Below are 72,089 nucleotides of genomic sequence, written 5' to 3'. Positions count from 1 at the left end.
GCAATAGTGTAGAGGAAAACAACTAGTTATGAGCTTTCATAAAACATATTATTGACTTCTTTTATAAATGTTTTCAAATTGGTAATGACATGTAAAGAAAAGGAGAACACAAATCTTCGATTTCTGTTTCCTACTAACAGTCTGTCGCCTCATTCACCAGGAAAATTGCTATTAATTTTATTTTTAATTACTCCAATAAGTGAGAGTCAGAATTTAAAAAAAGAAAAAAATTTTGCTCAAGTCATATATACACATAAAATTTCCCTATGAAAATTAAATATGAATATAGTGTATAAGATGTTTTGTTAGAAATAATGTTGTGATGGCAGTAAAATAATTTATAACATGTTTTTTCAAAACAATGTTTTTGATTGTGTCAGAAAATAACTTATTCGAATTAAAGTGGGTTTATAGGATGCTCTGAGCCTCAGAATTATTTCTCATATTTGTACTATCTCATTAATCCATGTTTCAAATGAAGATTGACTTTAATGCATGTCTTTTGTTTTGTTTTGATTGTTTTTGTGAGTATGAATATCTGCTTTTTACTGTGTGTCAATTAATTTTGTAAATTATCAACGTTCAATTATTATTCTCTTTCTTCATTGTTGATTCAATGAACCCTTGGACCTCAAAAATCTGCTGGTCTTAGATCATTTATGTAGCACAAAGACATTTTCACCACCTATAGGCCCAAAACGAAGAACATCTTTAAGAACTCACATACCTATTTGGTATACATCAACAATGCTCATAACTCTTGAAATACAAAATTAACATACATATAATTATACTTGAAAACACTCGCTTTAATTTGATCATCAAACTCGTGCATAAACCTAATAGCTGATCAATTAATTAACCCACACAAAACCCAAACCCACTTCAAAAAATCGAAGATATGCATGGTTTCAATTCACCAAAACTCCTTCCTTTGCCAAATAAGACTCTATGAACAGATACATTTAAGTGGCTTTTTATGCTAATTAGCTAATAAATACCATTGAAGAAGAAGATGGAAAAGTAGAAATTAAGTAAAAATTATGCTTAGATAACATTTGTAGGGAGTTGAAACTGGATGGATAAACATCAGTTGCATGCTGCTGGCACATATATAAACATAATTTTACATCAGAATCACTGGGAAGCCCAACATATAAAACATCTCTATTTTATTTTTCTATAACAATTTTTCTTACTCTCTTTAATTTCCTCGTATATTTATTTAACAAAAGTGCATGATCATATATATATATATAGATACGGGTTATCACTACAATTCTAAACCTAAATCAGTGACAAGAAAACACACACAGACAGATAACAATGTAACTGTAACTGTAAGTAGAATTAAGATGTTGCGCGCAGGAGTAGATAGGCATGCAGCTTAGCTATAGGTGTTGCTGAGAGACTGCTGTGTAGAGAACTGCGTAAAGCACAAAGAGAAGAAAAGTTCCAAAGCCAAACCATCCAGGATCAGACGCTCGGCCGCCGGCGCCGGTGGTTTGATCATGAAGTGCAGGATCAGTAGTTAAAGAGACTGGAATAGTTGGGAAGCAAGAACCGATCAAGTTGAGAAGAAATAAAGAAAGAATGAGAAGCACGACAAAGAGTGAGATGGTTGGACCAAATATCGCCATTCCAAGGAATGTCACCATTAGAGAAGGTACCAGTGGTGATGGCCCTTTGTTTTCCATAGCTCTCAATCTCTCTCTCTCTCTCGCGTTAGCTTTATGATATTTTTGCCTATTGCTTTACTTCATACTTTGTAACTATGGAACTCTAGACTTAATTATAAAGAGGATCCTCATAGAGAGATGAACATCAGGATAATATGATTCTCTCCATTGGTTATATATAATTAGTTGACCTCACTCTTGTCTTTACATTCCTCTAAAAATATTTTATGAGAAGATCTCTCTCTCTATATATTTTTTAAGTTATAGAGTACAATTGGTTAAGGGGATGAATAATATTAGGTTTACAAATTTAACAAATACAAAAGGTTTATAACAATAATCATCGTAATAATTAATCTCCTTTAATACAAAATTAATAAAAGAATGACTACTAATAAAGTAATATTATGCTTACAATTGAATCATACAACTGAGTAATACAATCAGACAAAAAATAGAAAACAAAATAATCATTTTACATCAATTTTATGTAATTTTTGTATAGTTCTATAACTTAGTAGTAAGCAAATCATTGTTGTTATTAATAAAAGAGTGATGCTATATCTATAAAGTATGGAAAAAATTGTACATTTCCTATTATTCTTAATAAAGTCAATTTGTACATAATTTTCAAAATGTCAAAGTTTTTTTTTAAAATACAGAAATAATCATAAAATCTCTCTAAGAATCTTTTACCTAAAATAAAGTTATAATGTACAATTAATTAAGGAAATCGATAAAAGAATGAATATTAAAGTCAATTTGATAAATGTATAACAAATGGAAATGAATTATATGAGATTGCAAAGGTAAAGTGAAATGAGTTTGAAGACATATATAAGTTTTATATTTATATATATCTCAAGGAGAAAATTAAAATTTACATTATTATTATAAATAAGAAAGGTTTAAGGTTATATTATAAGAGACTTTTTAATTACAAATCAAGGAATTTCTGAAATTATTTTGAAAGCAGAAGAAATTTGGTTTAATTAATTAGTATAGAGTTATGTTGTAGAATAAAATGTAAGGCATCGATGATTCCAGAGGATGGATTATTCAATGTTGATATTTATATTATATTAATTAATATTTTTGAGGCAGAAATAGATATATAGATGGTCCATATGGAATCAGCATTTGGAATCTAATCCATGTTGTTATCCGGACAAAAAGAGTTGGGTGTTAGGAATTCGGTTAATTATATTGTCTCTAAAATTTAAAAACACAGAAAACATGTTTGGACAACACAAACACATATTCTTTATTTTTAACGAAGAAAACATCGAAAACACTGAAAACATCTTTTAAATGTTTTCATCAATTTCTACATACTTCCATATTCCTTCAAAATCCCATTTGTTACAATTAAGAGTGCTCTACTATTTAATTAGTATTTTTGATGACTAAGGGTGTTCGAGTCAACTTACACACACCTCAACTAATCTTACAGAATCTTGAAACTATCAGTTGAGTAAGAGTTCTAGTGGTCACTATTATTAGGGACTATGTAGACTCGAACTCGAGAGACCATGTTAAATATAGGGGTGGCCATGAGGACTCAAACTCGGAAGACCACGATAATTCCTCTTCTTGTTCTTTTACCATCAAGTGAACTCTAACTTGGAAGACCAATTAAATCATCATTTGCTCTTTTACCATTAGGCCACCGGTGATAGTTAAGTTTAGTATATATTCATTAACCCGTATCAATGAAAATTTTAACAACTAACTAATGGTTTATTAACAAAAGAAGAATTTTGTTATACCAGAAATCCTAAAGACATTTTTGCTATTACACTAATTTAAAGAATTCATTTGCTATATTATTTTGATAATATTTAGTTGCATCATTAGATTGTTTGCAATGAATAATATTTGGTGAAAAGTTTTCCATTGGTTATTATTTATTGACTTTCACATGTCATTGCATTATTGCTAACTGGACATCTAAAATAAAGCCCGCGGTACCCGAAATTTCTAGAAGTGTACATCGAATTATTATCTTATTTTTTTTGTGAAGTTAATGAATAGGTTGTGTATTTTATTTTTGATTTTATAAAATTTTAACAGCCATTATTATTGAAGTCTTCTAAATTAATTATTTACGGTGTATAAATAATTAGTTTTTTATGCATGAATTTCGTGGTGCACTCTTGTAGTTGAAATGTTTTGTACTCTCATTTGCACAAAGCATAACCATTCAGAAGTCATTTCCCTTCTCTCTCAAAACTGATGCAATAGTGTTAAGTAAATAAAACATGATATTCAAAATAACATAGTGCAACCATTGCACCCAAGATGTAACCATTCGTTTGCTTTTGGTGCAACGCATTAGATTGCACTAAATTTTTTTATTGAATTAGAGTCAATATATATATATATATATATATATTGTATTTTTCTTATAACCAAGGTGTTTAAACCAATTTATCTGTAGTTCGATTAATCTTCAGGAGAGACTTAGATTGCATTATATTTAATCCTAGTATCATGTGTTTGGTTGAACACCATATTAAATATATAATTAATATTTAAAAAATTTAAAATAATAATAAATCATTTATAATTAGCCAAATCTTTCTTGACTTTTCCTATCGAAACACTGTTGTTGGCAACCTCTCAATCACCTTACCTAGAAGATTGCATTATTTATATTCTACCCCCTCTGAGAGGTGAGGAAGTTTAAATGCCGTCACAGTTTTGCAAAAGTATTATGTATTAGCATAAATTAGGGCTATATGTTGAGCTCAACTGCTCGAACGTAGCTTGTGCTCAACTTGGCAAAGGCTCAAGCTCGAGCTCGAACGGCTCAACTATAGTGTCAAGCCGAGTTCGATTGCAACAATACTCGGCTTGACAAGCTTGCGAGCTTCGACGAGCTCAAAGAATATATGTGATAGTTTTGAAACTAATAGGGCAATAGATAACTTTTCCCTTTTTTAAAATGACAAACACACCCTAAATTAGAAACAAAAATCAAATTTCCTTTTAAATTCGGAACAAAATAACAACTGTTTAAAAACAAACTCCTAAAATCATCAAAAAATAATTGCAGCTCTCCAACTACTTCAGCTCCCCTTCACTGAGTCTTCTTATTGTCTCATCGAACCCCTGCAACGAATTGCAAATATGGTTATTGGCTCCAGAATCTATAATCTAGGTATTATCAGATTCATCCACAAAACAAGATTCTAAGAAAGTAAATTACCCTTTTCTGGCTTCTTCAAAGCCAAGTAGGCATGACAATTCCTCTTCCACTGACCTGTGACCCCTACAGTGAAAGCATTTTCATTTCGGCTTGCTTTCCTCTTGGAGATCTGTGTGGTGGGTGGCGAATTCTTCTTATTTTTGTTGTTTTGTCTCTTTACTTTTCAATAACTTAGTAGTAAGCAAATCATTGTTGTTATTAATAAAAGAGTGATGCTATATCTATAAAGTATGGAAAAAATTGTACATTTTCTATTATTCTTAATAAAGTCAATTTGAACATAATTTTCAAAATGTCAAAGTTTTTTTTTAAAATACAGAAATAATCATAAAATCTCTCTAAAATCTTTTACCTAAAATAAAGTTATAATGTACAATTAATTAAGGAAATCGATAAAAGAATGAATATTAAAGTCAATTTGATAAATGTATAACAAATGGAAATGAATTATATGAGATTGCAAAAGTAAAGTGAAATGAGTTTGAAGACATATATAAGTTTTATATTTATATATATATCTCAAGGAGAAAATTAAAATTTACATTATTATTATAAATAAGAAAGGTTTAAGGTTATATTATAAGAAACTTTTTAATTACAAATCAAGGAATTTCTGAAATTATTTTGAAAGCAGAAGAAATTTGGTTTAATTAATTAGTATAGAGTTATGTTGTAGAATAACATGTAAGGCATCGATGATTCCAGAGGATGGATTATTCAATGTTGATATTTATATTATATTAATTAATATTTTTGAGGTAGAGATAGATATATAGATGGTCCATATGGAATCAGTATTTGGAATCTAATACATGTTGTTATCTGGACAAAAAGAGTTGGGTGTTAGGAGTTCGGTTAATTATATTGTCTCTAAAATTTAAAAACACAGAAAACATGTTTGGACAACACAAACACATATTCTTTATTTTTAACGAAGAAAACATCGAAAACACCGAAAACATCTTTTAAATGTTTTCATCAATTTCTACATACTTCCATATTCCTTCACAATCCCATTTTTTTCAATTAACAGTGCTCTACTATTTAATTAGTATTTTTTTATGATTAAGGGTGTTTGAGTCAACTTACACACACCTCAACTAATCTCCCAGAATCTTGGAACTATCAGTTAAGTAAGAGTTCTAATGATCACCATTATTAGGGGTTGTGTGGACTCGAACTCGAGAGACCATGTTAAATATAGGGGTGGTCATGAGGATTCAAACTCGGAAGACCATGATAAATCATCTTCTTGTTCTTTTATTATCAAGTGGACTCTAACTTGGAAGACCAGTTAGATCATCATTTACATCATTTGCTCTTTTACCATTAAGCCACCGGTGATAGTTAAGTTTAGTATATATTCATTAACTCGTATCAATGTAAATTTTAACAACTAACTAATGGTTTATTAACAAAAGAAGAATTTTGTTATACCAGAAATCCTAAAGACATTTTTGCTATTACACTAATTTAAAGAATTCATTTGCTATATTATTTTGATAATATTTAGTTGCATCATTAGATTGTTTGCAATGAATAATATTTGGTGAAAAGTTTTCCATTGGTTATTATTTATTGACTTTCACATGTCATTGCATTATTGCTTACTGGACATCTAAAATAAAGCCCGCTGTACCCGAAATTTCAAGAAGTGTACATCGAATTATTATCTTATTTTTTTTGTGAAGTTAATGAATAGGTTGTGTATTTTATTTTTGATTTTATAAAATTTTAACAGCCATTATTATTGAAGTCTTCTAAATTAATTATTTACGGTGTATAAATAATTAGTTTTTTATGCATGAATTTCGTGGTGCACTCTTGTAGTTGAAATGTTTTGTACTCTCATTTGCACAAAGCATAACCATTCAGAAGTCATTTCCCTTCTCTCTCAAAACTGATGCAATAGTGTTAAGTAAATAAAACATGATATTCAAAATAACATAGTGCAACCATTCGTTTGCTTTTGGTGCAACGCATTAGATTGCACTAAATTTTTTATTGAATTAGAGTCACTATATATATATATATATATATTGCATTTTTCTTATAACCAAGGTATTTATGTCAGTTTATCTGTAGTTCGACTAATCTTCAGGAGAGACTTAGATTGCATTATATTTAATACTAGTATCATGTGTTTGGTTGAACACCATATTAAATATATAATTTGAAATATATAATTAATATTTAAAAAATTAAAAATAATATTAAATCATTTATAATTAGCCAAATCTTTCTTGACTTTTCCTAACGAAACACTGTTGTTGGCAATCTCTCAATCACCTTACCTAGAAGATTGCATTATTTTATACTCTACCCCCTTTGAGAGATGAGGAAGTTTAAATGCCGTCACAGTTTTGCAAAAGTATTATTTATGAGCATAAATTAGGGCTATATGTCGAGCTCAACTGCTCGAACGTAGCTTGCGCTCAACTTGACAAAGGCTCAAGCTCGAGCTCGAACGGCTCAACTATAGTGTCAAGCCGAGTTCGATTGCAACAATACTCGGCTTGACAAGCTTGCGAGCTTCAACGAGCTCAAAGAATATATGTGATAGTTTTGAAACTAATAGGGCAATAGGTAACTTTTCAGTTTTTTAAAATGACAAACACACCCTAAACTAGAAACAAAAATCAAATTTCCTTTTAAATTCGGAACAAAATAACAACTGTTTAAAAACAAACTCCTAAAATCATCAAAAAATAATTGCAGCTCTCCAACTACTTCAGCTCCCCATCACTGAGTCTTCTTATTGTCTCATCGAATCCCTGCAACGAATTGCAAATATGGTTATTGGCTCCAGAATCTATAATCTAGGTATTATCAGATTCATCCACAAAACAAGATTCTAAGAAAGTAAATTACCCTTTTCTGGCTTCTTCAAAGCCAAGTAGGCATGACAATTCCTCTTCCAGTGACCTGTGACCCCTACAGTGAAAGCATTTTCATTTCGGCTTGCTTTCCTCTTGGAGATCTGTGTGGTGGGTGGCGAATTCTTCTTATTTTTGTTGTTTTGTCTCTTTACTTTTCTTAAAGGCTTAGGCAGCAAAAGTAGAAGAAGTTCCCTTAGTCGCAGGAACATCAGCTTTCTTATCTTTTCCCAAGAGTATTTTCTCGACTCTTTGCAGATAGTCAAGGTATACTCATGATTCAATTCATAATCTAATTTGAGCTAAGTGAATGTGTCATTCAAAGAGCCCAATACCTTGTCAATCTGAGATTCTCCATCAATGGCTGCACCTAGGATTTCTACTATATTAATATGCTTAGTCACATTAAGCATATAATCTCTAACAGGTTCACTAGGTTTCTACTAGAGATTTGTAAAAACTTGTAAGGCCTCTCTGTTCACCAAACAGTTAAAGTATGTGAAACAATATGTCAACAGCAGTAGCCATTCCAAGGTGTTACTGTTGCAACACATCATCGATCCATGAAGGCCAATATGCAACACTTGGCACAATCATCAACATTTTGCCAAGTGTTGTAAAGTCATCTATCCAGTTGAGTAGTTTCCTTAGTGGGAGCAGCTAGCTGAGGTTCATTGATTACCCACTTGATCTTATTATATGCGAGTACAATGTCCAAAATTATGCTTCCAACCAACATAGTTTTCCCCATTGAGAATAGATGCTAAAGGATTTGTTTTCTATAAAAATTAAACCATTCCATTTTTTTTTTTTATTAGTCAATGTCCAAATTATTATCTTTACAATATAATTTACATCATGCATGCATGAAATGAATGATGTAAGTTACCCAAAATACTCAATGGCGCTTTGACTAAATAGATAATAAGGCTTCGGTAGGAAATGTAATTATTTATTTAGTCGAATTTAGAACATCTTCGATCTAATTATTATTAGAGTAATGCTATGCTTACTCACGTATCTTACTAACCATCTTACTATCCTTTGTAAATATAACGTATAGTACGGATACCATATGCATAGTACGGGTACTATATGTAATTTTAACAAAGATAATAAAACCGCTAGTAAACTCGTGAGTAAGCATAGCATTATTGTTATTATTATGACCAAACATCTCATGTTCCACAATAATAATCACCATTTAATTTTTGGTTCCCTAAATTTTAATATCTATTCTTAATTAATTACCTAACTATTCGTTTACATTAAATCCCTATCACCAGTATTTCTTCCACTGCACCACCGACACAAGACGAAGATCAAAACGAAATTTGTAACTGGATTTTGAAGCCGAAGTGTTCCACTGCACCGCCCTCTGATACAAGCCATCACCTTCAATGTAAGTAAGTTATAATCGTTGAAATGTTTTCACTTTTGTCTCGAACATGATTGTGTCTTAATTTGAATTGGGATTTTCATTCTACGTTGGTATACACTGTAGAACCTAGGTCTTTTTTTTTTTAATTATTATTATTATTATAAATTTCTCACTCTTGGTCTTTTGTTTCCCACTTTTTCATGCTTTTAAATTTCAGGTTCCAATCTAGAATAATCTCTTTTGGTCTTTGATTTTTATTGGTTCATATCCACATTTAGGCGTCGATTAAAAGGGGTTCAAACGGATTACATAGAAAGGATTTTATCGAAACAATTTTGGTTGTTTTGGATAAGTTCTTTTTAATGAAACAAAAGATTTTTATCTCTATTATTCAGTTTATATTGTCTTGCATTTTTGATCAAATTAGGTTTCTAGTATTTTTTGATAACATGTATTCATATAGATACGCATCAGTAATCCTTAACAAAATAAGAAAAAGATGTATTATGAATACATTTTTTATCAAATTAAAAACAATCCATATTTTGTGGGCTAATGTTTGAGTTGTCTTGCATTTTTCTAGTATAGCTAATTTGTATATATATATTTAATATATAGTAGTGTTTTAATTTGCTGTTTTAATGATTAAACTAGTTTCTTTTTTTAATGCTTGGCAGATGGTAGTGTTGCTAGCTCTAATAAATGCTTACGAGTTGCTCAAGGGGAATTCATCTGTAACATATACAAAGAATGCACAAAACTCTTTCTTTATGTTATTTTAAGATATTTTTGCTGTTGTCATATAGACGTGCCAAAAATGGTAGAGTTCTTAGAGAAAATTACAAATTCTGAATTTTAGGTACTTTGGGAGCCCATCTTAAGTTGTACTGTTGTACGTACCTTTTTTTTTTTTTTTTTTTAAAAAGTAATCGTCTAACAGAGTTCTAAAGCAACTTGGTACTTTAAGTGCTTCGATTTTGACTTAGAAAATTACTGCCTTTGTTAAAACTTTCATTTAGAATGATGTTTATGAGAAGCATTACTCATGTGATTAATCTTGCAATACAACTTGTTATAACATCTTATTTTTGGTGTCATACTACTTCAAGAATCCAATTTGATAATTTTTTGGTGGTGAACAAGGTTGACTTGGAAGAAATTAATAGAGAAAGTGAGACAGGAGTATTTCACAATCTGACATTCTTGCCCTCTTTAATTTGTTTTTTATTTTTTCAGTGGTAGGAGTGTGTAGTGTTAGATTGTATTCCCCACCCCTCTCCCAAACCACCGACAACGCCTCTCTCGTACAGGGTGGTCAATCAGCCCATCCCCTCTTAGGCGATAAGTTACAAGTAACCACTCCAATATCTTTCACGCTTCCCCACACTCACCACAATGTGGAAGGAGATAATCTAGTTGTTAAGTCATCGACTACTTGCTCGAGAAGGGTCAAGTCCAATGGCACATTTGCATTGTGGGATCTTTCCCGGGATGCACAATGCCTTACCACGCCGTCAAGTCTATAGCTGAAGGGTATGGCTTCGGCAATTCCTATCAAATGGGGAAGAATTCTTCTTCCGTTCAAGGACGAAAAATTTCATTGGCTCAGTCTTAGTGAGGGCCCATGGCTTATTGGGGGAGGCATATCATCCTTTGCCAATGGCAACCTATTCTGGAGTTTCCCAATCAAAAAGGTTCGTTTGGATCTGTAACACAGATTGCCCTTTGTTCTTTAGTCATATAAGGTTTGGGTTTTACGTCCAGTGTATTGTTTCGCCCGTTATGGTGCAACCAATCGACTTAAGTTTACCCAGCTTGATTATGCTTGGGTGTGCGTGGAGATCGATGCTAACAACCTATATTGCATCGATTTATAGTTAGTATGTTAGGCATCTTAGCTAAAGTTGAAGTTGCTTATGAATGGAAGCCAAACTGGCGTCCAAAATGTTGCTTGTTTTTGGCCATGTTTGCCACTGCCTAAGGGGCCAATGCCAACACCTTCTTAGGCCTTAAGGAAGCCCCTCAGAGTTTCCCTCATCTAAGACCTCCCGAGACTCAAAGATTCCCCTTGTGAGCACCAACCTCCCTAAACGAAGGGTGACCTCCAGGTGGTGGGGCCTCAGTGATTCCCCTGTAGCACCAACCTCCCTAAACAGAAGGATGCCATCTCGGGTGGTGACCAGATATCGAGACCTCCTGAGGCCTCAAAGATTCCCCATCAGCACCCTCTCTAACCGGGAGGATGTCCTTCTAGGTGATAACCTTTATTAAGGCTCATGATATTTTACCCCACAAGCCCTTAAAAGGGCAATGATTGACTAACCGGGGGGACGAGTCTTCTGTTGACAACCGAGAAGGTCGTTAGCCATGGTTCCTACTGCCATTGCAACATGTATCCTACCCTTGTCGAAGATTGTCGAGGTGGACCTCACTTTGACAAGGTTGGCCCTGCTCTTATCTAATCCTCCTGTCCTTTGGATTTTGGACACCCAAGGGCAAGAAGAGTAAGAAAAAAGCGGCGATCTTAGTTTCTTGCTCCTTCTTCTGTGTAGAGCTTGTGTGCTCTCTTGGGTGGTTTATGGCCTTTTTTGTGCTTCATTTATGAGCTTGCATGCTCCTTTGTGTGCTCTGTGCCTTTTTTCTCTTTTCATTTGAGCCTACGTGCTATCGTGACAAGGGCGTGTGTGCCTTTGTCATTCTATTTTGTTTGGCCTTTGGGCTGTTCGTGTTACTTTGTAACCTCATTTTTGGATTAAAAAAACTTACTTACCCAAAAAAAAAAAAAAAGAAAAAAAAAGATTGTATTGTATCCTAGACAGCTTGAACTCCTAAAGTGTTTTGCCACCACACTTGGAGATCTGGCTTACAAACTTCTTGTTCATGTTGTTTAACAGGCGTTGTAGGAGTTGGACAAACTAACTAAAGATATATGATGAATTGTAATTGAGTTGATCTTAATGATCAGTAATCTAGTTAGAATGAATGATTTCTAATAATCGAGACTTGCTGCTTGAATTGTAAGTATATTTTCCTAATGTTGATAGACTTTATTTACTGGTTATAAATGAATGATGGTTCTCATGTTGTAGAGTTAGAGTAAGTCTGATCAATTGTAGGGTTGGAGTAGAAGTCCAAGCATTTCTTATTTTTATATATAATTCATTAATAGTTTGAACAATGTTTTTTCGTATTTGATTAGATGTTTAAAGCTGGTAGAGCAACGTTGCAATGCATCGCACAAAGAATATTCGCCACTCTTACATTGACTCTGAATCTTCGAAGCAAGAGAACAATAATTTGACTTCTTATAGCGACTTAGAATGTGGGCCATTATACCCTTTGGATGAAGGTTTGCATCACTACACATAGGCCTATGGAATTGTTTATTCCTTGCATGATGCAAACTTGCATCGAAAGTCTTGAATTTTGTATTCCGACACATTTTAGTATCACTGTATGACATGGTATTGGTGATGTCGTGGGCCTACACAACGCAATTGGTGTTGTTTTGGCTTAAATTAATACAACAAAAGGGTTGGCGCAGAGTAAGATGGTTACAATGAGTGTAAGGCAAAACTTACCGGCGCAGTTTTTGCGTCATAGCTCAAATATGGCAACACAGGTTTAAGCATTGTTTTAGAACCCGGCCCGCTCGATCGATTTAATCGACCCAGAGCTTCACTGGTTGGGTTAAACAATTTCTCTATTCACCCAAAACCCAAAATTTGGATGATGATCGACAAACATTGAAGGTTGAAAGATGGATGCATGGAAGCAAGCATATCATAGATCATAGTTTTAAAAAAAAAAATTCAATCAATTAAAATAATAGGTAACACTGTACCTTAAGTCCTTAGCAACTTGGAGACTCTTAATTTCAAGAGAAATTAAGCAAAGAGTATCCACCCAAGGGAAAAGAAATTTGCCAAGAGAAAGATTTAGGGTTCTTAGAGATTTTGATCTCTACCCAAAATTGATATATCATTTTCTTTATAATGAATCTTTGTAAACAATTCAATAATTGTTTTGGACTTCCTTAAACAATTCCATAATTGTTATAGTTGTTAAACTTCTTTAAATTATAACATTGGATTAACATTTAATACACTAATAATTTAACTCTTAATTGTTTACATAACAATTAACCCTTAATTTTTTACAATTACAACCCCTTATAAATCCAATTTAATAAAGAAAATGATTATTAAATAACTTTATTACCCTTGGTAGGTGCTAGCCAACCTTGGATAATCAACTCTCTTGGTTATTTCTCCATTCTCTTAGTTTTTATATGGGACCTTTTAGGTTCACTGTGCCTACCGTGGCCCAATATCCAGTCTATTTCGATATGTTTTGTCATAACTCTTTATGAACAAAACTCCCATTGATATGGTAGCATATGCAATGCTCCATAACCCTAATCACAATAAGATATTAACAACTTTACAATCATACACGTTGTATATCAAATCTTTTGTCTATCTCAATTAAGAATGGTTCATGTATGTCAAAATCTTCTTAATTTTAATTCAATACATATGGAACTGTCACCATAAAACCTTTCATTAACATTTTATATACCCCGCCGAGATTTCTCTTTCCAATGTATCTTGCATTGTCTAGGAACTTGATATCAATCTATACCAAGTCAGGGATCCTACTTGACTATCATTCCTCACAATAAACAACACATGCCAAATTGACTTATTAACACATGACATGATTAGCCTCGTTTATACACCATATGAACCATATGGGTTTATGCAGAATCCAACCGTGATATCTCAGGTTAAGGATTAATAATACACTATACGATCTTATGATAAATCATTAACTAATTTTAAGTCCATGTGATTCATCATAAATGGCCATATTCGATAAACAGTTCACTAACTGCGTATCCATGCTAATGCTCTAGTGATATAACTTTTATAATCACCCACACTAATACCCACATGATATTCTACGGAGATTCAGCATGCCTACTATTAATATTATTGCCCAATTAATATACCTATGTAGGAATCCTTTGATGATTTTGATCTTTTAAAGATTTGTATCATCGGACATTTCACAGTAATACTATATATAATGAAGAATAAACCACATGTTGAAATAAGAACATTTTCTTCTATTGATAAGATAAAATGTATATACAAAATATATACATTAACATATATATACAAAACATAATGCCTTGGAACTGAGACAAATTGGTTCCTAGGGCATACACTACAAAGGTCGAGATGTTGGGGCTTTTAAAGTGAAAGTGCGATGACTACATGGTGGCAACGGAATTGATTTCCAGTGAGTGAATCGACTGGAAATCTAAAAAAAAGTGGCAAAAACCGCTTTTGTTGGCGATTGGAAAGGTTAAGGGGTGGTGAGGTGGGTTTTGTGGGAGAAAGAGGGGAGTATTTTTGGGGTGATGGGGGAGTATTGTCGATGCCGACTTCGGTGAGATCTGGTCGAAATTGAACATTTTTCGACCAAATTTGGGTATTTTCTGAGAATGGGCTCAAAGGATGATTGGAATTGCATTTGGGTGTCGCCGCACCAACCAATCGCCGGCCGATTTGTATTGGGGTGTGTTTCTAAATTTCAAACTGTGAGAGACTTACAAATTTTAGGGGTGTATTTGTGAATTTTAAAAGTTGTCACTCTGTTTGACCGGCCGGTCAACCCGGTTAACCGATCAACCTGGGACCAACTTGTCTGGGTTTCACCCCAGGTTGTTGTTAAAACATTGGTTTAAGGTATTCCTATGAACTATTAATTTCCGTTGATATACTAAAATTTTCTAGTAATGCATCGTCACAATTTTGGGGGCAACTTAATTGAATTCTAAAATTGCTGGGGGATTTTAATTAAAATTGTCATAATTGCTAGAAAACCTTGAATTTCCCAAACTTTAGGGGGTTAAATTGATTTTTTCTCGTTTAGGAACAAAAAAATTCTTCGATTTCATGCAAACATATAGATTATATAGTGCTTTTTATATTTTTATTTTTTCATACGTGATGAAAATGATGTTTATGTGTTTAAATTTGCATATTGGATATGCAAATGGTTGAAAGTTAGTAGTGTATTTGGTTACTCATTGCGTTGAGAAAGACAATATATAGGGCCTATTTGATAGGTTATTTGAAAAAATGTTACTCTGAAAAACTATCTGAATATGATAAGATATGATAGGATTTTAAGGATGTGTTTGGTATGATATCTTAAAACTATATCAAAATTGCATAAAAATTAGAATAGTTGTTTAGTAAATTTTTGGAAAATATTTAGATTACTTTTTAACCCCTATATTTGTTAATTTAACTAAACACCCCCCACAATAAAAGTTTATAAATTAACAAAAATACCCCCATCTAACCAAAAATTGCCGACAGTCGACCATCACCGCTAGACGACAGCCAACAGTCATCAAAATGGCACACGACCAGCTGGATCTAGCCGATCGTGCGCCAATATGGTTTTTTCTGGCCAGATCTACCATGGATCTGACCGAAAAAAGCCAAATCTACAACTAGCATCTGGTCGTTGTTAACAACCAAGATCTGGCTATCAACGACAGCCAAAATATGACCATCGTCAACAACTAGATAAATCTGGCCATAGATCTGACCGTTTTCGACCAAATCTATGGTGGATCTGGCCGCAAACGGACACATCAGCACACGAATTGCCAAATTTGGTCGGTCATGTGTCGTTCTAGAGCCGATGGGCATGGTTGCTGGCAGCTGGTAGTGGCTTGGGTGGGTGTAACTGTTTTGGTTAATTTATAGACTTCTATTGTGAAAGGTGATTGTTTTTAATTGAATTGAGTTAGAAAAATGTTAGAATGAGATAACAGAAAACAAGTCTCAGCCACTTTTCATTTTTAATAGAAAAAATCTTATTTGATTCAGACTGATTTTCAAAATAATGATTCTAATAAGTAAACAAATACTTATTTTGTCTTTTAATCTAAATAGAATAACAGAAAAATGATTAAGAAAAGTGAAACAAAGAGTGGGATAGTTTTTGTAACTTTGTTAGTGATTATGAATAAACCGTAAGAGTTATGCGGGACAAAATTCGTCAAAGGGACAAAGCTAATGTTAGAAAATTTTAATAAAAAACATAATAATATCAAAACAATTAAGCTAAAACAAGAGGGAGGAAGAAAACTTGTTGCAGTCATAAACTGACAAATACACTCCTTTATATAGGCATTCAACACCCTAATTATACTCATAGGAATCTTAATAGTAATCAATTAGATTAAACACTTAAACATGACTCTTAAGACTTTTAATAAAACTAATATGGTTGATTTAATTTCGAACAACTAAATATTTTGAAAGAAAACAAAAAACAAATATTGAAATACCTTGAGGCGATTCGAAGGATATGGGGACTCAAGGTAGATTTTGCATTTTCTTTTCACAAATACTACTAGATGTACAAACTTTTCTAAATAAGTTGGTGTCAAATAAAGTGAATGAATGAGTGCATATAAAACTTTAGTTAAATAAATGTTTGATATATATATATATATGGATGAATGATGTATATAATAGTTTGTATATATAGCACCACTTTTTTTTTTTTTTTTGTTTAACCTTGGTTGAGATTCAAGATGGTACCATAATTATAAAATATCATGTAGATCCTTACATTTATATTAACTATAAAAGAACCCTCAATATCACATAACCATATAAAGTCAGTTCCGCTAACCCCCATGTGATTTCAACACTTCACGACACGTGGAAATTATGATTGGGTTAAACTTTCATTAGGGCTTTATATCCATTAAACAAAAATCTCCCTTACACCACCTGAAACATGAAAAAACTTGAAGTGCCCCTATAACTATCCAAAATACCCATGATGAAGCCTCCACCTTTGCAATTACATATATGCCTATTGATTTTTTTATTTTATTTTACAATTTCCAAAATCAAAATTATATTTTTACTTATACATGTTTAAAAAAACTTCAGTTTTTATATTTTTACTTTACAAAATATTTTAATTTTTAATTCCGTATTTATTAATTTATAATACATATAAGAATGATGTTTCAATATTCTAAAAATGTTCACTTATTTTTCTTATCATTTTGAAAAACAAATTTAATCTTGGCTATCTATTTGAAGAATCAAAGTATTTCAATTGATTGAAATAATGATTAAAACATATCCATGGTTAAAATTTGTGTTGTTTTATTTTAAATTAAGAAAAATCATTATTTATTTATTTACATTAACAAATAGAGTAGAAGATATTAAACGGGTGTGGCAGTGGCATTGGTGGTGGAGGATGAATGACAGTTAAAAGCTGTTGAAGAATGGCCAATCACTTTAGAAAGAAGAACTCCTCTCTTTCTGGGCATGGCTGTGGTTGTATCATCAACACAAAGGCCAAGGCCCTATCATTTCAAGCCCGTTCGCTCTTCCATCTCTAAATGCTGCCCTGCTGTTATTCTTCCAGTTGCATTCTCTCCTTCTTTCTACACCTTTTGCATAGATTTATGTCAAAACTTTCACCATTAATGACGAGTTGAGTTGTTTTTGTTACAGGGATTGGGCAACAATTCTGGAGACTACCAGAAGTTGGCGATGACGTTGAATGAGTATGGAGTATCCGCGGTGGTTGCCAATGTGTCAAGATTTGATTGGTTCAGAAATGCTGCCGGTTTGGCTGACCCCAACTACTGGCGAGGCACTCTTCGTCCTCGCCCGGTTCTTGATTGGTACGTTAACCTTTCTGTGAGTTTATATAATATAAATAAATTCAGGGTGGATTAGATAACTGTAGAAAATTGTGTTTACGGGTAGGTATTTCAAGAGGATTGATGAGGCCATCCAAAAGGCTAAGCCCTTGGCTCAAGGTGATTGATTCTCTTTGTAACGCTGCTGCTTTTTTTTTTAAGTAATTTTCATTGAATTTGAATTTATATCTATGTTTTTCTTGTTTCTTTTATCAGATTAGTTGGAATCCTAAAAACGAAAAGAAAAAATAAAAATACAAAGGGACTTCTTAGCTACAGATGGGCTAGTTAAAATAGAAGTACCATCTTAATAACCGCCATTGTGTACCCTGCAATCTGACCAGCCATTGATTGATGATATACTGAAAATTTAATTACTCTCAGATATCTTCCCTGAAATTCAATTACCATCTCCAAAAACTTTATCCCCTGATTGATAATTTCCCTTGTGAGTTATGTCTTGCCTTACAACTATATGAGAGGAACCTTTGTTTCAATTGTTTGTTGGTGTCAACTATAAAATTCTACTAGTAATTAATTATTAACAACCTTTTGTTCTTGGCGAAGCAAGCTTGCAATTTTAGCATGATTGTCCTAGGTTAATATACTTTATGCGCAAGTTTTGGGAATTAAAGTCTGACCTAAATTTTGAATATAATGATTCTTTGTTTGAACATGAAAAAAGTTAAGCGATCCTGTATTAGAGCATGCAATGTCTGGTTATTTCAAAGCAACTAAAATGGTGATTATTGAGGATGGTGCCAACAATGTTAATCAGAATCATGTCTGACTTTTGCATCTTTAGTTAATACAGACACTATGATAATTAAAACCCTGTAATTTTTCTTATTCTAGGGGGAACTTTATCCCTGATTGGACACTCAGCAGGAGGATGGCTTGCACGTGTCTACATGGAGGAATTCGGGTTCTCTGATATCTCTTTGTTATTGACTCTTGGTACTCCCCACCTGTAGGTTATCAATTTTCAGATTCGATATTCTTGCTATACTTTTGGATGCAATTAAATTTTTTCACACTGTCTTTGTATGTTTAGTGGAGTGGTTTGGTTGAGATTTACTTGCAATTTCAGTTATCCTATTGCAAGATATTACTTTAAATTAATTGTGAGTTTTAGCCTTTTTCCTTTTGTCCTGAATCTAACCATCATATTTTTTTTTTTTTTTCCAGGCCGCCTCCAAAAGGTTTGCCTGGTGTGATTGATCAAACGAGGGGTCTCCTGAACTATGTTGAAGAAAATTGCTCAAAAGCTGTTTACACACCTCAACTCAAATATGTATGTATCGCAGGGAGGTAAAATCTGAATCAGATCCTGTTATTGTTCTAGAATTTCATCTCCTTTCAATTTTACCACTTACCTAATTCAGTTTTTGCAAGTTAAATACAGTTATCATTATTTGTTGGCCATTTCTTTGTGCCACATACCTTTCTGTAATTCTTTTCTCTCAATGTACAATGCATCCTTTTTATCAAAGAAAATGAGTTATTCTAACTGATCCTATCATCACCTCAGGGAACCATCAGTAATTATTTTGTTGTAGAAGATCTTGTTACATTAATTTTGCTATGCACACAAAATAATCCTTTTTCTTTCCTGTTGATTGGTTTCTTAAAGAAGAATATATAATTCATCACTGCTCAAACCACATTCTTGTTAGACTATTTCTATCAATTGTTTTCTAGATTAGACTTATATGATTAGTTCCACAAAGCACACTTTTCCCCTCTTTTGGAGGTTTTAGGCCTAGCTTGATGTAGCCATGGTTACCGCTTTTTGTACCAATTTTTTGACTGCTTTTCTTTCTGTTTTCACTTTCAGATATCTATGAAGTCAACTTACCTTAGTTTCTTCAACTAAATTTTACTGAAAACAAGGATGACTATTGCTTTTCATCCAGTACCCCATTTTTTCCTTTTTCCATTTCGGTTAAGAGATGCTTAATTCTTCTTCTTCTTGAAATCATTTGATCTGGCAACTCTGTTTTATTCCTTGAGATAGTGAATGCAAATTTGTTTTTGTAGTTGTATAGAATTTAATCAATTTATCATGTATCGCTAGTCTTTAGCTGTTAACTTGATAGCTATGTAATTTAGGAGGACCAGAGTAATGCAAAAATTCAGTATTATTCAATCTCCTGGATTATGGGATCCATAAGAATTGTAATTTTAGTTTTAGGAAAATGCTAACTCTAAAGTGAAGAAAAAAACAAATTTTTTTACATGTTTCAATGCATTGTAATTTCTTTTTTTTTTTCCACCGAGTATATTTACTATCATACAATTTTTTTTCCTTTTTTGCTTTAACTATGTTCCCTTAAGTTACATACTAAGAGTACTCTTAGATTCAACAACCAATAAATAGTTGCTGATTGATTTAAATCACTTACGGTTCAATGAAAAGTAGAAACTACACAACCTTTCTGCTTTTAATATATTTCTGGGAAATTCTCAAAGAAACATCTGTGAAATACTTGAAAAGTCTAGTATGTAGTTTTTCACGGAAAGTCTTTAGGTCCTTTCCTGAATAGTATTAGACTATGAGTTTTTTGGATAATGAACCAAAACATTTAAAGGTTGTTATGCTTGCATATATGATGCATGTTTATTAATAAAAAATAAATGACATTGGGAGAAAATTATGTAAATCCAACTGTATTTTATAAGTTGTTGTCGAAGTTAATTTTTTGTATGATCATCACTAATACCTTTCTCTTCTTTTTTTTTTTTTTTGTGTTTTTACATGTGTCATTGAATGGCAAATCATAGAAATGAAATTGAAATTTAAGAGTATAGTGCTTCTGCACAATTGATATGAAATAGAAACTGAAACATGTCTGTGAGGGTTCTTTGCAATGGCTGGGTGTACATGAATAATATGTACTATTTATTGTTTACTGATGTAAAATGGACCTAAACTGAAAAAGTGTTGCAAATTATATGTTGAAAAGAACTAGGACAATGTGTTGACAAGAGGAATTTGCAAATTATACTTCATTAAGTTTTTGCAAGTTAGAATATTGCTAAAATACTGAACCTAAATGAGTTATATAATTGCAGGTATATTCAGGGAGCTCGCTTCTTTGGAAATTCAAATGTTGATATTGATTCTGTTGTTGCTATTGACACTGAACAACCAATTTCTGAGGTTGCTGTCATGAACAACGAGACCAATTCAACATCAGTTTCAACTGCGTTTCGTGCTAGATTTATCGGACAGGGGTACAAGCAGGTAAACTTAATGATCTATGCACCTCATCATATATCAAAAAGGAAAATAAATGAAATTAACTTTGAGAGTTGATTTCTCTATTTTGATGTTTCTATCCTCTGCATGTTTCTTGCGTAAACCAGGATGAACCTGTGAGTTGATGTTAGTAGTTAATTGGTGCATATTGATAAATCAGGTGTGCGGGCAGGCTGATGTATGGGGTGATGGAATCGTGCCGGAAGTATCAGCCTATCTCGAGGGTGCACTAAACGTTAGCTTGGACGGAGTTTATCACTCACCAGTTGGTTCAGACGACATATTGAGACCCTGGTATGGTTCTCCTGCTGTAGTAGAAAAATGGATACACCACCTCCTCAACTAGTTATACCCGAGATGCTTCACCGAAAAGAATAATTATTCATGTACTGGTGTACGTATGAAATCATTATCTCATTGCATTGCATTCTTTTCTTATGCTTATTTTGCTATCAGTATTATTTACATTCTTTCGTTTTGCTGCATTTGTCTTATTAAAGTTCAAGAAGCAACAAGCTAATACCAGGCCACCAGGGCGTTTTCTCATTTAGTTAATTTGGTTTTCTGATTAAACTTCAACGGGAAGCTTGCAAGTCTTTGAAATTCAATGGTCACTCTTCACTGCCTTTCACATCTTTACTCACAAGTTGACAAATTTGGGAAACTACCTATTTTCTTTAGGCAATACAGAAGGTCCTTTTCTTTCTCCGGATTATAGGAGCACCTAAATAACATAAATTCTCAAGATAATCGAGATTAAATGAATGCTCTTCATCAGTACATTATTTTCTGATGGTAAAAACTGAAGAAGCATCGGTTAGGTATCATAAACTAAAATAAACTGGAAAATTGAAAAAGAAATGACACTATCTACTATCTTCGAGGCCACGATACCTTAAAGACTCTTCATTAATAATTTTTACAACATGTCCACCTAAACAACTAAGCCACAAACCCAACCCAAGAGTTCTGCTGTCACACAAAAGTATGCATCAATATTACAACTTCCAGAAAAGAAAGGACACAAGAGCAAGCTCATAAGAGTTGGGCAGCAATTTAAAGCCAAACACCTACATCTGATATCAGAACAGCAGTCAAGCAGTCTTCACAAAATGAGGGGACAACAGTTTCCCAATCTCCAGGAATCCAACTGTATCTTTACCATCAAAAATGGCCTTAAGCTTGGCATCACAGACGATTTCCCGCTTGTTCTGAGGATTCTGCAGCCAAACGCATCCACATATTACCGTATGCCAAATCATTTCCAACCACAGAAATTCAGATACATGTACCTTAACACTGATAAGCTATATGTGATATCCATGAGATTAAATAAATTCAAAGCATGACCAAAATACAGAAAGCAAATCAACACTCAGAATCGGACATAAGTGCCCTCCCCATTACATCTAAGTAGGCAGGACATATAGAAATAACAATATAGCAGGCCCCTTCCAAGCAAGTTTTAGACATAATATAATCTCAAAAGTTTACCTGCCTCATAATAGAGGACAATGTAGTTTTTAAAGAACAGGGCTCGGGTCAGAAAGTGCAAGATCTCATTGAAAATTCAAGCCTACACCAACCCACAAAGCCTGCAAATTGATTTTAGTTCACATATAGGGCGCGAACAAAAGAGAAATAAGTTTAACAGCCAAAATTATAACGCCATTGAGTAAACTGATCCACACAGCAGAAGGGAAAAGTAACAAAACAAACCTCGGTTGGTTTCTGTAATGCAATCATTAATTTAACAGGCATAGCTGAAGAATAAATAGTTCTGGTTATCCCTCAGTTTACGAAGTTCACTCTAGAATTTACCAGACTTTTCTAGTACTTGCTATACGTGGAAAAGCCATTGCCAAATAGTAGAACTCCATACCCAAGGTTACTACATTATCACGAAAACAATAAAAGTTGAATGTGTTGAACATAAGACTTATACATGATATGCACATTAGCGAAAACGGCCACATCTACGGCTAGAGATCTAGCCGTTGACAACGGCCAGATTTTGGCCAGATCGATGTATGAAGGGTCAGATCCAACCGATCATGTGTCATTCCGTTGATAGTGGCCGGTAGGCGGCAGTGGGTTGGGTGGGTGGGGTGTTTTTGTTAATTTTTAAACTTTTATTATAGGGGATGTTTAGCTAAATTAACAAATGTAGGAGGCTGAAAAATAATCTTAAATATTTCCAGAAAATGTTTTCAAGAAAAGTATCAAACAATTTTTCAGCATTTTATCCAACTTTGATATAATTTTACATTAATACTAGCCTCACTAACACCTCTCACTAACCCCACGAGGCAATTTGCAATTGGCTTGGTCACGCGGGACTCATTGTTGGATAGGCAGGACCCATGCGAGCTGATTAATTGCGAGCCAACACGTGACGTTTGTGAGAGAAAGTTAGTGAAAAGTGTTTGTGAGTGTAGTATTACTCATAATTTTAAGATATTATTCCAAACACATTCTCAGAATCCTATACTATTCGATTTAATCCAACTCAACTCAACTTAAAATAGTTTTTCAAAATAACATTTTTCAAATAATCTACTAAACAAACCCTAAAATCACGCAAAAAAAATGACATTTAGAATAAATAAACCTTAAGACTTGCATACCTCCTTACACGCCAACACATTTCCACCCACGCTATTAACGAGAAATAAATCACCCCGCATGATTTTTGGCCATCAAAATGTATCTTATATAAAATTTCAAAATGATCACTTCATTAATTTTAATTTTCTAGCATTGCCCACATGAGCTAACATTATTGAGTAGAGATAATTTACTTAATTCAAACCAAGGGCTTTTACCACTAAGCCCAACCTTTGACACAAAACCCTTAATCACTTTCTCCTATCATTCTCGGTGTGCCTTGCTTTCTAATTATGTATTTGATAATACCAAAAGCAGTTTCAATTAGTTAAAAGTGCTTTTATATCCATTTTGAAAGTGCTTTTTAAGATCAAAAAAGCTTGATTAGAAAGCATCTATAAGTGCTTCTGAAAACAGTTGTACAAAAACAACCCAATCGAACCCAAACACCATCGAAAAGATTCCACATTGACAAAAAAAAATAACAACAGAATCAAAAGAGTAAAATAAAACAAAATAAAATTTTTAGGGTTTAAAATGAAAAAAAGAAACCTGGAGGTTGTGAGTCTTGATGTGGGACCAGATCTTGCGAACGGCGTCAGCGCGGGAGGATTCAGAGGCTCCGAGAAAGTGAGCAAGGGCAGGGGAGATAGGACCCGCCTTAAGAATTCCAACGGGTCGACCAGAGCCTGGAGCTTTGGGCTTGGGTGGAGATTTGGCTCTGGGTTTTTTGGTGGTGGTTGGTTTAGTTTTGGTGGCGGCAGAGGTTGAAGAAGAGGCCTTAGCCGGAGCCAAGAGAGCCCGGCAACCGTTGAAAACCCTAGAAGCAGCGGAAGACATAGTTGCTCTCAAAGTGTTCGTTGATTTGCTGAAGAAAAAGAGTAAATTATTAAGGACCAGATTTTATAAGCAGAGGACAGTGGTCAAGTAAACAGTAATTAGCTGCTGTAAAACAGTTAAAAAATAATTATAATAACAAAACAAAACAAAAGGTAACTGTTTTTGGTAACTTTTGCGTGCACTTTTTCGAACTTTTCAAGTTAAATCTAATGTATTAGTTAGCATAGCCAACTTTTCGGAAATTATCAAAAACCCTCCAAGAGAGGGGGGTGTTTAATAGTTTTTAAAAAATGGATGCAACAGGAAGATGTATGAAATAAACCCTTTTAAAATATTGAAAATAATTAAAAAAATATGAAAAACAAAATGGTATATATTATGAAAATGGTCTAATTTTTTTAAAACATAAATAAAAAGTTAAAAATACATGACTAAACACCCTCATATTATCGTTTATTTTATTTATCTCAAACAATATGTCTCAAATATGTAAATTTTTTAATCAAAATTCTAGTTTTATGATAAAAAAACATTTTGAAACAAATTTATATTTTATGATAGAAGATAAAGAGAAAAGGCAAAAAGATTGAATTTTTTTTATTAAAATTTGTATCTATCCTTGCTCCTAAATTCTATTTTATGTGAAAATATGAATAAAAAATTAATATACAAATGCTTATGTTACAAAACAAAATTGAGTTTGTAAACAAACTAAGGGCGAGCATGGGTAAAGGGTAGATTCAAAAGTGGAACCAGCCCCATTAAGGTCCGGTTCTAGAAAATTGCAATTGGGAATTTTCGGGTCTGGTTTCGGTTCCTACAATACTGGAACCGAAACCAAGATTCCAGTACCCGGGTAGGAATAAGGATTAAATTGTATTTTTTGTAAACTATTGAATGTATTTGTAATTTTTTGGGGGTTGTATTTGTCATTTTTCAAAAAATTGGGGATAATTAATTTATCTGGGTACCTATAATCGGAACCGAGACCTATGTTTCAGGTTCTTAAAAATCGGAACCAACCAATTTTAGTTCTGGTTCCAATTCTGAATCTTAAGAATCGGTCAGTTCTAATTCTTTTAAAAAATGCAGGATACCCGAAACCGATCTCCCTTAAAACAAACAGGCCTTTATTTTCAAAAATAATATTGCGCTTCAAAAACTATTTACATGAGGAAAGCTACTATATTCTTTATTAAAAAAAATATATATAATTTTTTTATTGTTTTACAATATTATACCAAAGAATAATATAATAATTTTTAATTCAAATAAAATACAGAACAATTTTTTTGTTGAAAGTTGAGGATGAAAAGATAATTTTTAATGAGTAATGCTACAGTCACCGAATTAGTGTACCAAATTTATGCACCGAATGACGTGACAAAATCCTGACCATTGATTAATATTAATCGACGGTCAGGATTTTGTCACATCATTCGGTGCATGAATTCGGTATATGACCTTCGGTGGCTGTATCTTTTCCGAGTTTTAATTAATAACGTGTGTACTTAGCAAAATAAACTAATTTTTTTTTAATAATTATCATCCTATTATAAAATATTTTAAAATTTTCGTTAATAGTTTATATAAGAATATCTCCAAAGAACTCTTTATATGAGTCAAACTTTTTATTATAAAGAGTCTATCTATAAAAACAAGAGTTCAACATATTCTTTATCTTTAAAATATAAATTAGAGAGTGAGAGTCAAATTTCACTCTCTATCCTAATTTTAATTAATAAACTACAAGTTCCTATGCATTTTATTTATTAATTTTTTCTCACATTAAGTCTCTTTTTTTAAAATAAAGAACATCTTCATTAAATTTAAAGAGTATATTGGATTTGAATAAAAATTATGTTCTTTATATTTAAAAATTAATTAAGATGCTCTTTATTTATATAAAAGATACTCTTCAAAATAAAGAGCTTTTGAAGAGCAAGTAAACTAATTTAAAATAGAGTCAAACTCAAAAGAGTAATTTCATTTGATTCCTTATACCCAAAATCATTATCCCATTCCTTATGTAAATTCCTACATTAATTTTAATTCCGTCATTAGTTTGGTCAAGTATACCCGACATGTTGTAATTTCTGTAATGCTATTTAATAACTAACTTGAGAAAATGATCAAGTAAACAAAGTAAAATAACAAGGATTAAGGTGAGATAATTAAGAGATATGATACTCAATCAATAAGCCTTAGTCCTCTTAATTTTTTTTGTTATAGAATGAAAGAGTATAATGCAAATACGTCTGGTACAATAAACCTTTCTAAAAACTCTCCTCTAATCGATGTTCCTCTTGATCAAAGCTTCTCCTTGTAATAGTAAAATTAATTTAGTAACTTATTAAGCTGTCGCATGTTAATGTTATACACTAACTTTTCAAATGTTGATGTTAGTAAAGCCTTAGTAAATAAATCTATAAGATTATCACTAGAGCGTATTTGTTTGACATCAATTTCTCAATTTTGCTGGTGTTCATGAATGTAAAAGAACTTCGATGAAATATGTTTGGTTTTGTCTCCTTTGATATATTCTCCTTTGACTTGAGCAATATAAGCTGCATTGTCTTCATTTATAATTGTGGAAGCATCTGAGATATGTGACAACTTACATGTATTTTCAATATGAAGGACGACAGATTTTAACCATACCCATTCTCAGCTAGTTTCATGAAGCGCAAGAATTACGGAGTGATTGGAAGTTGTGGCAACCAACCTTTGTTTTGTAGAGCGTCATGATATTGCAATGCCATTGAAAATAAAAACATATCCCATCTACGAGCGACCTTTATAGGGATCAGAAAGGTACCCAATATCTGTATACTAATTAATTTAGGATTATTAATAGATTTCTTTGGATAAAATAATCACAAATCTTTTGTTCCACTGAGGTAACGAAAATGATGTTTGATCCGTTCCAATATTGACGAGTTGGTGTAGAGCTAAATATTTCTTATAGATTTATCACAAATGCTATGTATGGTCTCGTACATTGTCTAGATGGAGAGTAGCGTTTAGGGCCCATTTATCATAGTTATTTCCATATAGTCGCCTCATATTGGAGCTTCACAAGGTTCGAGATTTCCAAAAACTATTCATTAATAAGAGTAATGTAATTAGTTCTGCATCTTCTAGATGCATGTCATAGGATGCATTATGGCAACAAAAAATATAAAATATAAAATGCGATAATTGTAAAGGAATGATAAATTAAATGACGATAATAATTGCGTGTAATAAAAGAAAGTAATAATTGACTTCAGAACTTGGGATTTAAACTTTAGATCTTGAGATTAAAATCAAAATTTTGAATTTTATCTTCATGATATGGAATTTTAGGTCCATTCTTATCTTTGTTTTACAAACTTCATATTTGTAACAAGTATTCAAAACATCTAGTTTTAAAACAATATTTATTTATAAAACTTCAAGTTCATTTATTATATATAAGATGGAAACAAAATTACTAACGTTAGCTATTGAAAATATAATAAAAGTAAATTCAATCATAAAGACGGTATTTAACGATAATAAATAGGTTCATCCATAAAGGTTGTATTTAACAATAATAAACAAGCCTAATCATAAAAGCGATATTTAACAATAATAAATAGATCTAACAGTAATGACGGTAGCATAATTAAAGAACACATATAGGATTAATTTGTTTACATAATCAAAACCTCAAAGCTTTTATATTCAAGTAAATCACTTTTAAATCTATCTTGACAAAAGAAAAATCTTGTTTCATTCCTATTTAAAAACAAAACACACAGCTATCCCAAATTCTCATCGAGGAAATTTGTGATACTCAAATGTTTAAACTCTTTTGATCAAGTAATTAATTGTAAATTTCATCTTGATAAAAGAAAATTCTGGTTTCATTCCCATTAAAATAAAACACCAAGTATCACAAATTCTCATTAAGAAAAGTTGTGATATCTGGAGTGATTGATTTTGTCTCATGCTTTACTTTTAATTTTGATACCAGTAAATATAAAATTTTGAAATAAAAGTAGGGAAGAAGAAGAAGAATTTTTATATTACAATTATATCCCTACCTCATTAACTCAATAACTTGTAAATGTTGGACTGTAATAGATCAATGGTTAAAAATTTGTGTCAACAATTTAAGTCATAAATCTAAGTTAAAAGATCCCAACCCATTAAATAAATTATTCATTAACTTTTTTTTTTATAAAATCACTAAAATGATTTATTTAGATAAATATTGTTAATAAAATTTAACTAAAAATAAATGTAATTTAAAACAATACAAACTATAAAGTGTACCAAATAAACGCACCCTTATATTTGTTATAATATTATATAATACAATATTACGTACCTCCTAGACAATGCATCAGCCACAACGTTTTCCTTCCCATGCTTGTATTTGAACGTAAGGAAACGTTCTATGAACTCCAACCACTTAGCATGTCTTTATTAAGCTTACCTGGGTCTTCAAGAAATTCAAGCTCCATGATCGGAATGAATGATGAATTCCTCAGCCACAAAAAAATGCTGCCATGTTTGAAGAATTCTCACTAATACATAAAACTCCTTGTCGTAAGTAGGATAATTCAACACTGCCCCACTTAGTGTTTTCACTAAAATAAGCAATTGGTTTGGAATCCTACATCAAAACAGCTCTTATGCCAATCCCGGATGCATCACATTCTATCTCAAAAGTTTTATCAAAGTTAGGCAACAACAACAAAGGTACATTAGTTAACTTATCTTTCAAAGTTCTGAAAGCCAGGTCATGCACATCATCCCACTTAAAAACAACATTCTTTTTAACTAGTTCATTCAAAGGTGCAGCAATAGAACTAAAATCTTAACAAAAATTCAAAAAAACTTGCTAAACCATGGAAACTTCTCACCGTTCGCATTCTTAGGTGTAGGCCAGTCTTTATTGCCTTACCTCTTTATCAAAACTATACCATGCGAACTAACAATAAATCCAAGAAACACAACAAGATTCCATGCAAAACGGCACTCTTAAGATTAGCATACAATTGGTGCTCCCTCAACACACTAAACACACACATGCAAGTGTTTCACATGTTCATCCAAAATTTGCTATAAACTAAAATATTATCAAAGTAAACTACCATAAATTTCCATGAAAGCACGCAAGACACGGTTCATTAACCTCATGAATGACTAAGTGCATTAATTAAACCGAAACGCATTACTAACCACTCATACAATCCATATTTAGTTTTTAATGCAGTTTTCCATTCATCTCCCTCTTTCATGCGAATCTGATAATAGCCATTCTTTAAATCAATTTTAGAAAACAATTGAGAGCTATGCAATTCATCAAGCATATCATCTAATTTGGGGATAAGATGTCTATACTTTACCGTTATCTTGTTAATAGCTCGGCAATCCACACACATGGCCATTTCCATCTTTCTTTGGGACTAAGAGAAACAAGACCGAACATAGGCTAAGACTCCCCTTACAAATCCCTTTTGCAACAGCTGTCCACTTGCCTTTGTATAAGCATGTCGATTTGGTATGGTGTGAACTAGGTATGAAGTATATTGATACTCAATTCCTTAAAAGAGGTAATATATGGGGAATCTCCTCATGAAATAGGTCCTCAAATTCCCGCAATAAGACACGACAATACTAGGCAAAGATGAGTTAAGGCGTGTAGTAGAAAATAAACATCCTTGTACATAAGTACAAGTACTTGTTGCCTCATCATCATTACACTCTTAACCTATGTTTTTCGCAAGTACACATCTTTTATTTTCTCCTGTTGCTCATTTTCTCTCCTTTTTGCTCACTTTCTCTCCATTTTTTCTCTCGACCTCACTTGCTCTCTTTATATTTCTCTTGCTCACGTTGGTGTTCTCTCTCATTTTGCACTCTCTTACTATCCTAATCGGTCCTCATAAGCTTGCAAAGGTTTGAGAGGGGCTAATATAACTTTTCGATTGTTCATTACAAAAGATAACGATTTTTGTACCCATCATGCAACACCCTCCTATCAAATTGCCACAGTCGGCCAAGCAATTATGACCAGCATAAATCGATGTAGATTACAAAGAACCTCATCCTCATACTTGCCAATTGAAAAAGGAACCCGAACTTGCTTGTTTACCTCCCTCTACAGCATTCAGCCATTATAGAGTGTACGGTTTAGGATGCTTCTTCCACTTCAAATTCAACTTTTCTCCAACAAATCTAGCAACATTAGTACAACTCCCACTATCAATATCAACGTACATACCTTATCCTTCACGTGGCATCTGTGTGAAAAATATGCTCACGTGCTCCTCTCTTCTTATCCTTAGGCTGTATCTCAGGGCTCTCTTGTAACAAGTAAATCACCATGCATAGGTTCTTCCACTTCAACATCAGAACAATCCTCTAATGGTGGCATCTCATCGTCACTTGAGCTAGCACTTTCGACTTCTCCATTTGTCCGTACAACCATAACCTTTTGTTTGGGCATTCGGAAGCAATATGTCCGAATCCTTGACACCGAAAACACTTAATATCACGTGACTTAGTAAGAGTTTTAGTTTCGGGTTTACCTTTAGGAACAACAACCGAATTCTTGACTTTGCTTCTTCTTTTGTTCTAAAGGAGCTTTGTTGTCCTTCCAATTTGATCTACGGAGAGCTAGAGGACGAACCTGATCTGAACCCTTGAACTTGATTTGCTTCTCCACTTTAACGGCTTGTGGCAGTAGCTCCTCCATCTCTATGTAATGTTGCAACTCAACCACGTAGCAATCTCCTTGTTCAATCCGGCAATGAATCTAGCCATTGTTGCTTCTCGTCTTCCTCTATGTTGCTCTAATCATGGCGATTTCCATCTCCTTATAATAATCCTCTACACTCATGGAACCTTGAACCAACCCTTGCAACCTCCTATACAAACTCTATAAAATGGCTAGGTTTGATAATAATCTGTTCCCAAAAAAATAATAGGCTGCCCCTTTTATAAGCAACAAACCCTAAAAGAAAACCCTAGCTAATTGAAAAATGGGTTGGGCTTAAGTACAAGTGAATTGGGTCTAAATAAACCTTAAATAAACAAAGACTAAAGAATAATGATATTAAAACATATAAAAAAAAGCCCAAGATTAAATGAACAAAAATTAATTCCTAAATTAATCCTTGTATCCAACTTGATCTTCCGAATCTAACCCCTTGCATAAAAAGATAATAGACCATCCTTGGTGAAGCTTGAAATCTTCAAATTTAGTCTTAGAGTCTTTAGTACAGCCTCTTGTGATTGCACTTCTATGATCAAGCCTTGCAAAACCTCTTTTATCCTCTTTGTCTTTGTCCTAGTCATTGGACCACCAATTCTTGCAAAGGATTCTAGATAGATTTGGGAACATCAACTTGGTCAGCACTCGATCTTCATTATATTGATGCATGTTTTTAAAAAAAATAAATCACATTGGGAGAAAATTAGTAAATCCAACTGTATTTATAAGTTGTTGTCAAAGTTAATTTTTTGTATGATCATCACTAATAACTTTCTTTCTTTCTATTTTTGTTTTTACATGTGCCATTGAATGGCAAATCATAGAAATGAAATTGAAATTTAAGAGTATAGTGCTTCTGCACAATGATATGAAATAGAAACTGAAACATGTCTGTGAGGGTTCTTTGCAATGGCTGGGTGTACATGAATAATGGTACTATTTATTGTTTACTGATGTAAAATGGACCTAACCTGAAAAGTGTTGCAAATATATGTTGAAAAGAACTAGGACAATGTGTTGACAAGAGGAATTTGCAAATTATACTTCATTAAGTTTTGCAATAGAATTTGCTAATACGGACCTAAATGAGTTATATAATTGCAGGTATATCAGGGAGCTCGCTTCTTTGGAAATTCAAATGTTGATATTGATTCGTTGTTGCTATTGACACTGAACAACCAATTTCAGGTGCTGTCATGAACAACGAGACCAATTCGACATCAGTTTCAACTGCGTTTCGTGCTAGATTTGTCGGACAGGGGTACAAGCAGGTAAACTTAATGATCTATGCACCTCATCATATATCAAAAAGGAAAATAAATGAAATTAACTTTGAGAGTGATTTCTCTATTTGATGTTCTATCCTCTGCATGTTTCTTGCGTAAACGGATGACCTGTGAGTTGATGTTAGTAGTTAATTGGTGCATATTGATAAATCAGGTGTGCGGGCAGGCAGATGAGGGGTGATGGAGTCGTGCCAGAAGTTCAGCCATCTCGAGGGTGCACTAAACGTTAGCTTGGACGGAGTTTATCACTCACCAGTTGGTTCAGACGACATATTGAGACCCTGGTATGGTTCTCCTGCTGTAGTAGAAAATGGATACACCACCTCCTCAACTAGTTTACCCGAGATGCTTCACCGAAAAGAATAAATTCATGTACTGTGTGTACGTATGAAATCATTATCTCATTGCATTGCATTCTTTTTTGCTTATTTTGCTATCAGTATTATTTACATTCTTTCGTTTTGCTGCATTTGTCTATTAAAGTTCAGAAGCACAAGCTATACAGGCCCCAGGGCGTTTTCTCATTTAGTTAATGGTTTTCTGATTAAACTTCAACGGGAAGCTTGCAAGTCTTTGAAATTCAATGGTCACTCTTCACTGCCTTTCACATCTTTACTCACAGTTGACAAATTTGGGAAACTACCTATTTCTTAGGCAATACAGAAGGTCCTTTTCTTTCTCCGTATAGGAGCACCTAAATAACATAAATTCTCAAGATAATCGAGATTAAATGAATGCTCTTCATCATACATTATTTTCTAATGGTAAAAACTGAAGAAGCTCGGTTAGGTATCATAAACTAAATAAACTGGAAAATTGAAAAAGAAATGACACTATCTATTATCTTCGAGGCCACTATACCTTAAAGACTCTTCATTATAATTTTTACAACTGTCCACCTAAACAACTAAGCCACAAACCCAACCCAGAGTTCTGCTGTCACACAAAAGTATGCATCAATATTACAACTTCCAGAAAAGAAAGGACACAAGAGCAAGCTCATAAGAGTTGGGCAGCAATTTAAAGCCAAACACCTACCATCTGATATCAGAACAGCAGTCAAGCAGTCTTCACAAAATGAGGGACAACATTTCCCAATCTCCAGGAATCCAACTGTATCTTTACCATCAAAAATGGCCTTAAGCTTGGCATCACAGACGATTTCCCGCTTGTTCTGAGGATTCTGCAGCCAAAGGCATCCACAATTACCATATGCCAAATCATTTCCAACCACAGAAATTCAGATACAAGTACCTTAACACTGATAAGCTATATGTGATATCCATGAGATAAATAAATTCAAAGCTGACCAAAATCAGAAAGCAAATCAACACTCAGAATCGGACATAAGTGCCCTCCCCATTACATCTAAGTAGGCAGGACATATAGAAATAACAATAGCAGGCCCCTTCCAAGCAAGTTTAGACATAATATAATCTCAAAGTTTACCTGCCTCATAATAGAAGGACAATGTAGTTTTAAAGAACAGGGCTCGGGTCAGAAAGTGCAAGATCTCATTGAAAATTCAAGCCTACACCAACCCACAAGCCTGCAAATTGATTTTAGTTCGCATCAGGGCCAGAACAAAAGAGAAATAAGTTTAACAGCCAAAATTATAACGCCATTGAGTAAACTGATCCACACAGCAGAAGGGAAAAGTAACAAAACAAACCTCGGTTGGTTTCTGTAATGCAATCATTAATTAAACAGGCATAGCTGAAGAATAAATAGTTCTGGTTATCCCTCAGTTTACGAGTTCACTCTGAATTTACCAGACTTTCTAGTACTTGCTATACGTGGAAAAGCCATTGCCAAATAGTAGAACTCCATACCCAAGGTTACTAAATTCCACGAAAACATAAAAGTTGAATGTGTTGAACATAAGACATACATGATATGCACATTTGCGAAACGCCATATCTACGGCTAGAGATCTAGCCTTACGACGGCCTAGATTTTGCCAATCGATGCATGAAGATTAGATCCAACCGATCGTGTGCATTCCAGCGATGGTGGCGGCAGGCGGCAGCAGGTGGTGGTGGGGGGTTTTTGTATTTTAAACTTTATTATGGGGGGTGTTTAGCTAAATTAACAAATGTAGGAGGCTGAAAAATAATCTTAAATATTTCCAGAAAATGTTTTCAAAAAAAGTATCAAACAATTTTCAGCTTTTATCCAACTCTGATATGATTTTACATTAATACTAGCCTACTAACACCTCTCACTAACCCCATGTGGCAATTTGCAATTGGCTTGGTCAGGTGAGGACCATTGTTAGAAGGCAGGACCCATGCAAGCTGCAATTGGGAGCCACACATGGCGTTGTGAGAGAAAGTTAATGAGAAGTGTTGTGAGTATAGTAGTATTACTCATAATTTTAAGATATTATATCAAACACATTCTCAGAATCCTTACTATTCGATTTAATCCAACTCCTCAACTTAAAATAGTTTTTCAAAATAACATTTTTCAAATAATCTACTAAACAAACCCAAAATCATGCAAAAAAATGACATTTGAATAAATAAACCTTAAGACTTGATACCTCCTTACCGACAACACATTTCCACCCACGCTATTAACGAGAAATAAATCACCGCGCATGATTTTGGCCATCAAAATGTATCTTATATAAAATTTCAAAATGATCACTTCATTAATTTTAATTTTCTAGCATTGCCCACATGAGCTAACATTATTGAGTAGATATAATTTACATGATTCAAACCAAGGGCTTTTACCACTAAGCCTAACCTTTGACACAAAACCTTAATCACTTTCTCCTCATATTCTCGGTGTGCCTTGCTTTCTAATTATGTATTTGATAATACCAAAAGCAGTTTCAATTAGTTAAAAGTGCTTTTATATCCATTTTGAAAGTGTTTTTAAGATACAAAAAGCTTGATTAGAAAGCATCTATAAGTGCTTCTGAAAACAGTTGTACAAAAACACCCCAATCGAACCCAAACACCATCGAAAAGATTCCACATTGACAAAAAAAAATAACAACAGATCAAAAGAGTAAAAAAAAAAACGAAATAAAATTTTTAGGGTTTAAAATGAAAAAAAAAAAAAAAAAACCTGGAGGTTGTGAGTCTTGATGTGGGACCAGATCTTGCGAACGGCGTCGGCGCGGGAGGATTCAGAGGCTCCGAGAAAGTGAGCAAGGGCAGGGGAGATAGGACCCGCCTTAAGAATTCCAACGGGTCGACCAGAGCTGGAGCTTTGGGCTTGGGTGGAGATTTGGCTCTGGGTTTGGTGGTGGTTGGTTTAGTTTTGGTGGCGGCAGAGGTTGAAGAAGAGGCCTTAGCCGGAGCCAAGAGAGCCCGGCAACCGTTGAAAACCCTAGAAGCAGCGGAAGACATAGTGCTCTCAAAGTGTTCGTTGATTTGCTCATAGAAAGAGTAAATTATAGACAGATTTGAGAAAATTTAGCTACCCGGTCCCCCAAGTACTATTTAAGAAAATCCTTTAAACGTTCACAAATTTTTATAATTTAGAGAGATGACATGGCATAGTTAAGATTAATTAAACACGAAAATTAGTAAAATAAAAAGATTAAAACATAGTGGGCCAAATCAGAAATAATGAAAGTTTTCAAAATTTGAAATTTCGCCAAACAAGCCCCACTAACTATCACCTCGCTTAATCGAAATTCATCAGTTGAACGTGATTCTTGAACGAAAGGGAGACGCGATTTTTTCGCGCGAACACAATTGATTTGCACCCTAAATCAATTTCTTGAACCCTAAACCGAATACAGTCGCGATTTTCGGTGAATATAGTCGCGATTTTCGATCGATTGTTGAACCCATAAAATCGATTTCCTTAACCGTAAACGAAAACGTGCCATTTCCGGCGATACAGTCCAGATTTCGATCGAAACTGCAAACTTTGACACCAAATTCAATCCAAAACCATGAGGGACACTGACAATGAGGAGGGAAGCCAACGCCACTTCGAATCCTAGATTCCGGTGGCGCAAGCAGTTCAATGGCTGCTTCGGTGGATCATCTGACCATTGAAGGTGGTCCACACGTAGAGGAGACGTCGGCGGCACAAGAACAGAGGGTAAGAACCAGCAAAGGGGTTGAAGACGAGGAGGTCAGGCGAGAATTCAGCCAGAAGGAGGATTCCGGAGAGAATTCAGGCCAGGAGGTGGATTCCGGCGGGAATTCAGGCCAGGAGGAGTCGCCGGAGGATCCAGGCGACGAGGAGGAAGGCCGCCGAAGATAGGGTACGTAGTTTGGGAATGTTGCTTGAATTTCGCTTAAGCGATCATTTGTATCGCTTAAGCGTTATTCTGTTTACTCGTGATCGCAGCAATGATCGCTTAAGCGATAAAAATGATCGCTTAAGAGATTGAGATCTAGGCAGATGATTCTGCCCAGACCAAAGATCGCTTAAGAGTCATGAGTGTTTACTCTTGGTCGCTTAAGCGTCTTAGGTCTGGGCAGATTACAGATTAGAGATTCTCAGTAACTTTGGTCGCTTAAGCGTTTAAAACGCTTAAGCGATCTGTAGAGACAGTAAAGATCTCTAAGCGATCGAGATCGCTTAAGCGACTACAGTGGTTTTGGTTTATTTTTGTTGATGACATTTATTATATCGATTGTGCAGATTGTGCGGGACCGTAAACTGTAGAGAGTACGAGTTAGAGCTATAAGTTGAAGGGTATCCTACTTCCCTGCAAGGGTGACGGTGATCGAGGGGGAGGTTTTTGACAGAATAAGGGCCATTTTAGCTAGAATGAGGCACGGTGAAAGAGATTTGGTGGCACTGTTTTGGTCAGTTTTTAGAATCGGAAAAAAGTGGAAAAAGTCATTTTGGGGCAGGAGTGCATACATGTTGAGCACTCAGTAAATGCACAACAAAAATGAAATGTGGTTCGTGGTGGAGAGGAAAGCCACTACGGTTTGGTATGATGGAGTATGCGTTGGTGACGGGCTTAGTGAACGGGAAAGTGCCAATAAGGCGAGGCAGACGCCAGTAAGGACGAGTGCGGGAGCCAAAACTTTTGTAAAAAAGGTTTTGAAAGGGGCAACGTCTATTACAGGAAAAGTTTTAGAGAAGAGGCTATACAGTCGTTAGTGATGCAAGAGAAGATAAAAGTGTGCTTGATATTGTTTTTACATTCTATCTTATTGGCTGGTGATCAACAAAAGCTGTTGAGAAAGATTGGTTTCTGTTTGTAAGCGATTGGAGTTTTAATTTTATCCGTGGGAGGATATCATTTGAGCGAACCATCAAGAGCCTGAAAAAAACCAGACATCTGGCGTTAAAGCATGCCGAATGGGGCGGGAAGGCTAAACCAAGCACGTATAATTTGTTTGGCTTCCTATGGGCATGAGGTAAATATTAATAGCTTATGTTATATTTTTTATATATGTGTGTTTGAATAATGACATGGACTATTTTTTTTACAATGTAGACTTGGAGTCGAAGGCCATCCCTGTCTTCGCTAAAGCGGGGGGAAGGAGCAACAATGTGAATGTGCAACAGAATTCCTAGGATGGTGCGATGGCATGTCGAGAGCTGTAACATGGGATTATGGCCAATTAGAGATGTGAATTCAAGCAGACTGGGTAAGATTGAAGATTAAGCTTTTGAATATGCAGTTGCTTTTTTATTGTCTTCAATCTGATTGATTTTATTTCTTATTGCAGGGAGTGTCCGTCCCTTTTTTACCGCTATTGGGGATGAAGCGGAAGAGGACTAGTCACATCTTTCAGAGCAATAGAGGATGAAAGGGATGAAACAGATAGACCGCTGATGCGGGACCTAAAAGGGGTCACGCATGTGATGGCAGTTGCAGGGCCATTGCTGACAATATCGTTGATGCTGAGAATAATGAAGCGCGGGGGCCGAGGATGAGGAGGAGAAGAGGGGGAGAGGTCGTATGCCTCAGCAAACCGGACAACAAGTACCGCTTTGCCGAGACATCGACGTAGGAGAATGAGGTTGTTGATCTCAAACGGCTGTTGAGAGTTTACACAGCCGTTTATGCAAAGCTTGAGAAGATGGAAGAAACATGAAAAAGGTGGAGAAGAAAGTGGATAAGGTGGAGGGAAAGTAGGTACAATGGAGGGCGAAGTGGTACAATGGAGGAGAAGTTGGGTGGAGAATTAAAGGCGGTTGAAGTGCAAACTGGCTTGAAAAAGAGAGAGCCGAAGAAAGAGAGTTTGTGAAATTGCCTTACATGGTGTGACCAGGTAAAGAAGAAGAAAATGAAGAAACAATGGAGGAAAACACCAGAAATGGGGAGGTTGAGGAGGTTGGGTGAGTGGAGTGATTGGTGGCGGTGATAATGGAGGAGGGGAGTGGGAGGCGAAGGAAGCGGGGATGTAAAAGGAGGAAGGGGGAGGAAGTGGGAAGGGAAATGGACTCAAATGGTCGATTTGTATAGGCCAATAGAGGAAAAGAAAAAACTCTGCTATTACAATGGATAGGGAAGTGATGGCCATATAAAGTGTAAGAAGGGATTATCCCCAGGATGGTTTCAGAAGTTGTTGACAATGGGGACGTGGCTTGAGGACTCGGTGAGTTATTTTCCACTTAATTTTCCTTATTTTTGCCTGTGTTTTCCATACTTATCTTGTTGTTTTTATTTGATGTAGCACATCGATGAGATATTGGCACTGATGATGGGCTACGACAGACTAGTGATGGTGATCTGTTGTATCCCGACTGTGCTATCACCCGTGTGGCGTTTGGGCAACGCTTGTTTCGGCCTATCAGTCTTTAATTAAAATGCCGTTGCTAGTGGTGTAGCAAAAGGACCGAAGCAAAAAACGATTGCCGCACAACAGTCGGATTTGCATCCCTGATGATTTCCGGTTGATGAGAGGATTAGTGCAGTACGTAAGGGGGATCGGCCCAAATATGGCCACGGTTGGGCCTTTGTTAAAAGAGTGTACTGCATCATCCCGTCAAACAGATGCACTGGATAGCAGTCGTTGGCATCTAGAGGAGGGGTGTCTGAAGATCCTTGACTGCAACCCCAACCATTTGTCGAGACAAGCATGGAGGTCGAGTTGGAGCCACTGTCCAGGTTGTTCCTGCGGCTGTTGCGTGACAGCGGATGTTTGGGCAGTTGGGTGATCAGGTACTAACGAAAGTGGCGAATTCAGCGCTCTACCTGCCCAATAATGAGTCAAGGAAATTTTGTTTAAAAACTACATAATACAATTGTTCTATAAGTTATTATAATGCTAATGTCTTCTTCCTATTGTAGCGCTGAATGTGGGGCATATGCCCTGAAATTTATTCAGTTCGACATGACAACAGCCCGAAATGACAGCTTGAATGACGAAACAATGAGAGAACTGTCGGGAGCGCTGGGCTGTCGACTGCTTCCATGGGCATATGAATCCGTTTTGAGTGACAGAACCCATCAAAGGGTATGAAAGTTGGACACCTGAATTGTGTAGTTTATGTGATGTTGATGTTCATACTGGGTTTTTGAGTTGAGTTTATGTGATACCTGTTATAATTATCAATAGGGTGATATACATGTTCATTTTCAATGGTGTTTGATGTGTACTTGTGTCAGAACTGCTTATTAATTGTTCTCATTGGCTGGCTATTTAATTCATGCCTTTCTCATATTATGGGTTTTACACTGCAGGTCACTAAGATGGAATGGTCAATCTCCATAGAAAGTCAAACCGAGGCACCATATGTAGCCGCCCTTGTAGATATCATCTTGATTTGGTGGATGCTAGTGCAGGAGCCAGAAAGCACGGGAAAGAATGATGTCGTGGGCATCTTTTCAAGCATGGACTGCCCTGATACCATTCACTGTGGATTTAAACTCTTTGGAGCAAAACTAAATTAATGAGTGTAGGAAATTGTAAATAATTACTATGTATGGTGTGATCATTGTGAAGAAATGGACTCTGATATTTGGGGATATATTTTGTTTGTCCATATAAGATAATTCATCAGCAGTTTCAATTTAATGTATGTGTGTCATATAAATATTTTTGTTTGTCCACATATCTCTCTAAAACGACAAGACTTTTCCAGAAACGATCGCTTAAGTCGATCTTAAATCGCTTAAGCGACCAAGGTGCGGGCAGAGGTCATTTAGAAAGAATCGCTTAAGCGATCTAAGGTCGCTTTAAGCGATCATAGTCTGGGCAGATATTCTGCCTCGGAAAAGATACGCTTAAGCGATCATAAATCGCTTAAGCGATCATGTGTTTTTAGTAATAATTCGCTTAAGCGATATAAATGGGGTCGCTTAAGCGATCATAGTCGGGCAGATGGCTCTGCCTCCTCGGAAAAGATCGCTTAAGCGATCATAAATGCTTAAGCGACCATGTGTTTTTAGGAAGAATCGCTTAAGCGATACGAAAGGTGCTTAAGCGATCATAGTCTGGGCAGATGTCATTCTGCTCGAAAAGATCGCTTAAGCGATCGTTTAGAGCACTGTTCCGTTTATTACATTTATATAAAACATATAGTTCCTTTACACGTCAGTATGAAACCTATAGGGTTTACGATTCGTTCAGAGCACCTGTTCGTTATTACATTATATAAAACATATAGTTCTTACACGTCAGTATGAAACCTATAGGGTTTACGTTCGTTCAGAGCACCGTTTCCGTTATTACATTTATATAAAACATATAGTTCCGTTCGTTACACGTCAGATGAAACCTATAGGGTTTTACGATTCGTTCAGCACGTTTCCGTTTAGTACTTAATAAAAAACATATATCTTCCTTTACAACGTCAGTATGAAACCTAGGGTTTACGATTCTTTAGAGCACATGTTCCGTTCATTACATTTAGATAAAAATAGGGTTTACGATCGTTCAGTATATTTTTTATATTTGTTTTGCTTAATTATTTAGGAGTAATATTAGTATATTTTTATTAATTTTCGCCTTAAGTGAATTTACATTCATAATACCAAGAAAAGTTCAAAATTAACAAAAACACCCACCCACCAACTTTCCCAGATTCTGGCTACCGCCGACAGCACGAACGATACCACAAATGGGGGGGGGCGGCGACGTATAGGCCATTGTGACCTTTTCCGTCTCATATTCCACCACGATGTGGCCGGAAAAGGCACATCTTCCGTTCATGGGCGTTCAATGAAATGTCCGACTTTGACGGTCAAGCAACGGCAATGTTGGCATCGTGACCATCAACGACGCCAGATATATTTGGCTGTCATAGACGGCAAGCTCTGGAATTTTCTGTTGTCTAACGGCAAGTTTTGGCGGTAATCGGTGGTGCTTTTTCCGGCCACATCCCGTGTCGATCGGCGGGAAAGGCCATATAGTAGGCAATATAGCCAATCCGACCACTGTGCATCGAACGCCGTTTCCGGTCAGATTTCGGCTCCGGTGCAAGAATCTGTCACCGTGGCTAGGTGTGGGTTGATCTTGTTAAATTTTAAAAAAGTTTACAGAGAAGCGGTAACGATACAATGGGATCGCTTAAGCGATCATTGCTTGGACAGAAGAAACTGGCCCAGAGTTCCAGTAGCTCTAAGCGATCAGTGAAATATCGCTAAGCGGAATATGCCTTTTCCCATGGTCGATTAACGCGATCATGGATCGCTTTAAGTCGATCATGCACCTGGGCAGAATCATCAGTCTAGGTTGCACGATCGGCTTAAGCGATCCTTCTACGGAAAACCCACTTTTGGGTCGCTTAACCGATACACTAGTGCTTAACGCGTCGTGGGATCATTTACATTTGCATTCTTTCTCGACTATTTTGACAAACTAAATTACCAACACTATTAATTCCATACTTTTCCTCAATTGCAGTCTAATTCCAAACTAAAATCAGCCAACAACATATGTGGACATGTACTAAGAATACACAATTAAAGGGTATTATTAAGGTAACAATAAATGTTAAAACTCAATATTTCATCCTTTTCGAATCGAACTAATTACTTCTGGCAAATGCTTCTCTTTGGACCAGGTTACTTGCAAATTGACACTTTATTTAGTCTCGTTGAACTCAAAGCTGATGGAATCACGCTTAACCCTCTTTCTCCCCTTTGGTGTCTTCGTTCAATGGCGGCTAGAGATAATGTCAGCACCTCTAGCGCACCACACCCGGCGTGCCTTCGAGGCACCGATAATGTTTCTTCGAATATGCTAGCATGTAGTGATCTGGCATAGAAAAGGGAGTCAAAGTTCACTGTAAATCTTGAACCAAAATCCTCTTCCGTTTGTGTTTAGTGCTGCTAGTGGCATGAAGGACTAAGGTAATGGGAATGTAACACTTTTACACTGCAAGTTTTTGTTAACAAGGTTAACTAGGCATGCCGGACCTCAAAGCCGCGCACCAAGTAAACTCCTAGCATTAAGTAGGACTAGGCAAACAGTGCATTTGACAAGTTCCATATGTCTTCACAATATTTTTCAGCTGACGGAACAAGGGTGTAGTTAGACAATTATCTGCTCCATACGCGCTCATGGAACCACACGCGACAGTGTCCTGGGGTTGCATCAAAAAGTGCAACTATTGGAAACTCTCTTGCTATAACAACTTCGAATTTATGGACTCAGCTATGTCGTGGTCATGACATCAACCTTCTTCAGTGAAAGTAAGCTCTACCCATCTTCGAAACAACATTCATGCTCAAGAGACTGAGCAACTACTAAACTCCTTGATTCGGATTCGTGGGGGAAGTGTTCTCGAAATCTCAACACCGATAAGCTTTTGCTGCATGTCGTATGTATGAAGGATGGCAAGAACACTTAAACTTTTGTTTTATGTTCTCACCAATGGGCCTCATAAAGAATCCGTGATGTGGGTTTTTGACGGTAAATAGGGCCATCTCCCTTCTTTATAAAGTTTGCTATCGGATATTAGGCACAACTCGTCGGTCTGGCACTATCGTTAAGTAATGCAAAAAAACCAAGTCCACGACCTCGTTCATTCTCAGAGTCAACCAAACACCATGCAAACAGGATATGTGTGTGCTCGCTATCATGTGTAGTGGCACCAAACAATGTACCTCAAACTTTTCCCGTAGAAAGCAACCATCAACAGCCAACACCTTTCTCATGTTTACAAAACCCCTTTGCAAGCACCATAAGCAACAAAAAAATATTTAAATGCATATCCGTACCACTTCAAAGCGTATTGCTACTGGTTTGTCAATCAGCATATAACGGGTACGCTTCAATACTGGTACCCGTGCTGCCGGCGTGCCCCTCACATAAATTTCTTGTGCTATTGTTGTCGACCTTCCAGGGATTTCCAGTAACTGAACAGCACATCCCAACTCTAGTGCGCACAAGTCTCATGAATGTCTTTAGGAGATGGACCTTTCCTCGACGAACCGACTTTTGACAAATGTCAATAAACAATCAGCGGGACGCTTGTCAATGCCACCTGGAAAAATATGTCCCAAACCACATGTTGTGCTCAAGGGTATATGTGCTAAATAAACTTTTCCGACTCCGCCAACCTTATACAAATAAACCCGGGCCAATGCACTTTCGGGTCACGACATGTCAACCGTCACAGCTAAGGAATTTGACTGTTTCGGTTGATGGAAACGCAAAAATTACCTTTCACAGCAACAAGTTTTAGCTTCTCACCCACTTCATTTTTTTTTTTTGGTTTTTTTTTTTTTGTTTTTTGTTTTTTTTTTTTTTTTTTTTTTTTTCTTTTTTTTTTTTTTCTCTTTTTGTAAAAATAAATACACTATGCGCAAGTCGATCCATCCGTAAAGATATGAGCTGATACGGATACTACCTCCAATTGCCCCTTTGAACCTGCTTAAACGAACATAGTGTTCTCTTCCTCACAATCTCGCCTTTGCATACTCTGTATTTAAAGGAATCTATACATCTGTGTGGGACAATTTCTACAGGGTCCACTCCCTCAACATTTTCATTCTGCCCCCATCACCAACCTCTTCTATAGTGTCCTCCTCACCACCCAATTCACCTGGCTACTCATTGATTTCTTCAGCTAACAAATAAAGGGACTGTAGTTCAAATACAACCAGGCAAATTTTTCCGCATAAATCCCGTTATCCCCTTCTTGGAACAACTTCCAACGGTTTTTTTCTACATAAGAACCCTTAAAATCGGGCCTCGAACCATATCGGCCTCGAACCTATATCGGCCAATCAATCATAACTAAGTCACACTTGCATCCGACTGTAATCCCAGCAGGAGGTGACCTTATAATTTTTCAGGAGCTCTCTTTAAAACATACATTCACAACTATATCACTAAGCGGAGCAACCTCAAATTACCTCTCTAATTATTTCATCAATCAACTCATCAAAAACTAACCTCTGGTGCTCACAGCAAATTGGTTATATATAACCTTCCGTGCCTCTTCCCAATCCACGTCACCTACTTTCTTACTCCACCCACTCACAAAATATTCAACACCCAAAACAAATTTTTCCCATGTATAATAATAGCAAATACGGTAACTGCAAGAAAAACAATATTTTTAAATGGCTGTTGTACTAAGGGTTCAAATATTTTAAAAAGAAATCGAACATTCGATATTTGGGATGATGTATCGCTTGACGATAAAGGGTGATTTAACGGAGCGATTAAGCGATACACTTGATCGCTTAGCGATTCCAGATAAAGAAAAACATGACGCTTAAGGCGATTTAGGCCAGTTACTGATCGATTAAGCGATCTGCCCCTATGCAAACAGACTGTAACAAGATCGCTAAGCGATCTTATGCCACATACCTGATCGCTTAAAGCGATCGACGCTGCATTACCAGATCCCTACCAGATCGCTTAAGCGATTCACCAGATCGCTTAAGCGATCCATCGTGCCCAAAACACATTTTCAGTCGTCTCACATACAATCGATCATCATACCCATAATAAAATACCCAGAACAAATTTTCAACAACTTTTCACTCTTGGCAACTACATTACATGCAAAACACAACCCAACACCTAAAAACTAAATCAAAAGCTAACCAAACCCATCCATTATAAATTTTGGAAATCTAACTATAAAATGTAAAAAGGAGATAACCATACTTAGCGACAATGTCAGGAGGAGGAGGAGGGGGATCTTTGCCGGAGAAGATGTTAATGGTGGAGGAATAAGAAAGTGTTAATGGCGAGAACAAGAAGATATAGAGAAGAGGAGAAGAAGAGTACCAGGAAGGAGGAAGAAGAAGAAGATTGCAGAGGAAAAGAAGATGTGCGAAGCCAAGAAGAAGAAGAAGAAGATGCAAGGAGAGATGCGTTAAACGGGCGGGAGGAAGAATAAGGTTTTGGGTTTCATTTGCAACAATTGGGTTTGTGGAAATATAGATAATTTTGAAAAGATACAGTAATCCTATTAAGCACTAATTACCTTAATAAGAATAGGTGATTTAGTTCACATTTCAAAACTTGATAGTCTTGTAATTAAATGTAAATTCCAAGGTCTTTTTAATAACTCTCCCACATCTTTATAAGCTGAGGACAGTGGGAAGTAAACAGTAATTAGTCTGCCTTGCTGTTTAAAACAGTTAAAAAATATAATTATAATAACAAAACAAAACAAAAAGGTTAAATGTTTTGGATACAAACTTTTGCGTTTGCACTTTTCGAACTTTAAGTTACATCTAACGACGAAGAGACGGGGGTGATTAATAGTTTCTAAAAATGATGCAATATGCAGGAAGGGCATGAACTAAAACCCTTTTAAAATATTGAAAAATAATAAAAAATATGAAAAACAAAATGTTATATATGTATGAAATGGTCTCATTTTTTTTTAAAAACATAAATAAAAGTTAACAATACTGACTAAAAACACCTCAATTATACGTATTTATTTAGCTCAACCAATATGTCTCAAAATATGTAAATGTTTTAATCAAATTCAGTTATGATTAAAAAAACATTTTTGAAACAAATTATATTTGATGATAGAAGATAAAGAGGAAAAGGCAAACAGATTAAGTTTTTTTTTTAATTTGTATTATCTTGCTCTCCAAAATTCTATGTTCTGTGAAAATATGAATAAACAATTTATATACAAATGCCTTATGTTAAAAACACAATGAGTTTGTAAACAAACTAAGGGCGAGCATGGGTAAAGGGTAGATTCAAAAGTGGAAACCAACCCCTATTAAGGTTTGGTTCTTTTAAGAAAAAGTGGAATTGGGGAATTGTAGAGGGTCCGGGTTGCGGTTATACAATACTAGAAACCGTAACCGGAACAAAGATTTCATGTACCTGGGTAGGAAATCACGATTAATTGTATTTTTTGTAAACTATTGAGTGTATTTGTAATTTTTGGGGGTGTATGTGTTGTTCAAAAAAGTGGGGATAAGAATTTATCCGGGTACCTATAACCGGAACGAGACCGATGTTGTAGGCCTTAAAAATCGGAACCAACCGATTTTAGTTCTGGTTTCCGGTTGATCTAGGAATCGTTCGGTTCTAATTATTTCAAAAAATTCAAGATATACGAAACCGATCTCTTTAAAACAAACATGCCTTTATTTTCAAAAGGAATATTGCGCTTCAAAACTATTACTATGAGGAAAGGCTATATTATTATATATATAGAGAGATATATATATAGTATATATATATCTGATATATAGATGATAGATATATATATATATAATTTTTTTAGTGTTTTACAAAATTAGACTTAAAAATAATATAATAATTTTTAAATTAACAAAATATAGAACCATTTTTTTTTGGTTGAAAATGAGGATTGAAAAGATAATTTTTAATTATAAGCGTTGTACTAGCAAAAATAAACTAATTTTTTTGTAATATTTTAATTATAATAATTATCATCCTATGTCTAGTATGTAGTTTTTCACGGAAAGTCTTTAGGTCCTTTCCTGAATAGTATTAGACTATGAGTTTTTTGGATAATGAACCAAAACATTTAAAGGTTATTATGCTTGCATATATTGATGGAATAGGAACAAGTTGGGTTGCTAGGAACGTGTTGAGGATGATCGAATTAGAACCCTAAGGAAACTAAGTCCTTAAAACCCTAATCTTGAGACGTCACAAAAGTTGATCACTCCCTTTGATAAGTTGAGATTCAAGCATTCAATCAAGAATACAAGAAGGCAAAGCAAATAGCTTCCTGAAATAAACTTCAATTGATAATAATCTGTTCCCAACAAAATAACATGGTTGCCCCGTTTTATAAGCAACAAACCCTAAAAGAAAACCCTAGCTAATTGAAAAATGGGTTGGGCTTAAGTACAAGCGAATTGGGTCTAAATAAACCTTAAATAAATAAAAGACTAAAGAATCTAATTATAATTAAAACATAAAAAAAAAAAAGCCCAAGATTAAATAAACGAAAATTAATTCCAGCAACCAAGGCTCTGATACCAAATGATGGAATAGGAACAAGTTGGTTTGCTAGGAATGTGTTGAGGATGATCGAATTAGAACCCTAAGAAAACTAAGTCCTTAAAACCCTAATCTCAAGACGCCACAAAGGTTGATCACTCCCTTTGATAAATCGAGATTCAAGCATTTAATCATAAACACAAGAAGGCAAAGCAAATAGCTTTCTGAAAAAAACTTCAATCGATAATAATTTGTTCCCAAAAAAATAACATGGCTACCCCTTTTTATAAGCAACAAACCCTAAAAGAAAACCCTAGCTAATTGAAAAATGAGTTGGGCTTAAGTACAAGCGAATTGGGCCTTAATAAACCTTAAATAAATAAAAGTATGATAATTAAAACATAAAAAAAAAAGCCCAAGATTAAATAAACGAAAATTAATTCCTAAATTAATCCTTGCATCCAATTTGATCTTCCGAATCTACCCCTTGCATAAAAAGATAATAGACCATCCTTGGTGAAGTTTTGAAATCTTCGAATTTAGTCTTAGAGTCTTCTAGTACAACCTCTTTGTATTGCACTTCTATGATCAAGTCTTGCAAAGTCTCTTTCATCCTCTTTGTCTTTGCCCTAGTCATTGGACCGCCAATTCCTTGCAAAGGATCTTGAGAATATTTGGGAACATCAACTTGGTCAGTACCTCGATCTCTATTATTCCTCTCCTCTTCGAAAGGATTCGTCCTCAAATCTCCTACATCAAACAAAGATAAATCAGCAACATTAAAAGTTGCACTAACATTACCATAGTCGCTTGGCAAATCTAGCTTGTAGGCATTATCATTGATCCGCTCCAAGACTTGAAAAGGTCCATCTCCTCAAGGCTGCAATTTTGATTTCCTTTGTGTGGGAAACCTCTCCTTACGCATGTGCACTCAAACCCAATCTCCAGGTTGGAAGAAAACCTTCAAACGCCCCTTATTGGCTTGCTTAGCATATTGCTCATTCTTCCTTTCAATGTTGGCCCAAACTCTGGCATGTAAATCCTTCACAAAATCTGTCTTTCTCTTACCATCAAGATTAGCATGCTCATTAGTAAGCAAAAGTAAAATATCCACAGGTGTTAAAGAATTACAGTCATAAACAATTTCAAAAGGAGAAAATGAAGAAGTAGAAGGAACTGTCCTATTATATGCAAACTCAATATGTGGCAAACACTTCTCCCACTGCCTTAATATCTTTTGAATGATAGCACGCAACAAAATAGTGAGTGTCATATTAACTACTTCAGTTTGACCATCCGTTTGAGGATGTACAACAGTAGAAAATAACAGTTTGGTTCCTAATTTATTCCATAAAGTGCACCAAAAATGACTTAGAAACTTAACATCTCTATCACTAACAATTGTCTTAGGCAATCCATGCAAACGAACAACTTCTTTAAAGAACAAATCAAAAATATGTGTTGTGTCGTTTTTTTTAGAACATGCAATAAAATGAGCCATTTTACTAAACCTATCAACAACAACAAATATGTTATCCTTACCACTTTGAGTCCTTGATAATCCTAAAACAAAATCCATAGAAATATCAATCCAAGGTTGATTAGGTACAAGTAAAGGGGTATACAAGCCATGCGGTCTAACTTTAGATTTTGCTTGCCTACATGTAATGCACTTATCACAAACAGATTGCACATCATGCTTCATATTAGGCCAATAAAAATGCTCATGTAATATATCTAAAGTCTTTAGAACACCAAAGTGACCCATCAAACCTCCCCCGTGACTTTCCCTAACAAGCAACTCACGAACATAACAAATAGGCACACATAATTTATCTTTCTTGAATAGAAATCCTTCATGCCTAAAAAAATCACCAAACGCACACTTATCACATGCATTCCATACTTGGCTGAAATTAGAATCATTGGCATACAAGTCCTTAAGCAATTCAAAACCAAGTAATTTAGTTTGCAATGAAGTAAGTAATACGTACCTCCTAGACAATGCATCAGCCACAACGTTTTCCTTCCCATGCTTGTATTTGATTACGTAAGGAAACGTTTCTATGAACTCCAACCACTTAGCATGTCTTTTATTAAGCTTACCTTGGGTCTTCAAGAAATTCAAGCTCTCATGATCGGAATGAATGATGAATTCCCTCAGCCACAAAAAATGCTGCCATGTTTGAAGAATTCTCACTAATACATAAAACTCCTTGTCGTAAGTAGGATAATTCAACGCTGCCCCACTTAGTTTTTCACTAAAATAAGCAATTGGTTTGGAATCCTACATCAAAACAGCTCTTATGCCAATCCCGGATGCATCACATTCTATCTCAAAAGTTTTATCAAAGTTAGGCAAACACAACAAAGGTACATTAGTTAACTTATCTTTCAAAGTTCTGAAAGCCAGGTCATGCACATCATCCCACTTAAAAACAACATTCTTTTTAACTAGTTCATTCAAAGGTGCAGCAATAGAACTAAAATCTTTAACAAACCTTCGATAAAAACTTGCTAAACCATGGAAACTTCTCACCTCGTTCGCATTCTTAGGTGTAGGCCAGTCTCTTATTGCCTTACCTTTTCTTTATCAACACTAATACCATGCGAACTAACAATAAATCCAAGAAACACAACAGATTCCATGCAAAACGTGCACTTCTTAAGATTAGCATACAATTGGTGCTCCCTCAACACACTAAACACAACATGCAAGTGTTTCACATGTTCATCCAAAATTTTGCTATAAACTAAAATATTATCAAAGTAAACTACCATAAATTTTCCCATGAAAGCACGCAAGACACGGTTCATTAACCTCATGAATGTACTAAGTGCATTAATTAAACCGAAACGCATTACTAACCACTCATACAATCCATATTTAGTTTTAAATGCAGTTTTCCATTCATCTCCCTCTTTCATGCGAATCTGATAATAGCCATTCTTTAAATCAATTTTAGAAAACAATTGAGAGCTATGCAATTCATCAAGCATATCATCTAATTTGGGGATAAGATGTCTATACTTTACCGTTATCTTGTTAATAGCTCGGCAATCCACACACATGTGCCATGTTCCATCTTTCTTTGGGACTAAGAGAACAAGAACCGAACATAGGCTAAGACTCTCCCTTACAAATCCCTTTTGCAACAGCTCGTCCACTTGCCTTTGTATAAGCATGTCGATTTGGTATGGCTGAACTAGGTATGAAGTCTATTTGATACTCAATTCCTCTTAAAAGAGGTAATATATGGGGAATCTCCTCATGAAATAGGTCCTCAAATTCCCGCAATAAAGACACGACAATACTAGGCAAAGATGAGTTAAGGTCGTTAGTAGAAAAATAAACATCCTTGTACATAAGTACAAGTACTTGTTGCCTCATCATCATTACACTCTTAACCTCATGTTTTTCAGCAAGTACACATTCTTTTATTTTTCTCTCCATGTTGCTCACTTTTCTCTCCTTTTTGCTCACTTTTCTCTCCATTTTTTCTCTCGACCTCACTTGCTCTCTTTCTATTTTCCTCTTGCTCACGTTGTTGTTTCTCTCTCATTTTGCACTCTCTTACTATCCTAATCCGGTCCTCATAAGCTTGCAAAGGTTTGAGAGGGGCTAATATAACTTTTCGATTGTTCATTACAAAAGAATAACGATTTTTGTACCCATCATGCAACACCCTCCTATCAAATTGCCACAGTCGGCCAAGCAATTTATGACCAGCATAAATCGATGCTAGATTACAAAGAACCTCATCCTCATACTTGCCAATTGAAAAAGGAACCCGAACTTGCTTGTTTACCTTCCCTTCTCTACAGTCATTCAGCCATTATAGCTTGTACGGTTTAGGATGCTTCTTCCACTTCAAATTCAACTTTTCTACCAACAAAATACTAGCAACATTAGTACAACTCCCACTATCAATAATCAACGTACATACCTTATCCTTCACGTGGCATCTTGTGTGAAAAATATGCTCACGTTGCTCCTCATCTCCTTCATCCTTAGGCTGTATACTCAGGGCTCTCCTTGTAACAAGTAAATCACCATGCATAGGTTCTTCCACTTCAACATCAGAACAATCCTCTAATGGTGGCATCTCATCGTCACTTGAGCTAGCACTTTCGACTTCTCCATTTGTCCGTACAACCATAACCTTTTTGTTTGGGCATTCGGAAGCAATATGTCCGAATCCTTGACACCGAAAACACTTAATATCACGTGACTTAGTAAGAGTTTTAGTTTCGGGTTTACCTTTAGGAACAACAACCGAATTCTTTGACTTTGCTTCTTCTTTTGTTCTAAAGGCAGCTTTGTTGTCCTTCCAATTTGATCTCCACGGAGAGCTAGAGGACGAACCTGATCTGAACCTCTTGAACTTGATTTGCTTCTCCACTTTAACGGCTTTGTGCAGTAGCTCCTCCATCTCTATGTAATGTTGCAACTCAACCACGTCAGCAATCTCCTTGTTCAATCCGGCAATGAATCTAGCCATTGTTGCTTCTCTGTCTTCCTCTATGTTTGCTCTAATCATGGCGATTTCCATCTCCTTATAATAATCCTCTACACTCATGGAACCTTGAACCAACCCTTGCAACCTCCTATACAAATCTCTATAATAATGGCTAGGTTTGATAATAATCTGTTCCCAAAAAAATAATATGGCTGCCCCTTTTATAAGCAACAAACCCTAAAAGAAAACCCTAGCTAATTGAAAAATGGGTTGGGCTTAAGTACAAGTGAATTGGGTCTAAATAAACCTTAAATAAACAAAGACTAAGAATAATGATATTAAAACATATAAAAAAAGCCCAAGATTAAATGAACAAAAATTAATTCCTAAATTAATCCTGTATCCAACTTGATCTTCCGAATCTAACCCCTTGCATAAAAAGATAATAGACCATCCTTGGTGAAGCTTGAAATCTTCAAATTTAGTCTTAGAGTCTTTAGTACAGCCTCTTGTGATTGCACTTCTATGATCAAGCCTTGCAAAACCTCTTTTATCCTCTTTGTCTTTGTCCTAGTCATTGGACCACCAATTCTTGCAAAGGATCTGAGATGAATTTGGGAACATCAACTTGGTCAGCACTCGATCTTCATTATATTGATGCATGTTTTTAAAAAAAATAAATCACATTGGGAGAAAATTAGTAAATCCAACTGATTTATAAGTGTTGTCAAAGTTAATTTTTGTATGATCATCACTAATAACTTTCTTTCTTTTCTATTTTTTGTTTTTACATGTGCCATTGAATGGCAAATCATAGAAATGAAATGAAATTTAAGAGTATAGTGCTTTGCACAATGATATGAAATAGAAACTGAAACATGTCTGTGAGGGTTCTTTGCAATGGCTGGGTGTACATGAATAATGTGTATATTTATTGTTTACTGATGTTAAAATGGACCTAACCTGAAAAGTGTTGCAAATATATGTTGAAAAGAACTAGGACAATGTGTTGACAAGAGGAATTTGCAAATTATACTTCATTAAGTTTTGCAAGTAGAATATTGCTAAATACGGACCTAAATGAGTTTATATAATTGCAGGTATATCAGGGAGCTCGCTTCTTTGGAAATTCAAATGGTTGATATTGATTCCGTTGTTGCTATTGACACTGAACAACCAATTTGCAGGTTGCTGTCATGAACAACGAGACCAATTCGACATCAGTTTCAACTGCGTTTCGTGCTAGATTTGTCGGACAGGGGTACAAGCAGGTAAACTTAATGATCTATGCACCTCATCATATATCAAAAAGGAAAATAAATGAAATTAACTTTGAGAGTGATTTCTCATTTGATGGTTTCTATCCTCTGCATGTTTCTTGCGTAAACAGGATGGACTCGTGAGTTGATGTTAGTAGTTAATTGGTGCATATTGATAAATCAGGTGTGCGGGCAGGCAGATGAGGGGTGATGGAGTCGTGCCAGAAGTGTCAGCCATCTCGAGGGTGCACTAAACGTTAGCTTGGACGGAGTTTATCACTCACCAGTTGGTTCAGACGACATATTGAGACCCTGGTATGGTTCTCCTGCTGTAGTAGAAAATGGATACACCACCTCCTCAACTAGTTTACCCGAGATGCTTCACCGAAAAGAATAAATTCATGTACTGTGTGTACGTATGAAATCATTATCTCATTGCATTGCATTCTTTCTTATGCTTATTTTGCTATCAGTATTATTTACATTCTTTCGTTTTGCTGCATTTGTCTATTAAAGTTCAAGAAGCAACAAGCTAATACCAGGCCACCAGGGCGTTTTCTCATTTAGTTAATGGTTTTCTGATTAAACTCAACGGGAAGCTTGCAAGTCTTTGAAATTCAATGGTCACTCTTCACTGCCTTTACATCTTTACTCACAGTTGACAAATTTGGGAAACTACCTATTTCTTAGGCAATACAGAAGGTCCTTTTCTTTCTCCGTTATAGGAGCACCTAAATAACATAAATTCTCAAGATAATCGAGATTAAATGAATGCTCTTCATCAACATTATTTTCTAATGGTAAAAATGAAGAAGCTCGGTTAGGTATCATAAACTAAAATAAACTGGAAAATTGAAAAAGAAATGACACTATCTATTATCTTCGAGGCCACTATACCTTAAAGATCTTCATTAATAATTTTTACAACTGTCCACCTAAACAACTAAGCCACAAACCCAACCCAAGAGTTCTGCTGTCACACAAAAGTATGCATCAATATTACAACTTCCAGAAAAGAAAGGGCACAAGAGCAAGCCATAAGAGTTGGGCAGCAATTTAAAGCCAAACACCTACCTCTGATATCAGAACAGCAGTCAAGCAGTCTTCACAAAATGAGGGGACAACATTTCCCAATCTCCAGGAATCCAACTGTATCTTTACCATCAAAAATGGCCTTAAGCTTGGCATCACAGACGATTTCCCGCTTGTTCTGAGGATTCTGCAGCCAAAGGCATCCACATATTACCATATGCCAAATCATTTCCAAACACAGAAATTCAGATACAAGTACCTTAACACTGATAAGCTATATGTGATATCCATGAGATAAATAAATTCAAAGCCTGACCAAAATCAGAAAGCAAATCAACACTCAGAATCGGACATAAGTGCCCTCCCATTACATCTAAGTAGGCAGGACATATAGAAATAACATATAGCAGGCCCCTTCCAAGCAAGTTTTAGACATAATATAATCTCAAAGTTTACCTGCCTCATAATAGAAGCAATGTAGTTTAAAGAACAGGGCTCGGGTCAGAAAGTGCAAGATCTCATTGAAAATTCAAGCCTACACCAACCACAAGCCTGCAAATTGATTTTAGTTCGCATACAGGGCCAGAACAAAAAGAGAAATAAGTTTAACAGCCAAAATTATAACGCCATGAGTAAACTGATCCACACAGCAGAAGGGAAAAGTAACAAAACAAACCTCGGTTGGTTTCTGTAATGCAATCATTAATTAAACAGGCATAGCTGAAGAATAAATAGTTCTGGTTATCCCTCAGTTTACGAGTTCACTCTGAATTTACCAGACTTTCTAGTACTTGCTATACGTGGAAAAGCCATTGCCAAATAGTAGAACTCCATACCCAAGGTTACTAAATTACCACGAAAACAATAAAAGTTGAATGTGTTGAACATAAGACTATACATGATATGCACATTTGCGGAAACGCCATATCTAGGCTAGAGATCTAGCCATTAACGACGGCTAGATTTTGCCAAATCGATGCATGAAGGATTAGATCCAACCGATCGTGTGCATTCCAGCGATGGTGGCGGCAGGCGGCAGCAGGTGGTGGTGGGGGGTTTTTTCATTTAAACTTTATTATGGGGGGTGTTTAGCTAAATTAACAAATGTAGGAGGCTGAAAAATAATCTTAAATATTTCCAGAAAATGTTTTCAAAAAAAGTATCAAACAATTTCAGCTTTATCCAACTCTGATATGATTTTACATTAATACTAGCTTACTAACACCTCTCACAACCCCATGTGGCAATTTGCAATTGGCTTGGTCAGGTGAGACCCATTGTTAGAAGGCAGGACCCATGCAAGCTGCAATTGGGAGCCACACATGGCGTTGTGAGAGAAAGTTAATGAGAAGTGTTGTGAGTATAGTAGTATTACTCATAATTTTAAGATATTATATCAAACACATTCTCAGAATCCTTACTATTCGATTTAATCCAACTCAGCTCAACTTAAAATAGTTTTCAAAATAACATTTTTCAAATAATCTACTAAACAAACCCAAAATCATGCAAAAAAAATGACATTTAGAATAAATAAACCTTAAGACTTGATACCTCCTTACACGACAACACATTTCCACCCACGCTATTAACGGAAATAAATCACCGCGCATGATTTTGGCCATCAAAATGTATCTTATATAAAATTTCAAAATGATCACTTCATTAATTTTAATTTTCTAGCATTGCCCACATGAGCTAACATTATTGAGTAGATATAATTTACATGATTCAAACCAAGGGCTTTTCCACTAAGCCTACCTTTGACACAAAACCTAATCACTTTCTCCTCTATTCTCGGTGTGCCTTGCTTTCTAATATGTATTTGAAATACCAAAAGCAGTTTCAATTAGTTAAAAGTGCTTTTATATCCATTTTGAAAGTGTTTTTAAGATACAAAAAGCTGATTAGAAAGCATCATAAGTGCTTCTGAAAACAGTTGTACAAAAAACACCCCAACGAACCCAAACACCATCGAAAAGATTCCACATTGACAAAAAAAAAAATAACAACAGATCAAAAGAGTAAAAAAAAAAAACGAAATAAAATTTTTAGGGTTTAAAATGAAAAAAAAAAAAAAAAAAAAACCTGGAGGTTGTGAGTCTGATGTGGGACCAGATCTTGCGAACGGCGTCGGCGCGGGAGGATTCAGAGGCTCGAGAAAGTGAGCAAGGGCAGGGGAGATAGGACCGCTTAAGAATTCCAACGGGGGCGACCAGAGCTGGAGCTTTGGGCTTGGGTGGAGATTTGGCTCTGGGTTTGGTGGTGGTTGGTTTAGTTTTGGTGGCGGCAGAGGTTGAAGAAGAGGCCTTAGCCGGAGCCAAGAGAGCCCGGCAACCGTTGAAAACCCTAGAGCAGCGGAAGACATAGTTGCTCTCAAAGTGTTCGTTGATTTGCTCAATAGAAAGAGTAAATTATTAGACAGATTTGAGAAAATTTAGCTACCCGGTCCCCCAAGTACTATTTAAGAAAAATCCTTTAAACTGTTCACAAATTTTTATAATTTAGAGAGATGACATGGCATAGTTAAGATTAATTAAACACGGAAAATTAGTAAAATAAAAAGATTAAAAATGTGGGCCAAATCAGAAATAATGAAAGTTTTCAAAATTTGAAATTTCGCCAAACAAGCCCCACTAACTATCACCTCGCTTAATCGAAATCATCAGTTGAACGTGATTCTTGAACGAAAGGGAGACGCGATTTTTTCGGCGAACACCAATTGATTTGCACCCTAAATCAATTCTTGAACCCTAAACGAATACAGTCGCGATTTTCGGTGATATAGTCGCGATTTCGATCGATTGTTGAACCTAAAACGATTTCCTTAACCGTAAACGAAAACGTGCCATTTCCGGCGATACAGTCCAGATTTCGATCGAAACTGCAAACTTTGACACCAAATTCAATCCAAAACCATGAGGGACACTGACAATGAGGAGGGAAGCCCAACGCCACTTCGAATCCTAGATTCCGGTGGCGCAAGCAGTTCAATGGTGCTTCGGTGGATCATCTGACCATTGAAGGTGGTCCACACGTAGAGGAGACGTCGGCGGCACAAGAACAGAGGGAAGAACCAGCAAAGGGGTCTGAAGACGAGGGGTCAGGCGAGAATTCAGGCCAGAAGGAGGATTCCGGAGAGAATTCAGGCCAGGAGGTGGATTCCGGCGGGAATTCAGGCCAGGAGGAGTCGCCGGAGGATCCAGGCGACGAGGAGAAGGCCGCCGAAGATAGGGTACGTAGTTTGGGAATGTTGCTTGAATTTCGCTTAAGCGATCATTTGTATCGCTTAAGCGATTATTCTGTTTACTCGTGATCGCAGCAATGATCGCTTAAGCGATAAAAATGATCGCTTAAGAGATCTGAGATCTAGGCAGATGATTCTGCCCAGAACCAAAGATCGCTTAAGAGTCATGAGTGTTTACTCTTGGTCGCTTAAGCGTCTTAGGTCTGGGCAGATCACAGATTAAGAGATTCTCAGTAACTTTGGTCGCTTAAGCGATTTAAAACGCTTAAGCGATCTGTAGAGACAGTAAAGATCTCTAAGCGATCGAGATCGCTTAAGCGACTACAGTGGTTTTGGTTTATTTTGTTGTGACATTTATTATATCGATTGTGCAGATTGTGCGGACCGTAAACTGTAGAGAGTACGAGTTAGAGCTATAAGTTAGAAGGTATCCTACTTCCTGCAAGGGTGACGGTGATCGAGGGGGAGGTTTTTGACAGAATAAGGGCCATTTTAGCTAGAATGAGGCACGGTGAAAGAGATTTGGTGGCACTGTTTTGTCAGTTTTTAGAATCGGAAAAAAGTGGAAAAAGTCATTTTGGGGCAGGGAGTGCATACATGTTGAGCACTCAGTAAATGCCAACAAAAATGAAATGTGGTTCGTGGTGGAGGGAAAGCCACTACGGTTTGGTATGATGGAGTATGCGTTGGTGACGGGCTTAGTGACGGGAAAGTGCCAACTAAGGCGAGGCAGACGCAGTAAGGACGAGTGCGGGAGCCAAAACTTTTGTAAAAAGGTTTTGAAAGGGGCAACGTCTATTACAGGAAAAGTTTTAGAGAAGAGGCTATACAGTCGTTTAGTGATGCAAGAGAAGATTAAAAGTGTGCTTGATATTGTTTTTACATTCTATCTTATTGGCTGGTGACTCAACAAAAGCTGTTGAGAAAGATTGGTTTCTGTTTGTAAGCGATTGGAGTCTTTAATTTTATCCGTGGGACAGGATATCATTTGAGGCGAACCATCAAGAGCCTGAAAAAACCAGACATCTGGCGTTAAAGCATGCCGAATGGGGCGGGAAGGCTAAACCAAGCACGTATAATTTGTTTGGCTTCCTATGGGCAATGCAGGTAAATATTATAGCTTATGTTATATTTTTTATATATGTGTGTTTGAATAATGACATGGACTATTTTTTTACAATGTAGACTTGGAGTCGAGGCCACCCTGTCTCGCTAAAGCGGGGGGAAGGAGCAACAATGTGAATGTGCAACAGAATTTCCTAGGATGTGTGCGATGGCATGTCGAGAGCTGTAACCATTGGGATTATGGCCAATTAGAGATGTGATTCAAGCAGTGGGTAAGATTGAAGGATTAAGCTTTTGAATATGCAGTTGCTTTTTTATTGCTTCAATCTGATTGATTTTATTTCTTATTGCAGGGAGTCGTCCGTCCCTTTTTTACCGCTATTGGGGATGAAGCGGAAGAGGACTAGTCACATCTTTCAGAGCAATAGAGGATGAAAGGGATGAAAAGATAGACCGCTGATGCGGGACCTAAAAGGGGTCACGCATGTGATGGCAGTTGCAGGGCCATTGCTGACAATATCGTTGATGCTGAGAATAATGAAGCGCGGGGGGCCGAGGATGAGGAGGAGAAGAGGGGGAGGAGGTTCGTATGCCTCAGCAAACCGGACAACAAGTACCGCTTTGCCGAGACACGACGTAGGAGAATGAGGTTGTTGATCTCAAACGGCGTGTTGAGAGTTTACACAGCCGTTTATGCAAGCTTGAGAAGATGGAAGAAACATGAAAAAGGTGGAGAAGAAAGTGGATAAGGTGGAGGGAAAGTAGGTACAATGGAGGGACGAAGTGGTACAATGGAGGAGGAAGTTGGGTGGAGAATTAAAGGCGGTTGAAGTGCAAACTGGCTTGAAAAAGAGAGAGCCGAAGAAGAGAGTTTGTGAAATTGCCTTACATGGTGTGACACCAGGTAAAGAAGAAGAAAATGAAGAAACAAAGGAGGAAAAACCGAAATGGGGAGGTTGAGGAGGTTGGGTGGAAGTGGAGGATGGGGCGGTGATAATGGAGGAGGGGAGTTGGGAGGCGAAGGAAGCGGGGATGTAAAATGGAGGAAGGGGGAGGAAGTGGGAAGGGAAATTGGACTCAAATGTCGATTTGTATAGGCCAATAGAGGAAAAGAAAAAACTCTAGCTATTACAATGGATGGGAAGTGATGGCCATATAAAGTGTAAGACAGGGATTATCCCCAGGATGGTTTCAGAAGTTGTGACAATGGGGACGTGGCTTGAGGACTCGGTGAGTTATTTTCACTTAATTTTCCTTATTTTTGCTGTGTTTTCCATACTTATCTTGTTGTTTTTATTTGATGTAGCACATCGATGAGATATTGGCACTGATGAGGCTACGACAGACTAGTGATGGTGATCTGTTGTATCCGACTGTGCTATCACCCGTGTGGCGTTTGGGCAAACGCTTGTTTCGGCCTATCAGTCTTTAATTAAATGCCGTTGCTAGTGGTGTAGCAAAAGGACCGAAGCAAAAAACGATTGGCCGCACAACAGTCGGATTGCATCCCTGATGATTTCCGGTTTGATGAAGGATTAGGCAGTACGTAAGGGGGGATCGGCCCAAATATGGCCACGGTTGGGCCTTTGTTAAAAGAGTGTACTGCATCATCCCGTCAAACAGATGCACTGGATAGCAGTCGTTGGCATCTAGAGGAGGGGTGTCTGAAGATCCTGACTGCAACCCAACCATTTGTCGAGACAAGCAGTTGGAGGTCGAGTTGGGCCACTGTCCAGGTTGTTCCTGCGGCTGTTGCGTGACAGCGGATGTTTGGGCAGTTGGGTGATCAGGTACTAACCGGAAAGTGGCGAATTCAGCGCTCTACCTGCCCAATAAGGATCAAGGAAATTTTGTTTAAATAACTACATAATACAATTGTTCTATAAGTTATTATAATGCTAATGTCTTCTTCCTATTGTAGCGCTGAATGTGGGGCATATGCCCTGAAATTTATTCAGTTCGACATGACACAACAGCCCGAATGGACAGCTTGAAGACGAAACAATGAGAGAACTGTCGGGAGCGCTGGGCTGTCGATGTTCCATGGGCAGTATGAATCCGTTTTGAGTGACAGAACCCATCAAAGGGTATGAAAGTTGGACACTGAATTGTGTAGTTTATGTGATGTTGATGTTCATACTTGGGTTTTTGAGGTGAGTTTATGTGATACTGTTATAATTATCAATAGGGTGATATACATGTTCATTTTCAATGGTGTTTGATGTGTACTTTGTGTCAGAACTGCTTATAATGTTCTCATTGGCTGGCTATTTAATTCATGCCTTTCTCATTTATGGGTTTACACTGCAGGTCACTAAGATGGAAGGTCAATCTCCATAGAAAGTCAAACCGAGGCACCATATTAGCCGCCCTTGTAGATATCATCTTGAATTTGTGTGGATGCTAGTGCAGAGAGAAAGCATCGGGAAAGAATGATGTCGTGGGCATCTTTTCAAGCATGGACTGCCCTGATACCATTCACTGTGGATTTAAACTCTTGGCACAAAACTAAATTAATGAGTGTAGGAAATTGTAAATAATTACTATGTATGGTGTGATCATTGTAAGAAATGGATCTGATATTTGGGAGATATTTTTGTTTGTCCATATAAGATAATTCATCAGCAGTTTCAATTTATATGTAGGTGTGTCATATAAATATTTTTGTTTGTCCACATATCTCTCTAAAACGACCAAGACTTTTCCAGAAACGATCGCTTAAGCGATCTTAAATCGCTTAAGCGACCAAGGTCGGGCAGAGGTCATTTAGAAAGAATCGCTTAAGCGATACTAAGGTCGCTTAAGCGATCATAGTCTGGGCAGATATTCTGCCTCGGAAAAGATGCTTAAGCATCATAAATCGCTTAAGCGTCATGTGTTTTAGTAATAATTCGCTTAAGCGATATAAATGGGTCGCTTAAGCGATCATAGTGGGCAGATGGCTTTCTGCTCCTCGGAAAAGATCGCTTAAGCGATCATAAATCGCTTAAGCGACCATGTGTTTTTAGGAAGAATCGCTTAAGCGATACGAAAGGTGCTTAAGCGATCATAGTCTGGGCAGATGTCATTCTGCTCGAAAAGATCGCTTAAGCGATCGTTTTAGAGCACTGTTCCGTTTATTACATTTATATAAAACATATAGTTCCTTTACACGTCAGTATGAAACTATAGGGTTTACGATTCGTTCAGAGACCTGTTCGTTATTACATTATATAAAACATATAGTTCTTACACGTCAGTATGAAACCTATAGGGTTTACGTTCGTTCAGAGCACCGTTCCGTTATACATTTATATAAAACATATAGTTCCCGGTACCGTCAGTATGAAACTATAGGTTTACGATTCGTTCGAGCACGTTTCCGTTTAGTACATTTAATAAAAAACATATAGTCCTTTTTACACGTCAGTATGAAACCTATAGGGTTACGATTCGTTCAGAGCACATGTTCCGTTCATTACATTTATATAAACATATAGGGTTTACGATTGTCAGTATATTTTTATATTTGTTGCTTAATATTTAGGAGAATATTAGTATATTTTAATTAATTTTCGACCATTAAGTGAATAATTCATTAATACCAAGAAAAAGTTCAAAAATTAACAAAAAACACCCACCCACCCAACACTTCCCAGATTCTGGCTACCGCCGACAGCAACGAACGACCGAAAATGGCCGCGGTATGGCCAGTTGTGACCTTTTCGGCCTATCCACCATCGATGTGGCCGGAAAAGGCACATCTTCCGTCATGGACTTTCAATGAAATGTCCGACTTTGACGGTTCAACAACGGCAATGTTGGCATCGTTGACCGACAACGACGGCCATATTTGGCTGTCATAGAAGGCAAGCTCTGGAATTTTCGTTCGTTACGGCAGAGTTTTGGCGGATCGGGGGCTTTTTCCGGCCACATCCACGGTCGATCTGGCGGAAAGGCCATATAGAGGCAATATGGCCAGATCGACCACTGTGCATCGAACCGCCTTCCGGTCAGATTTCGGCTCCGGTGGCAAGATCTTGTCACCGTGGGTAGGTGGGGGTATCTGTTAAATTTTAAAATAATTTACAGAGAAGTCGGTTAAGCGATACAATGGACGCTTAAGCGATCATGTGCTTGGCAGAAGCAAATCTGGCCCAGGTCCATGTAGCTTAAGCGATCAGTGATATCGCTAAGCGAATATGCCTTTTCCCATGGTCGATTAAGCGATCATGGACTGCTTAAGCGATCATGCACCTGGGCAGAATCAATCAGTCTAGGTCACGATCGCTTAAGCGATCCTTCTACGGAAAACACTTTTGGCGCTTAAGCGATACACTAGTCGCTTAACGATCGTGGAAATATATTTACATTTGCATCTTCTTCTCGAATTTTGACAAACTAAAATTACCAACACGTATTAATTCCATACTTTTCCTCAATTGACAGCTAATTCCAAACTAAAAATCACCAACAAATATTAGACATGTAATAAGAATACACAAATAAAGGTAATTTATTAAGGTAACAATAAAATTTAAAACATCAATAATTTCATCCTTCTTCGATCGAACTAATTACTTCTGGCAATGCTTTCTTTGGACCAGGTTACTTGCAAATTGAGCACTTATATTTGGGGAACCTCAAAGGCTGATGGAATACGCTTAACCCTTTTTCTCCCCTTTGGTGTCTTCTCAATGGCGGCTAGAGGATATGTCAGCCACCTCTAGCGGCACCTCACCACTGCTCTTCTGAAGGCACGGATAATCGTTCTGAATAGCTAGCATGTAGTGATCTGTCATAAGAAAGGGGAGCAAAGTTACATGTAAATTCTTGAACCAAAATCCGGCTTCCGTTGGTGTTTTAGTGCTGCTAGTGCATGAGGACAAGGTAAATGTGAATGTAAGCACTTTACAGCTGCAAGTTTTTGTAACAAGGTTAACTAGGGCATCCGGACCCTAGCCGCGCACAGTAAACTCCTGAGCATTAAGAGGATAGGCAAACAGTGCATTTGACAGTTCCATATGTTCTCACAATATTTTTTCAGCTGACGGAACAAGGGTTGTAGTAAAATTATCTGACTCATACGACGCTCATGGAACCACACGCGACAGTGTCCTGGTTGCATCAAAAAGTGCAACTATTGGAAACTCTCTTCTATTAACAACTTCGAATTTATGGACTCAGCTATCGTGTGGTCATGACATCAACCTTCTTCCAGGAAAGTAAGCTCTACTCCATCTCTCGAAACAACATCATGCTCAAGATACTAGCAACTCTAAACTCCTTGATTCGGTTCGTGGAAGTGTTCTCGAACATCTCAACCCGATAAGCTTTTGCTGCCATGTAGTATGTATGAAGGAGGCCAGCACACTTAAACTTTTGTTTTATGTTCTCACCAAGGTGCCTCATAAGAATCCGTGATGTGGGTTTGACGGTAAATAGGGCACATCTCCCTTCTTTATAAAGTTTGCCTATCGGATATATAGGCACAACTCGTCACTGTCAGGCACTATCGTTAAGTAATGCTAAAAAAACCAAGGTCCACGACTCGTCATTCTCAGAGTCAACCACAACACCATGCAACAGGATATGTGTGTCTCGCTTCATGTGTAGTGGCCACCAACAATGTACCTCATACTTTTCCCGTCAGAAAGCAACCATCAACAGCCAACACCTTTCTCAGTTTACAAAACCACTTTAGCAAGCACCATAAGACAACAAAAAAATATTTAAATCATATCCGTACCACTCAAAGCGTCTTGCTACTTGGTTTGTCAACTCAGCATATAAACGGTACGCTTCTAATACTGCGTACCCGTGCTCCGGCGTGCCCCTCACAAAATCTTGTGCATGTTGTCTACCTTTCCAGCATTTCCAGTAACTGAACAGCACATCCCAACTCTGTGCGCACAAGTCTCTGAAGTCTTTAGGAGATGGACCTTCCTCGACGAACCGACTTTTGACAAATTGTCAATAAACATCAGCGGGACGCTGTCAATGCCACCTGAAATATGTCCCAAACCACATGTGTGCTCAAGGGTATATGTGCTAAGAATAAACTTTTCCGATCCGCCAACCTTATCAAATAAACCGCCAATGCACTTTCGGTACGACATGCAACCGTCACAGCTAAGATTTGACTGTTTCGGTTGATGAAACGCAAAAATTACCTTTCACAGCAACAAGTTTGCTTCTCACCACTTCTTTTGGGTTTTTGTTTTTCTTCTCTTTGTAAAATAAATACCACTATGCGCAAGTCGATCCATCCGTAAAGATATGAGCTGATACGTATATACTCCAATTGCCCCTTTGAACCTGCATTAAACGACCATAGGTTCTCTTCCTCACAATCTACGCCTTTGCATATCTGTATTAAAGGAATCTTACATCTGTGGGAACAATCTACAGGGTCCCTCCCTCAACATTTTCATTCTGCCCCCATCACCAACCTCTTCTATAGTGTCCTCCTCACCACCCAATTCACCGTGCTACTCTGATTTTTCAGCTAACAAATAAGGCCTCGTAGTTCAAATTACAACCAGGCAAATTTCCGCTACATCCCGTTATCCCCTTCTTGGAACAACTTCCAACGGTTTTTTTTACATAAGAACCCTTAAAATCGGGCCTCGAACCACTATCGGCCTCGAACCATATCGGCCTATCAATCATAATAAGTTCACACTTTCATCCGACTTTAATACAGCAGGAGGTACCTTATAATTTTCAGGAGCTCTCTTTAAAACATACATTCACACTATATTCATACAGCGAGCAACTCAAATTACCTCTCTAATTATTTCATCAATCAACTCATCAAAAACTAACCTCTGGTGCTCACAGCAATTGGTAATATAACTTCCGTGCTCTTCCCAATCCACTCACCTACTTTCTTACTCCACCCATCACAAAATAGTTCAACACCCAAAACAAATTTTCCCATGTATAATAATAGCAAATACTGTAATGCAAGAAAAACAATATTTTTAAATGGCTGTGTACTAAGGGTTCAAATATTTTAAAAAGAATATCGACATTCGCATATTTGGGTGATGTATCGCTGACGATAAAGGGTATTTATACTGGAGCGATTAAGCGATACACTTGATCGCTTAGCGATTCCAGATAAAAACATGACGTTAAGCGATCTTAGCCAGTTACTGATCGATTAAGCGATTTCTGCTCCATGCAACAGACTTGTAACAGATCGTAAGCGATCTTATGCCACATACCTGATCGCTTAAGCGATCGACGCTGCATTACCAGACCTACCAGATCGTTAAGCGATTCACAGATCGCTTAAGCGACATCGTGCCCAAAACACATTTCAGTCTCTCACCTACAATCGATCATCATACCAGTAATAAAATACCCAGAACAAATTTTCAACAATTGTCACTCCTTCAACTACATTACATCAAAACACAACCCAACACCTAAAAACTAAATCAAAATCTTAACCCAAACCCCATCCATTATAAATTTTGAAATCTAACTATCAAAATGTAAAAAGGAGATAACATATTAGACGACAATGTCAGGAGGAGGAGGAGGGGGATCTTTGCCGGAGAAGATGTTAATGGTGGAGGAAAAGGAAAGTGTTAATGGCAGAGAACAAGAAGATATAGAGAATGAGGAAGAAGAAGAGTACCAGGAAGGAGGAGAAGAAGAAGATGCAGAGGAAGAAGAAGATGTTGAGAAGCCAAGAAGAAGAAGAAGAAGATGCAGGAGAGATGCGTTAAACGGGCGGGAGGAAGAAATAAGGTTTTGGGTTATTGCAACAATTTGGGTTTGTGGAAATATAGATAATTTTGAAAAGATACATAATCCTAATTAAGCACTAATTACCTTAATCAATAATAGGTGATTTAGTTACATTTCAAAACTTAATAGTCTTTGTAATATGTAAACTTCCAAGGTCTTTTTAATAAACTCTCCCACCAATTTTATAAGCTGAGGAAGTGGGTCAAGTAAACAGTATTAGCGCCTGCTGTTTAAAACAGTTAAAAAAATAATTATAATAACAAAACAAAACAAAAGGTTAATGTTTTTGGTAACTTTTGCGTTGCACTTTTTCGAACTTTCAAGTTACATCTAACGACGAAGAGACGGGGGTGATTAATAGTTTTTCTAAAAATGATGCAACTATGCAGGAAGGGCATGAATAAAACCCTTTAAAATATTGAAAAAATAATAAAAAATATGAAAAACAAAATGTTATATATTATGAAAATGGTCTAAGTTTTTTTTTAAAACATAAATAAAAAGTTAAAATACTGACTAAACAACACCTCAATTATACGTTTATTTATTTACTCAACAATATGTCTCAAAATATGTAAATTTTTAATCAAATTCTAGTTTATGATTAAAAAAACATTTTGAAACAAATTTATTTTATGATAGAAGATAAAGAGAAAAGGCAAAAGATTAATTTTTTTTTTAATTTGTATTATCCTTGCTCCCAAATTCTTTTATGTTTGAATGAAAATATGAATAAACAATTTAATACAAATGCTTATGTTACAAAACAAATGAGTTTGTAAACAAACTAAGGGCGAGCATGGGTAAAGGGTAGATTCAAAAGTGGAACCAACCCCTATTAAGTTTGGTTCTAGAAAAAGTGGAATTGGGGAATTTCCAGGGGTCCGGTTGCGGTTTACAATACTAGAAACCGTGAACCGGAACAAAGATTTCAGTACCTGGGTAGGAAATCACGATTAATTGTATTTTTTGTAAACTATTGAGTGTATTTGTAATTTTTGGGGGTGTATGTGTTGTTCAAAAAATGGGGATAAAATATTATCCGTGGTACCTATAACCGGAAACCGAAGACCGATGTTGTAGGTCCTTAAAAATCGGAACCAACCGATTTTAGTTCTGGTTTCCGGTTGAATCTTAGGCAATCGTTTCGGTTCTAATTATTTCAAAAAATATCAAGATATCGAAAACCGATCTCCTTTAAAACAAACATGCCTTTATTTTCAAAAGAATATTGCGCTTCAAAACTATTACATGAGGAAAGGCTATATATTATATATATAGAGAGATATATATATATATATATATATTGATATATAGATATAATATATATATATATAATTTTTTTAGTTTGTTTTAAAAATATAAAAAACAATTTCTATAAAAAATAATAATAATTTTTAAATAAAAAAAAAAAAACAAATAATTTCAAAAAAAAATATAGAACCATTTTTTTTTTTTTTTTTGGTTTGAAATGGAGATTGAAATGATAATTTTTTAAAATTATAACGCGTGTACTCTATGTCAAAAAATAAACTAATTTTTTTTATAAATATTTTAATATATAATATTATCATCCATATTAAAAATATTTTAAAATTTTCGTTAATAGTTTATATAAGTAAACTAATTTAAAATAGAGTCAAACTCAAAAGAGTAATTTCATTTGATTCCTTATACCCAAAATCATTATCCCATTCCTTATGTAAATTCCTACATTAATTTTAATTCCATCATTAGTTTGGTCAAGTATACCCGACATGTTGTAATTTCTGTAATGCTATTTAATAACTAACTTGAGAAAATGATCAAGTAAATAAAGTAAAATAACAAGGATTAATTAAGGTGAGATAATTAAGAGATATGATACTCAATCAATATTGCTTAGTCCTCTTAAATTTTTGTGTTATAGAATGAAAGAGTATAGTGCACATATGTCTGGTACAATAAGCCTTTCTAAAAACTCTCATCTAATCGATGTTTTTCTTGATCAATGCTCCCTCTCGTAATAGAAAAATTAATTTAGTAACTCATTAAGCCGTCACATGTCAATGTTATACACTAACTTTTCAAATGTTGATGTTAGGAAGATCTTAGTGAATAAATCTACAAAATTATCACTGGAGCATATTTGCTTAACATCAATTTCTTGATTTTGCTGGTGTTCATGAATGTAAAAGAACTTCGGTGAAATATGTTTGGTTTTGTTTCATTTGATATATCCTCCTTTGACTTGAGCAATATAAGTTGCATTGTCTTCATTTATAATTGTGGGAGCATCCGAGATACGTGATAACTTACATATATTTTCAATATGAAGGACAACATATTTTAACTATACCCATTTTAGCTAGCTTCATGAAGCGCAAGAATCTTGGAGTGACTGGAAGTTGTGGCAACCAATATTTGTTTTGTAGAGCGTCATGATATTGCAATGCCATTGAAAATAAAAACATATCCCATCTACGAGCGACCTTTATAGGGATCAGAAAGGTACTTAGCATCTGTATATTAACTAATTATTAACAGATTTCTTTGGATAAAATAATCACAAATCTTTTATTCTACTGAGGTAATGAAAGACATGTTTGATCCATTCTAATATTGACGAGTTGGTGTAGAGCTAAATCTTGCTAACAGATTTATCACAAATACTATGTATGGTCTCATACATTGTCCAGATGGAGAGTAGCGTTTAGGCCCCTTTATCATAGTTATTTCCATATAGTGGCCTCATATTGGAGCTTCACAAGGTTCGAGATTTCCAAAAACTATTCATTAATAAGAGTAATGTAATTAGTTTGCATCTTCTAGATGCATGTCATAGGATGCATTCTGGCATCCAAAAATATAAAATATAAAATGTGATAATTGTAAAGAAACGATAAATTAAATGACGATAATAATTGCGTGTAATAAAATAAAGTAATAATTGACTTCAGAACTTTGGGTTTCGATATCGAAATCATGAAACTTTAGATCTTAATATTAAAATCAAAATTTTGAATTTAATTTTCATGATATGGAGCTTTAAGTCCATTCTTATCTCTGTTTTACAAACTTTATATTTGTAACAAGTATTCAGAACATCTAGTTTTAAAACAATATTTATTTATAAAACTTCTAGTTCATTTATCATATATAAGATAGAAGCAGAATTACTAACTTTAGCTATCGAAAATATAATAAAAGTAAATGCAATCCTAAATGCGGTATTTAACGATAATAAATAGGTTCGTCCATAAAAGCTGTATTTAACAATAATAAACAGGCCTAGCCATAAAAATGATATTTAATAATAATAAATAGATCTAACAGTAATGGCGATAGCATAATTAAAGAACACAAGTAGAATTAATTTGTTTACATAATCAAAACCTCAAAGCTTTTATAATCAAGTAATCACTATTAAATCCATCTTAATAGAAGAAAAATCTTGTTTCATTCCTATTTAAAAACAAAACACACGCTGTCACAAATTCTCATTGAGGAAATTTGTGATACTCAAATGTTTAAACTCTTTTGATCAAGTAATTAATTGTAAATTTCATCTTGATAAAAGAAAAATCCGGTTTCATCCCCATTAAAATAAAATACTCAGTATCACAAATTCTCATTAAGAAAAGTTGTGATATCTGGAGTGATTGATTTTGTCTCATGCTTTACTTTTAATTTTGATACCAGTAAATATAAAATTTTGAAATAAAAGTAGGGAAGAAGAAGAAGAATTTTTATATTACAATTATATCCCTACCTCATTAACTCAATAACTTGTAAATGTTGGACTGTAATAGATCAATGGTTAAAAATTTGTGTCAACAATTTAAGTCATAAATCTAAGTTAAAAGATCCCAACCCATTAAATAAAGTCACTGTAGAATTTACCAGACTTTTCAATACTTATACGTGGAAAAACCATTGCCAATAGTAGAACCATACCAAGGTTACTAATTATCACGAAAACAATAAAAGTTGAATGTGTTGAACATAAGACTTATACATGATATGCACATTAGCGAAAACGGCCAATCTACGGCTAGAGATCTAGCCACAACGGCCGATTTTGGCCAGATCGTGTATGAAGGGTAGATCCAACCGATCTGTGTCATTCCAGTGAGTGGCCGGAGGCGGCAGGCGGTTGGGTGGGTGGGGTGTTTTTTAATTTTAAACTTTTATTTAGGGGTGTTTAGCTAAATAACAAAGTAGGAGGCTGAAAAATATCTTAAATATTTCCAGAAAATGTTTTCAAAAAGTATCAAACAATTTTCAGCATTTTATCCAACTTTGATATAATTTTACATTAATACTAGCCTCACTAACACCTCTCACTAACCCCAGTGGCAATTTGCAATTGGCTTGGTCACGGTGGACCATTGATAGGCAGGACCCATGCGAGCTGATTAATTGCGAGCCAACACGTGACGTTTGTGAGAGAAAGTTAGTGAAAAGTGTTGTGTAGTGTAGTATTACTCATAATTTTAAGATATATCCAAACACATTCTCAGAATCCTATACTATTCGATTTAATCCAACTCAACCAACTTAAAATTTTCAAAATAACATTTTTCAAATAATCTACTAAACAAACCCTAAATCACGCAAAAAAAATGACATTTAGAATAAATAAACCTTAGACTTATACCTCCTTACACGACAACACATTTCCACCCACGCTATTAACGAGAAATAAATCACCCGCATGATTTTGGCCATCAAAATGTATCTTATATAAAATTTCAAAAAGATCACTTCATTAATTTTAATTTTTAGCATTGCCACATGAGTAACATTATTGGTAGAGAAATTTACTTAATTCAAACCAAGGGCTTTTACCACTAAGCCAACCTTTGACACAAAACCCTAATCACTTTCTCATCATTCTCGGTGTGCCTTGCTTTAATTATGTATTTGATAATACCAAAAGCAGTTCAATTAGTTAAAGTGCTTTTATATCCATTTTGAAAGTGCTTTTTAAGATCAAAAAGCTTGATTAGAAACGATCTATAAGTGCTTCTGAAAAAAGTTGTACAAAAAAACCCAATCGAACCCAAACACCATCGAAAAGATTCCACATTGACAAAAAAAAATAACAACAGAATCAAAAAAAAAAAAACGAAATAAAATTTTTAGGGTTTAAAATGAAAAAAAAAACCTGGAGGTTGTGAGTTTGATGTGGGACAGATCTTGCGAACGGCGGCGCGGGAGGATTCAGAGCTCCGAGAAAGTGAGCAAGGGCAGGGGAGATAGGACCCGCCTTAAGAATTCCAACGGGTCGACCAGAGCCTGGAGCTTTGGGCTTGGGTGGAGATTTGGCTCTGGGTTTTTGGTGG

The 72,089-nt window shown here is 35.7% G+C and overlaps 2 protein-coding genes and 1 pseudogene across 3 annotated transcripts; 1 reads left to right on the top strand and 2 right to left on the bottom strand.

Annotated features, from left to right (window-relative positions):
* Window positions 1-17,446: 17,446 nt before the first annotated feature.
* On the top strand, window positions 17,447-21,658 carry LOC116134617. Of its 2 annotated transcripts, none has more exons than XM_031420297.1 (7): window positions 17,447-17,630; window positions 17,721-17,893; window positions 17,979-18,031; window positions 18,767-18,881; window positions 19,100-19,222; window positions 20,987-21,158; window positions 21,334-21,658. In XM_031420297.1, exons 1-7 carry the CDS (start codon window positions 17,532-17,534, stop codon window positions 21,517-21,519), a joined length of 921 nt encoding a protein of 306 aa, XP_031276157.1. In that variant the 5' UTR covers window positions 17,447-17,531; the 3' UTR covers window positions 21,520-21,658. The 2 variants fall into 2 exon arrangements, with proteins under 2 accessions (XP_031276157.1, XP_031276158.1); XM_031420298.1 differs by having other exon boundaries at window positions 21,281-21,421.
* Window positions 21,659-22,022: 364 nt separating this feature from the next.
* On the bottom strand, window positions 22,023-24,683 carry LOC116134615 (upstream activation factor subunit UAF30-like). The gene is made up of 2 exons (XM_031420295.1): window positions 24,333-24,683; window positions 22,023-22,393 (listed from the first exon to the last, which is right to left on the bottom strand). Exons 1-2 carry the CDS (start codon window positions 24,618-24,620, stop codon window positions 22,268-22,270), a joined length of 414 nt encoding a protein of 137 aa, XP_031276155.1. The 5' UTR covers window positions 24,621-24,683; the 3' UTR covers window positions 22,023-22,267.
* Window positions 24,684-33,716: 9,033 nt separating this feature from the next.
* On the bottom strand, window positions 33,717-36,022 carry LOC116134554 (annotated as a pseudogene).
* Between the last annotated feature and the right edge of the window lie 36,067 nt (window positions 36,023-72,089).

Source organism: Pistacia vera, unplaced genomic scaffold (genome assembly GCF_008641045.1).
Source record: "Pistacia vera cultivar Batoury unplaced genomic scaffold, PisVer_v2 Contig29, whole genome shotgun sequence".
Classification (NCBI taxonomy): domain Eukaryota; kingdom Viridiplantae; phylum Streptophyta; class Magnoliopsida; order Sapindales; family Anacardiaceae; genus Pistacia; species Pistacia vera.
The sequence above is the reverse complement of the archived record's forward strand: the minus strand, read 5'-3'. Positions and strand labels throughout refer to the sequence as shown.

What these genes read in the sequence shown, in the direction of transcription:
- LOC116134617 (XM_031420297.1), top strand. Translation starts at nt 17,532, where the DNA reads ATGGCTGTGGTTGTATCATCAACACAAAGGCCAAGGCCCTATCATTTC. An exon ending in CCTCGCCCGGTTCTTGATTG is followed by an intron (nt 17,894 to 17,978) that starts GTACGTTAACCT and finishes GTTTACGGGTAG; the next exon opens with GTATTTCAAGAGGATTGATG. An exon ending in GGCTAAGCCCTTGGCTCAAG is followed by an intron (nt 18,032 to 18,766) that starts GTGATTGATTCT and finishes TTCTTATTCTAG; the next exon opens with GGGGAACTTTATCCCTGATT.
- LOC116134615 (XM_031420295.1), bottom strand. Translation starts at nt 24,620, where the DNA reads ATGTCTTCCGCTGCTTCTAGGGTTTTCAACGGTTGCCGGGCTCTCTTG. An exon ending in TCAAGACTCACAACCTCCAG is followed by an intron (nt 22,394 to 24,332) that starts GTTTCTTTTTTT and finishes GTTTGGCTGCAG; the next exon opens with AATCCTCAGAACAAGCGGGA.